The sequence below is a fragment of the Scardinius erythrophthalmus genome, assembly GCF_964197995.2.
Source record: "Scardinius erythrophthalmus genome assembly, chromosome: 15".
Lineage (NCBI taxonomy): Eukaryota > Metazoa > Chordata > Actinopteri > Cypriniformes > Leuciscidae > Scardinius > Scardinius erythrophthalmus.
The window spans coordinates 17,070,432-17,137,523 of record NC_138235.1 but is presented as its reverse complement, the minus strand read 5'-3'; the positions used below and the strand labels follow the sequence as shown (position 1 = coordinate 17,137,523).

At 38.0% G+C, this 67,092-nt stretch overlaps 6 protein-coding genes across 10 annotated transcripts; 4 read left to right on the top strand and 2 right to left on the bottom strand.

The window, feature by feature from the left end:
* Positions 1-6,758: 6,758 nt before the first annotated feature.
* On the bottom strand, positions 6,759-10,370 carry LOC308702822 (uncharacterized protein). Its single transcript, XM_081385934.1, has 4 exons — positions 10,041-10,370; positions 8,504-8,635; positions 8,057-8,194; positions 6,759-7,042 (listed from the first exon to the last, which is right to left on the bottom strand). The coding sequence occupies exons 1-4, from the start codon at positions 10,126-10,128 to the stop codon at positions 6,909-6,911; spliced, it is 492 nt and encodes a 163-aa protein (XP_081242060.1). The 5' UTR covers positions 10,129-10,370; the 3' UTR covers positions 6,759-6,908.
* Positions 10,371-12,986: 2,616 nt separating this feature from the next.
* snx21 (sorting nexin family member 21) lies at positions 12,987-21,329 on the bottom strand. Its single transcript, XM_081385779.1, has 4 exons — positions 21,183-21,329; positions 20,093-20,378; positions 18,132-18,289; positions 12,987-13,882 (listed from the first exon to the last, which is right to left on the bottom strand). The coding sequence occupies exons 2-4, from the start codon at positions 20,358-20,360 to the stop codon at positions 13,118-13,120; spliced, it is 1,191 nt and encodes a 396-aa protein (XP_081241905.1). The 5' UTR covers positions 20,361-20,378; positions 21,183-21,329; the 3' UTR covers positions 12,987-13,117.
* On the top strand, positions 21,281-26,446 carry haus8 (HAUS augmin like complex subunit 8). The gene is made up of 11 exons (XM_081385780.1): positions 21,281-21,396; positions 21,794-21,978; positions 22,835-22,896; positions 22,983-23,041; positions 23,126-23,258; positions 23,405-23,512; positions 23,596-23,687; positions 24,961-25,119; positions 25,200-25,341; positions 25,573-25,714; positions 25,853-26,446. The coding sequence occupies exons 2-11, from the start codon at positions 21,821-21,823 to the stop codon at positions 25,980-25,982; spliced, it is 1,185 nt and encodes a 394-aa protein (XP_081241906.1). The 5' UTR covers positions 21,281-21,396; positions 21,794-21,820; the 3' UTR covers positions 25,983-26,446.
* A 773-nt stretch (positions 26,447-27,219) lies between these two features.
* Positions 27,220-30,982, top strand: sac3d1 (SAC3 domain containing 1). Its single transcript, XM_081385786.1, has 4 exons — positions 27,220-27,284; positions 28,274-28,646; positions 28,728-29,004; positions 30,398-30,982. Exons 1-4 carry the CDS (start codon positions 27,259-27,261, stop codon positions 30,859-30,861), a joined length of 1,140 nt encoding a protein of 379 aa, XP_081241912.1. The 5' UTR covers positions 27,220-27,258; the 3' UTR covers positions 30,862-30,982.
* Positions 30,983-33,322: 2,340 nt separating this feature from the next.
* Positions 33,323-43,996, top strand: mrgbp (MRG/MORF4L binding protein). 5 transcript variants are annotated; one of them, XM_081387460.1, is made up of 6 exons: positions 33,494-33,896; positions 34,411-34,532; positions 35,792-35,873; positions 35,965-36,039; positions 36,244-36,392; positions 42,546-43,423. In XM_081387460.1, the coding sequence occupies exons 1-6, from the start codon at positions 33,761-33,763 to the stop codon at positions 42,561-42,563; spliced, it is 582 nt and encodes a 193-aa protein (XP_081243586.1). In that variant the 5' UTR covers positions 33,494-33,760; the 3' UTR covers positions 42,564-43,423. The 5 variants fall into 5 exon arrangements, with proteins under 5 accessions (XP_081243585.1, XP_081243586.1, XP_081243587.1 ...); XM_081387461.1 differs by having other exon boundaries at positions 33,502-33,896; positions 36,244-36,280; XM_081387457.1 differs by having other exon boundaries at positions 33,502-33,896; positions 36,244-36,280; positions 42,550-43,417.
* On the top strand, positions 42,830-50,668 carry eef1a2 (eukaryotic translation elongation factor 1 alpha 2). Its single transcript, XM_081387456.1, has 9 exons — positions 42,830-42,882; positions 44,070-44,358; positions 45,138-45,332; positions 47,027-47,206; positions 47,397-47,693; positions 47,828-47,978; positions 48,136-48,392; positions 48,482-48,716; positions 50,053-50,668. Exons 3-9 carry the CDS (start codon positions 45,189-45,191, stop codon positions 50,178-50,180), a joined length of 1,392 nt encoding a protein of 463 aa, XP_081243582.1. The 5' UTR covers positions 42,830-42,882; positions 44,070-44,358; positions 45,138-45,188; the 3' UTR covers positions 50,181-50,668.
* Positions 50,669-67,092: the final 16,424 nt, after the last annotated feature.

Sequence of the window (67,092 nt, the reverse complement as noted above, 5' to 3'; positions counted from 1 at the left end):
TTCTCAGAGGGGCCAGGAGGCTAAATTCGCCTTGTACCAACACATTCCCTTCCTGGGACCTGTCTATTGTTCTGAAGGCACTCCAGGGCACTCCATTTGAGCCGTTCATGACGGCTGACCTACAGCCTCTCTCGCTAAACACCGCCCTTCTGTTGGCTCTGGCATCAGTCCAGCGAATTGGTGACCTGCAAAATCTGTCATTGGACACTTCCTGCCTCGAGTTTGGGCCCAGCGACAGCAAAGTTGTCCTTAAACCCAGACGAGGCTATGTGCCTAAGATGCTTTTCACAGCCTTTAGGCCACAGGTCATTTTGCTCTCTGCTCTCCCCTCTACCAAAGATGAGCAGATGCCACACCCACTTTGCCCAGTTCGAGCCCTTAGGGTGTACATTGAGCGCTCTAGCCAATTCAGGCAAACAGGGCAGCTGTTTGAATGCTACGGAGGCCGCTCTAAAGGGCTGCCAGTTACGAACAAGAGGCTGTCCCACTGGATAGTTGATGCGATAGTGCCTTCGTTCCACCTCTGCCAGGTTTTATGACCTAGACATCCCTGCCCTTCAGGCATGGATTTTTTTCTGCCTAGTCTGCTACCCTTTGGGGTTTCTTTAAGTGACATCATTCCCACCTGCCATTTTTGGACATGCTAAGTCCCTGACTCTAGTAGCCTGCCTTGGGCCCTTGTCCTTAAGTGCCCCCAGGCTACGGCCTTGCAGGATGGCTTCCGTTCTGCACTAGTAGAACAGCGTTTTGCAGTGCGTACTCCATAGCGCCAAGAGAAAAACTCTGATGTAATGCGTGTGAACCATATCGAAAGGGAAAGTTCCAGTTACTAACGTAACCTTGGTTCCCTGAGGTAACGGTTTCAAGCATTGTGTACTTTGCCGTGCTGCTGCACGTATGCATGAGTCGATGCAACTGCTACTCAGTCGAAAAATTTAAGATGTTCAAAATGTTCATATTTTGTTTAAATATAATTTTATTTTATTTAGTACTGCCTTTCGGAAGCAACAGAAGATACTTACATGTTTCCCGGAAGACAAATTAAGCACAATTTACCTAGATCTTCAAATTCAAAAAGTTTTCACCCCCAGCTCTTAATGCATCGTGTTTCATTGTGGAGCATTTAGTTTGTAAGTATAAACTGGCCTTGGTGTTAATAGTAAATAAGTGTACCTTATTTGTTTGGTTCTTTATAATGTTTCACCTCTGACTTCCAGTGGCCCAGTTAAAGAAGAATCAAGCTACTTTGTGTGAGTGTACGCCGAACCCCTGCTGGTAAATCTACCCACGCCTGACTTCAGCATGCCCAACAACGTCATCTGCCTCACCTGCACGGTGGTCGCGGTGGGGTATGGCTCCTTTTACAACTTGCTGACCCGCACGTTCCTGGATGAACCGAGTCCTACGCTGGCCAAACAGCTGGCCAACCTCGTTCACCGTATAAGGGGAGTGCAACTGCTGACCTAACTGCCAAGAGTAGGTCTGATGCCTGAAATGTCCATATTAGGCAGCTGAGAGAATAATGACTCTAAAACGGCATCTGCTGGAGTTTAAAGATTCTTTTTTGCCCTGGAAGGACTCAATGCCAAGTGACTGTTCTGAACTTTTGTTGAACAAATGAGCTTCCAAGAAAGATGGATTAGCCACTTTTTTATTATTATTATTGTTTTGTCGAGACACATAAGCAAAGACATTTTTTGCAGTGTTTTTTCTTTGAAAACCATAGCTTGCTGTCATGTGAACTTTTTTTCAAAGGAACTGCGTGGTTCAGGCATCTGGGAGACATATACATGGAAGAGCTTGAATTTCGTCATCTCAGTTTACACCACCCCTTTGAGAGAGTGACCAAGTTTCACAGAAACACAGACACTACAACCCAGCTGCTGAAAATGGATGTCTAAGAATGTGGCAAGTATTGTCCACTCTCTGTAAATCACTGATATTCAAATATGTGTTGTTTTGAAGCAATGGACTGTTTTTAGTGTTTTGCATTTATTTTCATACATTTGCCTGTGGGCTGACCCCATAATGACCTCCAGACTGGGTGTTATTAAATTCAAATCCTGAAGAAACTCTTTAACACTTGTTAACTTTCCTATTATAAACTGACTGGAAACTAATAACGTGTTGAGAACGATTTGCAGCATTTTTTTTTTTTTTTTTTTTGAGTATGCTTCGAGGGATTTTGAGGAAGAATGTAATGTTTTTTATTCCACTCATCTGTGCCATTCTTATGGAAGTAAAATAATGTCAAATGTTTTTGAAACAAAAAGCCTGTTGAATTGTTCTTGAAAAAAAAAAAAATAGGCATTGCATTAACCATGCTTGCATTTTAATGCATTGTATTTTTAGGGCTTGCATTTTTATGGGCTGAAATTCAACATGGTTGAATATTTAAGCTGTGAATATTTCAATTAAAAACATTTCAAACACATTTTCATTATTAAAAATTCAATAATCCATATTCACCTTTCATATTTCACTTCCAAAATATTCAAACTGTTTAAAAATGCAACCTATAATATTCAACAGGCAATTTTCGGTTCATTTTATTTCGCTTTGCAAAATTCGCTTCCACAAATTCGGTGGTTCAAATTCGACAGTAAATTCAACGGAACTGCTGGAAAAGCAATAGATTACCGAGATACTCTCCATCTGCTGTTAGTCAACCTCACCAGCAGGGGGTGCAAAAGCGCTTGTTGTTGACGAAGACAGAGCAACAGTTAGAGCAAGCCATTCATTCATAAAACTAATTTAACAGCAATGCAAGTGTATTTGTGATTATTATGACGGCGGTTTTATGTTAAATTCAGTGTCTTCACGGTTACTTTCCCTGTGTAGCCTACAAGCATCTTTCTCTACCGTGAACAAGATTATAATGTTATTCCCCGATGCGGATATACAGATCCAATATTACATTTTTGAGGTTGACATATATTTCTCTTGGTTGTTTAGTTGCCTTAACTTTATATTGTGGCGATGTGCTGCATGCAAGCTATAGGGTTTCCCTCAATACTTAAGGATTCCCCAGCTGGACATATAAAACGCTTAATGTATAGCTTAATGGACTAATTACAGTGATATAAAAGACCAAACTCGCAGGCAAGCAGATTGACTCAGAATAACGCGCAAAGTTTAATGCTGAGCGTTTCCCCAGTGATAGACTGGCATTGACGTTGGACATTCGCACATTTAGGGACCGTCTCTAAAGTGTAAGTCTAACTTCAATAGCATTTGAATAGAACGACTTACAGTCATAAAACCAACTGTAAAGTGTTCATGTAGTGTCAGGCATAATGCGCACCCTTTGGATTTTTGATATTTATTCAAATAAATTAAAGTTTGCTATTGAAGATAGAAACGTGTATGCCAATGTTTTATGCAACTTTTGAGACGGTCCCTAAATGTGCGAATGTCCAAATGTCAAGCCAATTTTACATTTATTAGGCTACATTTAGTCATTTATTTAGCAGACGCCTTTATCCAAAGCGATTTACAGTTAAACTAACAATAGGAGGACAACAATATGCAAGTGCTATGACTCTTCCCAGTTTAAGCTAATGCAATACACGTATGCATAGCCTATACTATATATATATATATATATATATATATATATATATATATATATATATATATATATATATATATATATATATACTGTAGAGAGAGAGAGAAAGAAAAAAGAAAAGAGAAAGTGTTAGTATTGATCAAGTGTTGATTTTATGCCAGTATATCACGAAACGCCCAGCATGAAACTTTGCGCGTTACGTTCATATTCTTAGTCCATCTAGCCTATATAGTAGCCTATAGCCTACATCCCCAATACGGTGCGAGTTTGGTCTTTTATATCACTATTAGTCCATAAACTACGTTAAGCGTTTTGTCCCGACAGAAGGGGAATCCTCGAGTGTGAGGTATTGAGGGAAACCGATTATAATCCTGTTCATGTAGAGAAAGCTGATGACATGATACATAGGGAAAGTAACAATGAAGTTATTGAATGAAACATAAACACAGCTTTTGTCTTTATCATCTTTTCCGCATATATACTGACACAGCTCACATTTTCATTTTATGAATGAATGGCTTACTCTAACTGTTGCTCTGTCCTCGTCAACAACAAGCGCTTTTGCACCCCCTGCTGGTGAGGTTGACTAACAGCAGATGGAGAGTATCTCGGTAATCTATTGCTTTTCCTGCAGTTCCGTTGAATTTACTGTCGAATTTGAACCACTGAATTTGTGGAAGCGAATTTTTCAAAGCGAAATAAAATGGACCGAAAATTGGCTGTTGAATATTATAGGTTGTATTTTTAAACAGTTTGAATATTTTGGAGGTGAAATATGAAAGGTGAATATGGATTATTGAATTTTTAATAATGAAAATGTGTTTGAAATGTTTTTAATTGAAATATTCACAGCTTAAATATTCAACCATGTTGAATTTCAGCCCATAAAAATGCAAGCCCTAAAAATACAATGCATTAAAATGCAAGCATGGTTAATGCAATGCCTTTTTTTTTTTCAAGTAGTGCAATTCAACAGGCTTTTTGTTTCAAAAACATTTGACATTATTTTACTTCCATACATTCTGTTTGAATTAATGTATGTGAAAGAGCCTCTGCATTGGCTGACTGTAAATCCTTCTGTTATCTGTTATTTGACATGGTAGTTTGTATATATACATATGTAGGTAATGTAGTTGAACAGATTTGTAGTAACTCACTGTTCTTAAACTGAAAGTACCACTGATTAAATCAGACTATTCAAGTAGTACCAGCATCAGCTTGCCTATTTTTGCCAGACGCAAGTGTGTGAAACTGCTGTAAACATGATACAATCCCAGCCAATCAGAAGAGACTGATGTTCAATCTATGGTTATGAAAGGGATTTTGGACAGGGGGGATTTGTAGATGCCAGGGCTACCCTTAGGGACAAAAACCTTTTTAACCTGGTAGTCACATGACACATTATCAATTTATATTATTCAAATCAGTTAAATATAATAATAATAATAATAAACTATTTTATATAGCGCCCTTAAAAGTTGCATCTCAAAGCGCTTTACAAAGACATACAGAAAAGACACAATGAGATAAAAGGAAAAAACAAACAAATAAAAAATAAATAGAATCATACAATCAAAATAAATTTAAAAGAAATGGAGAAAAAAATAAAAGAAAGAGAAGAAAAGAAAAATCACATATATGCTAGCCAGAAGAAATACGTTTTAAGAGAAGATTTAAAAACACTGAGGGATTCAGCATGTCTAATCTCAGTGAGGAGAGAATTCCACAATTTTGGAGCCGAAGAAGAAAAAGCCTGGTCATCCATAGAGCGTAAATGCGTTGCAGGAATAGTTAAAAAGCCAGAATCAGAAAAGCAGAGATTACGCCTCGGGGTGTAGACAGTTAAAAGTTCAGACAGATATTCTGGCGATAAACCATGCAGGGCCTTGTAGGTAAGCATAATAATTTTAAAATCTATGCAAAACCTGACAGGATGCCAGTGCAAGGACTCCAAGATTGGAGTGATGAGCTCACTTGCCCTGGACCATGTCAGGATTCTGGCAGCTGAGTTTTGAACATACTGCAATTTATTTAGAGACCACAGTGAGCAGAGCATTACAATAGTAGATGCGAGAAAAAACAAACGTGTTGATCAGTTTTTCCACCACAGAGAAAGATAACATTAGGCGCAGTCTTGCAATGTTTCTAAGGTGAAAAACTGATACTTTAACCATGTTCTGAACATGAGGATCAAATGTTAAAGGCGGGGTATGTGATTCTCTTTTTTGTCCCATACCCTACCTTTTAGTTTGAATCAAAAATATCAAATATAAAATATCGAAATGATTGTTAGGGCGCATAAATTAGGTCAACCGTAGCCGGGAATACTTCCCATAACACCTGATGTACTCGTTACATCGTAAGAAGAATGGCATTCACTAATATTAGTCTGTCTGTCTCATCCTTATTCTGAGGTTACTGACGGATCCAGATCAGATGGTGGACCTGCACCTAGACACAACAAACACGCAGCCCTGAATGTCAGCAGAGACAGTGTCTACTAGACAATCCCCTGTGAAGGCCACAAGAACACAAGAACCAGACAGGTCCTCCTCACACACCCTATGGCCAGCTTTGGCTCCATACCGGATGAAGAATCTGTGTTTGTTCGTTGGCCAGAGGAGAACTCTTGAAACAATTTGTACAGTATAAGTAAAGGTGACTTGACTTGGCTCATATGTTGTCTTTCTTAAACACAGGATGTAAACATTGTTTCCTTCCAGACAGAATTCAAAGTCTGTTCACATTCCGGGAAGCTGATGCATGCTAACCTCGGTTCAGCACAAATTCCATTCATTTTTCCACTTCTTTTCTCTTTATGTGACTAAATTACCAAAAGTACATTGTTAACCTGCATTCTTTGATTGATTAATTCCTGGTAGCTTAGTACTTTTAGTTCAAGGCTTTTCCATCACTGTCATGTTTTGCTGACAGTGACAACTGTTTTGACACTTTTGCTGCCAAGCTCCTGGAGAGGATGGTAACAGAGGTCTCTTTCATTACAAAATGTTTTGCACGTGTTTGGGTCTCGGGGAGGGGAACTTGTACATTCCTAAGCAATGATGCCAACGAGCTGTTATGTGAGAAGAGAACATCCAAATGAACACTTGGCATACCAAAAAATACCAACTCTTCAATGAAGCAAATTTCTTTGTTTTTTTCATGGTCAAAAAACTCAACACTAAAAGAAGGTTTACTAAAACTATGATGTTTTATTTGGTGGTTACAAAGAGGGAAAACATCTCCTATGAATAAAGCACTGAACTGATTTAAGTAAAATAACTCAAGTATGTATTATTATGCAAAATTTATCTCAGGACACTTTCTGGTGGTTAAATCAGCACGGTTCACTGCATGCATGACCACAGGTGGTTGGGCAGCATTTCTGTTCAGCAGGACACTGACCATCATGGTAACAGTATTCGGCACACATTGGAGTCCCCTTCGGTGGGGCACATCGACCAGGCTTCACTGCATGGATGGAGATATTGAGCTTTAGTCAGGCCATTTAGTGGCATTCAGCCTCAGATGTACAGCACAAAAAATAGAAGCTTGTTTCTGCCACAGAATAAGAAATGTAAAAGATAATCATGACTTTTTGTCTCACAATTCTGACTTTTTTTTCTCACAATTGTGAGGAAAAAGTCAGAATTGCGAGAAAAAAGTCTGAATTGTGAGTTATAAAACCCAATTCTGAGGAAAGAAAGACTTTATAACTCACAATTGCGAGTTTATACCATGTAATTCTGACTTTATAACTCTCAATTGCAACTTTATATTACGCAATTCTGAGATCAAAAGTCACAATTGCAAGATTTAAACTCACAATTGCGTGGGGGAAAAAAGTCTGAATTGTGAGATTGCAATTACCTTTTTTATTTTTTATTCAGTGGGAGAAACAAGCTTCCATACAAAACACTCAAAACGGGCATAAATAGCTAGTTTTCTTAGTTTTACTTACAGAGTGAATTGCATTCTGAGAATTATTATGCATCTTTTGTAAAACCACCTTGTGCCTAAAACAGTGCTATAGGCCGAATTCATGTACTTTTGGCAGAGTTAATACTTAGTAAATAGTTAATACTTAAAAAAAATCATACTTATTATTAAATAAGACAAACTAAAAGGCAATGAGAAAGCTGACCCAAACATGAATAGAATAGAATAATATGGTAACACTTTACAATCTATTTGTTAACATTATTTAACTATAATAGCTAACATGAACTGACAATGACAAATACTTCTAAAACATTTATTAATGTTAATTTGACCATATACTATTACATTATTAAAATAAAATGTTGTATATGTTAAATAAATCCTGTAACAAATGTATTGGAATCTTATTGTAAAGTGTTTAATATAATATAATATAACATAACATAACATAACATAACATAACATAACATAATATAATATAATATAATATAATATAATATAATATAATATAATATAATATAATATAATATAATATAATAATACCTGTATATGGAGCAGTACATTCATGTCCACATCCATTGCTGCAGCATTTCTCATTGTTGGGACAGTCACTGTCATTGACACAGTACTCAGCACACACTCCTGCGCCAAATTTTCTGCGTGGACACACTCCTGGCTTTGCTGTTATACAGATACATGACAGAGAAACCATATCACTGAATGCTAAATGCATTTTTATATATATATATATATATATATATATATATATATATATATATATATATATATATATATATATATATAATTTCAGTCTTTCTACTTTAAAATTCCGTTTTATTCAATGTGTTACTTGCTGTTTTCTTGTAATTGTTTTTTACCTTTATTAGCAATTTCTGATCTGAATTTTTTTTTTAAACTGTCAAATTTTTTTCCCCTGTGTTACTTTTGAAATACCTCTGGTATTATTATCCATTACTTATTTGAACTCACTGAAAGCAGGCGGCACACACACAGCCCCACAGTCAAATACACAGCATCTGTGTCCTCCAGAGCAGTCTCTATCAGAAACACATCCTCGACTGGACGGCACAACCATCAGCTTCGCCGGACAGTGATCGACCACTACAGAAAGAGCATCATTAGTTTGAATTAGTTTGTTTCAGCATCTTTAAGTCAGCGGTTTTGCAATTGTGTCTCAAGATTTTTAACATATTTATCTGCTTCAAATCAAAGTAGTTTAGAAATCTGCTGTATCCCTAAACTGTGTCAATTAATGTCATATAAAAAAGTGTGTAACAAGAGTTGTAACCAATTGTATCAGTCAAAATAATTGTTATGCCAAGCACTTGAACACCCTTATTTCATTTTAACCATGGGGGACCATCTGAGCCGCTCAGCTCGATCATGCCACTATGGGACCCTAGTTGGACTCTATGATTTTATGTCATCCTGGCATTGCAGCTGAGTGGATCCGCATTTACTGTGGGTGTCGAGGAGGAAGAACACGACATTCACTCTGTACCCGCCACGCCAGAGTCTCCAACCATCATGGCGACCACTCCAGAGTCTCCAACCGTCATGGCCGCCACGCCAGAGTCTCAAACCGTCATGGCGACCACTCCAGAGTCTCCAACCGTCATGGCCGCCACGCCAGAGTCTCAAACCGCCATGGCGACCACTCCAGAGTCTCCAACCATCATGGCCGCCACGCTAGAGTCTCCAACCGTCATGGCCGCCACGCTAGAGTCTCCAACCATCATGGCCGCCACGCTAGAGTCTCCAACCATCATGGCGACCACTCCAGAGTCTGCAACCTTCATGACGACCACTCCAGAGTCTCCAACCATCATGGATCTTCTGTCGAGTCTGCTCTATCATGGTGCTGGTGGTCCTCAGTTACACAGTGGTGGTCTTCAGCCCACCACTGCAGCTCGGCTGCCTCTAAACATTACAGTTGTCCACATCTGTCGCCATGGTTACTATGGCAGTACAAGCGGAAACCAGGGATAATGCGGATATTACGTTTTTGACAGGCGACAAGTGACATGGGACGGGCACTATTTAAAATTGTGAATTTCTCTGAATTTACAAATTCTTGGAAACATTTAGGATAATGTAAGAACGTAATTGAAAGAAATATATAACACTGTGTAAGTGGTTTTTGGATCTTTTGATACAAAATTCTTACATATTATACCTTTAATATTAAATATAAATAAAATTGTCTATACGTGTTTTTCTTGTATAATAGGAAATACACACACACACACACACACACATATTGTCTATAAATTAATAGCCTAGATAAAACATAAAAGTTAACTTTCGTACAGTATGACAATTTATGTATGCATAACTTTATATTAATTATTTAAACTTAACTGATGTACAAAGTAAATATTTCACTGGACGTCTATACTATGCATGTTTGAGAATTGTAATGTGCTGAGATATATAAGGCATTTGTTTAATGCATTTCTTCGGGCTGCGTATGAAGTTAAAAGAACATGGTCATGGATCTTCTCACCTGTGAAGTTTCGTCCTGGAGCAGCTTCTGTTGAGCTCCAGCATCCAGACAGACACAATAACACAGTGCAGTACACTCGAGCTGTCATCCTTTCGACCTGCGATCACACAATGAACTCTGCTGGAAAGAATATGCGCTGACTCTGAGTGAGTTCGTGAGTCAGGAGGGGCGGAGAGATCTTACAGAGTCCGAGAGGCTTCAAGGTCCTTGCGCGAGGTACACACACGGACGACGAACCTACCATCAAAACATTAGCTGACATAAAAATCCGTATGCTGGCCCAACAGTCTGTCAAATGTTATAATAAAAAAAAATACTCAAAGAAATCATACCTTTCTCAGAACGAGAAAGTATATGACCGCGCCAGTAAGCCAATCAGAAAACTTGAAGTTAGCACTCAACCAATGGCGTGAGTTTGGGGCGGGATGATCTGAACACGTCCGCACGTTTTTAAAGACCCAAGGAGTTTTTCCCAAAGTAAACTGAATGGAAACCCCTCATTTGTGCATGGAAACAGTTTTCCTCTAAAGAATTTTGAAAGAAAGTTAGTTGTCCAGCGTTTCCTCTGTGGATGGGGCACACAGAAATATTTGGCAGCAGACATGCTTGTTGTTGGCATAGGATATAAAATTCTATTCATTGCTTTGAAACAGATTATGCATTAACACAGTAATGTGCATCTAATGCTGTATAGTTTTATATGACCACTAGATGGCTGGTGTATAAAAATGAGCTGTAGGTATTTGTTACCAATACAGAAAAACACATCGAATGGGCCTATTATTCTATCGAGGAGCTTGAAAGAAACAAATAATATTTTTCCATTACCAAAGTGCAGTTCAAATTGAACACATCTGAGACTAGTGTCATATTGAACTGGATTTTCCTTGAACAATTCCAGTGTATAAAACCATTTGAAATACAACATTTTAATAAAAACCAGGAAGCATTTATTTATTGTAAGGGCCTTTTAGCCAAAATGCATTTTTTTTAAATTGGGAAAGTTTGAGAATACTTATAAATCTCACGTTCTGGTGAGTACATTAGGCTGTTAATGTTTAACTCCACAACAAATAAATGAACACATAAATAAATATATTCAAATTTAGTAAGTAACAGAGGGAAAAACAGTAATCTGTTTAACCAGTATACAAATATATCTGAGTTTGTGTGCAACAGTCTGTGAAATAATGCAAGATTTTACAAAAAAGATTGGGCTCAGACATTAAAAATGTAATTTTTGAAATGAATAACTATGTAGTATTGAAAGAATGATGTTGTTCTCTAAATATATTCAAAATTATTCAATAAAAAGGCTCTCTATGACATATAAAAGCATCATTTTAATTATATGAAAAAAAAACCTTTAAAACACGTGTAGTGTTATTTGCACTGCAGAAATGAACAGATTTGACATTTGTGCAAGAGTTATTTAAAATCACTTTGAGCTCAGTAACAAAACATACATTTAAAACTGTACTTTAAAGTAGTACTATTTGAAGGCTTCTGTTGTAGCATTATCTGACAAATTCATTTATAATTTACACCAAAAGTGGATATTCCCTTTATTTTAAGAATTTATACTACATAATTTACTGAAAAGGCAAATCAGCCAGCAGCTGAATGTAAACAACACCCTTCAGAGTCGACAGCCTCGCTTAATACTTTCCCATGTCCATCTGAAATAATGTGTGATAGTGGTGCTGAAGTCCCCTAAAGAACAAGACAAACACAACTGTGTTGCATCTCTGTGAAATTCATGACGGCTGAAAATAAATGTCCTTGGTGTCACACCAAAACCCAATTCCCAGTTGAATATTAACAGGATACAAAAAAAAAATAGTGTAACACTTTACAAGTTCAATTTGTTAACATTTATTAATGCATTAGGTATCATGAACTAAGAATTAACCTCAATTCTTTACAGCATTAATTAATCTAGGTGAATGTAATAAATACACTACTGTTGACTGTAAATTAACTCTTAATTCACTAATGTTAATTTATACTTGTCTTGAAATGTTACAATAGTATTAGAGTATTTTAGAAATTAACTTCAACTTTAAAAGTATTGTTTGTTGTTAATTCATAATACTTAAGTCTTAAGGCATTAAAAGGAGAACTCCGGTCAATTTTAACATTGAGCTCATTTTTTTGTACATTTGGAGTGCTGTCAATACAGAGAACAACGACAAAAAACGGTGTTGCCTACATCGAGTTATTCTATTTTTAAAATTTGCACCCTGTTGACTTCAATAGGGCAAGTAGTAAGCCTGCTTTTTAGCCTCTTAACATCCTTTAAGTGTCATTACAAGTGCACAGAAAATGTGAGTGATTCCTTCCGAGTGAACACGGGTGAATCTGACTGCAGTAGATGTTAGAGATATTAATAAAAATGAAGTTAATTCAGCCAGCGCTCATACCTTTGTTTACATCCTGTTTTCGGTGGAAGGCCATAGTAATCAATTGTCGAGTTCACGCGCGTGATCATTGGTAACTAAACCTATGCGCGTGAACTCGACAATCGATTACTATGGCCTTCCACCGAAAACAGGATGTAAACAAAGGTATGAGCGCTGGCTGAATTAACTTCATTTTTATTAATATCTCTAACATCTACTGCAGTCAGATCCACCCGTGTTCACTCGGAAGGAATCACTCACATGACCTGTGCACTTGTAATGACACATCAAGGATGTTAAGAGGCTAAAAGCAGGTTTAAAACTTGCCCCATTGAAGTCAACAGGGTGCAAATTTTAAAAAGAGGATAACACGGTGTAGGCAACACCGATTTTTGTCGTTGTTCTCTGTACTGACAGCACTCCAAATTTACAAAAAAATGAGCTCAATGTTAAAATTGACCGGAGTTCTCCTTTAAGTAATGTTAACAAACTGAGTCTTATTGTAAAGTGTCACCAATTCAAGAATAAGGCTAATAAACGCTATTGAAATGTGCCCATGAAATGCATATGTAGAGTTAATATTAATTCCACAGGTTTCCTTAGTGACCTAATCTTACATATTGCTTTCAGAAACATCCCTCATATTCATATATATATAAAAAGAATCCTAAATGCTTATGGGACATCTTCACTTTTGCTCTTAGCCCTGACCAGCCCCTCGCTGTCCTCGATGCTCTCTTTAAAGAGACACTCCTTCAGGTTGGGCTGATTCCCTAGATCAATCCCCTGCTCTTGGATCTCCAGCAGAAGAGCTTCCCAGCGCCTCTTGTCCTTCGAGATCTTCCAGGACAGCCTGACGTTGGATTGCAGGAGGGGGATGAGCAGAGGGTGCAACTGGTGCTGCTGCAAAGCCTCCTGGGAAGGCGCTAGATCCTGCAGGGCTCGGTCGCAGTGTTCCTGAGCCTCACCAAGTTGTTCCAGCTCTTGGAAGCAGATGACCAAGGCGGAGAGCGTGAAGAACCAATGAACCCTCTGCATCTGGTTGAGCTGCAGGATCTGATGGCATCCTAACTTCTCCTGGAGTCTCAGAGCGTTGAGAAGAGGCCCCAGGGCATCTTGGTAGCGGCCCACTCGCATCAGCATCTGGCCAGCGCGCAGATCACCCAGGTAGAAGAACTCAAGGAACGTAGGTGTGGTCCGCAGTTCAGGGAGGGAGTGAAGGTGGGTCAGGTACTGCTCGAACGCCCGGCTGCGCTTGGCAATGGTCTCGGCGGCGAAGTTTTTGCGCAGCTTCTTGCGAGGGAAGTGCACGCCGTCCATCTCGTCTCCGTGACGCCGGCGCAGGCGGCTGTGTAGCCGTTCGAAGTCAGTGTAGCGCCGCGTGATGACAGCGGGAGTTTTGTCAAACGTGCCAGAGTGGATGACATGAATCGTGTAGAGCTGATGAGAAAAAGTGTAAGTGACTTCATGTGAAACCAGAGAAACAAAACCAGCAACTGTTCAATTGATCCATGAAATGACACTTCTTTTTGTTCCCGAAAATACTTTAAAAATGCAGTTCATGCATACACAGTGACCGAATGATGAGCATGTTTTTAATTTCTGAATTAAAAGTTTTTGGGGAATAAAAAAAAAAAAATTATTATACTGTCCTGATATAATAATGAAGAATAAAGCCTCATTAAAATGTTTGCATAATCTTTCTCATAATTTACATTGCAGCATTACTTCTTTTCTCAATGTCTGAAATGGTGTGATAAAGCAGGGGTTCTCAAACTTTTAGCGGCCAGGGACCCTTTAGAGGGTTGGAAACATTGGAAATGTGTCCTTGGAAACAAATGTGTCCTTGGAAACATTTTTTTTCCAAGGACCCACTTATAACTAGATGTACCGCATGGCGGTACAAAATATGACCGCCGCTCAGGCCTGCACTGGCTTTCCACAAAAATAAATGACGTGGAGCAATTTGGCTGTATTGCGTGTTTATGTATATAAGTTGTATATTTTAAAAGACTGTCTGGAGTATTCCTGTGGATCATGGATAATTTAGAGTTTTGTAATTATTTGCCATTACTATTTAAGTTTTATATCAAAAGTCATTAGTTTAGACACTTAACATCCATGTGAAAACGTCACATCCATAACAGTGGTTTTCCCTACATAATGTATTACAAAAATGAGTTTCAAAAACACACTTATTGTGTTCAAGCAAGTCTTTTTCATGCTACATCGGCAGTTTGTTTAATAATTCACAGACAATTTCTACAAACCTCTACCAAACGGTTGAGGTGCCTGTTGATGGTAAAAGTCAGTTATCTGACTTTGGCATGGGTTTGTTGTGTTTTACTGAAATAAAAAACATTTTTTCCCCAAAAAAGTGGTTTTAACTTGTAGCCCTGGTCCCAGAGTTTTAAAAAAACAATGTTAACAAAATTAAACTCATTCCCACTGTACCTAGTAGAACACTTAAGTAAATGTCCCATTGAAATTAATGGGATTTTATGGATTTAGGTGAAGAAATTAATGGGATTTTATGGATTTAGGTGAAGAAAGTGTACACATAATACATTTTGGTCTGTACCATGAAGAGAAAACTGATTCAACTATATAAACTATATATTTTCTGAAAGCGTAGACTCTCAGGATGTGATCTAACATGGCATGAAACATGTCCCACCCACCTCATTAGTATACTGCCCAAGCATAACACATTGGGTATTGGTAAATCGGGTATATGGCTGATACCTAAAAAAAGTAGTAGTATGTGCATGTCTGTCTGTGTGTGTGTGTATGTGTGTGTGTTTGTGTATGTGTGTGTCTGTGTCTGTGTGTGTGTCTGTGCGTGTATGTATGCGTGCGTACATGTGTGTGCGCGTGTGTGTTTGTGTGTGTGTGTCTGTGCGTGTGGATGTCAGTGTGTGTGCATGCTTGCGTTTGTTTGTATTCCTGCATGTGTGTGTGTGACAGTATCATCCTAAACCAGCAACCCTTCGCTCAACAGCACCATCTACAGGCCGATGAGTGTACAGTCACTAAATGTGCACATAAATGAATTTATTTTATACCCCCCCATGGATGAAATTCTACGAAACTTAGCAGAGGATACCCCCAGAGGATGTCAAGTTAATCATACACATGAAATATGGTGCAGTTCTGAACATCTAAACTGAAGATAGGGGCGATTAAAGCAGAATAATATTGCATTTTCATTTTTTATGGGAAGGGGCGCAAATCACAAATGAGTGATTATGGGCTAGGTTGATGTGGGCCCTTAAGAGCAACATACCATAAAAATTTCTTCATCCTCGGTGCCACGGTTCAGGTTGGTAATTAAGAAAAAACTGCATTTTTTGGGTTTGGGGGGGCCCAGCGCGGGGGGGGGGGGGGGGAGTGGCCCCCGGGGACCAAACGAAATTTTTCCGTAAAAGTCTAGTGGGGCTACATGCCCACCAAATGTCATGTTCCCCGGTGTTTCGGTGTCCCTGGTATCGTTGACGAAAAATTCAGTAGATGACAAAAAAAAAAAAAAAAAAAACTTTGACAATCCCTATATGACCGCTTTATGATATGATAGCGGCGGTCATAATTATAACAGTGATTAAAGGACAAATCAAGTGAAAAATGAACCTGGGGTAATTAACACATGGTTACCGAGTCGATCGTTCCCTGCGAGGCGTTCGTGGCGTTTCGGTTCCGGATCATCCTTCGCACTTGATACACAGTGAGATAAACAGTAATGATAGTGTCTTTTTTATTCGAGCCAGAGTCCTCATCCTCAAATTGGATTTGCTTTGGTAGCGCAGAAAACAGTGTCTTCTCGACAACACAAACTCTTTCAGTCTCAGCTACAACTACACTGTTTGAGGGTCAAGGTAGATGCTGTTCACGGGCAGCTAATGAAGACTATAGGCTGGCATTATGCAAATTTCTTACAAACCTACGTAGGTTCTAGCAGGAAGTAAGACTGGTATTACTAAAGTCTCATTTCAGGCAGTTCAGAATCGTTTCTTTTGGAGACAGAAACTTTGCAGACCTTTTACATTCTTAAACAGCTATATTACACATTACATGAAAGGTAATGTCTGAAAAAGCATAACAGTGTACGAAAACTTTGAGACAGGAAAAGTCATGTAAAAATGACTTTTATTTGGACAATCTAATATGTCATTGGCCCAAATATAAAATGCTGTTTTGAATGTTTGTATATATATATATGTGTGTGTGCAGGGCTGGACTGGGACAGAATATCGGCCCTGGCATTTTGGCCCAGACTGGCCCACTACATATGATCATAAACACCACCCATCTTTGCACGCCTTTGAATATGTTTTTGTTTAACTCCTATTCATTAAAACCACTAATGCCATGTAATGAGTGAGTATAAACGAGTGAGAGTTAACAGATGAAATAAGTACAAAAATGTAATTTATTAATACAGTCGAACTATACTCCACAGTGATGCATCCAAAAAACAAGATATAAGCTGCATTGGCATAGCAATACCAGTGTTTCTCACAGGAATTTTGGTAAAACTGTGGTTCTGGGGGGTTTGGGGGCATGGTCCACCTAAGATTTTTTTTTTTGCATTTTAATGTTAAATTCATCAATCTGGTGCAGTTTGAGGGTTCAAAATTAAAAGCTCCAACCCATATTCAGTGTGCAAGTATAACAAAGAAAAAAATCAAACCTCTTTTAGTAACAGTGTCTGTCTATATTACACTACTACATAATAATAGTTATAATATTAATCTCATGATAGTAGCCTAATATCCATATATTGTAAAAAATAATGCACCGAAAAATAAAGAAAACTTTCATAATTAGTTTTGTACTAATTTCTATACTTGAAAGAGATAAGCACATGTTCTTTTATTTTGACGGAAACTGCATCGAGCTTTTATTTTGGCGGAAAACATGGATACAAACGCGTCTCATTAAACTTCTAGTAAATTGCTGTAATTGTCAACTATGCAGATGTGGAAATAATCTGTAACCAGGTTATGGGTTCCTACACTCATAGCCAAGTGTTTTGAAAGTAGTTCTGCTTACCGCGGACTCTACGTTACACTTTCTCATCTCTCTCCTGATCCTCCTCACTATCCTCATCATCAGCCACTGGAGCTGATGAAGGTCCTGCTGCTGCAGAAAACATATATATCTTGACACATTTTACAGCGTCTGCTTGAAGGGCCTGTATCTATTTTTCACGCTATTTCTCTGCACATTCCTTGCGTTTCTTCTCCATCTCTCAGACTATTTTGAGAGATACACACTTGATACTGCACGCTCACTCAAAGCCCAGAGGGGGAGGTGTTTAAAGATGTGATTGGGCCAGCCCAGTGTCAATCAAGATAACAACCAATGGGCCGCTGATCTACGCGTTTCATGGGCCGGTCTGTCAGTGGAAAAAAAAAACTAACGCTTACTTTTTTTTTTGACCAATGCATTACACTGGCAATAACCCAGCGCCGTCAATTAAACAAAACAAAACGAATGGGCCGCCGATGTACGAGTTTTATGGGCCGTCAAAAAAAAAAAAAAAAAAAAATGAGATGTATCGGCCCAAAAGCACGTCGGCCCACCGGGCATTTGCCCGGTATGCCAGATTACCAGTCCAGCCCTGTGTGTGTGTTTTAAAGTTGCTAAAAAAATGATTGAAATGGTTCACAGTTGTGTCTTGTGTACTTACCACATACTTGGAATTTGTATCATGGACAACACTGGCATCTGTCACCTCAAAAATGAGTTTTTCAGGAATGCAACGAGTTCTCGAGCTCTTGTAGTTTTCTTGTAGTTGTCTGGTGATCATATTTGAGGTTTTGGGGGAAGGACCTATTGGGCTGGTCTCTATAAAGCAAAGACAAAATTAACTACAAATGTGAAGTATCGAGTGAACTAAAAGTGAACCAAAAAGAAGAAGTGAAATTTGCCAACATAGAGATTAGTGTAAGTTCACAAACACCATGTACATATGCTTAAGCTAGAAGGAAGAGCTCATACCAAATGCTGTTTCTAAAAGAATGTTTTTTTTTCCATGCAAACTCTTTTTCCATTCAATAGCAGTTCATAGTAATGACAGCTTTCAAGCTCCAAAAATAATACACCATCAAAGCGGTTCATTCAACTTCTGTGCTACAATACAAGTCTTTCAATTGTAAGCTGCTGTGGAAAAAAGCGTCAGCTAAATCAACAAATAGATGTAAAAAATGTAACTGTGAATCTTCTGAAGCCATGCGATAGCTTTGTGAACAGAAACTTGTTCATCACTAATGAGGTTCCATATCACTGAGGATCTGAAATCTCATTCATATGTAGATTAAAATATATAATCATTGTCACCAAAAGTTACTTCCATGTGTCCACATCATTTGGCAACATAAATATGCAGAATAAGGAATGTGATTCAAGAACTGCAAGAACTGAGGTGATTTTCATTGAATTCTGACCTAAAATTGAGTATGTTCCTCAAACACAGTTATCCATAAGATTTGCAATATGCCGTACAATATAGGCAAATGGACTACCTTTATGGTGTTTTTGTCCTTTTTAAAGCTTGACAGCTCTGCTCAATAATAACAGAATATAAACTAGCATTTAAAAGTTTGGGGTGAATAAGATTTTTTTTTTTTTAAGAAATTAAAACATTTATTCAGAAAGGATGCAAATAAATGTATTTAAATGTCTGCATACATTTGTGTTAAAAATGTTTCTATTTCAAATGCTGTTCTTTTGAACTTTTTAGTCATAAAGTATCCTGAAAATGTTTTATCTGCAACATCAATGTAACTGTTTTCTATGGAAGCATGTTTCTGCCAGGGAATAAAATGTAAAAAAAAAAAAATAATAATAATAATAATAATAATAGTGACTTTTTATCTCACAATTCTGATTTTTTTCCACAACTGTGTGATATAAACTCGCAATTGTGAATTATAAAGTCAGAATTGTGGGATATTAACTCGCAAATGAGAGCTGATTTGGACTCAGAATTGGACTTTATAACTTTATAACAGAATTCTGAGAAAAGATGGCAGAATTGTGAGATAAAAAAAAAGATTAAAATAAAAAAAAATATCTTTTAGATTTGTTTTATTCCATGGCAGAAACAAACTTCCATAGTTTTCAACATTGCTAATAATAAGAAATATTTGTTGAGCATCAAATCATCACGTTAGAATGATTTCTGAAGGATCTGTGACACTGAAGACTGGAGTAGTGATGCTGAAAATTCAGCTTTGCTATTATAGGAATAAATTACATTTTCAAATATATTAAAACAGAAAACAGTTATTTTAAATTGAAATAATAATACTTAACAATATTACTGTTTTACTGTATTTTTGATTAAATAAATACAACCTTGGCGATCACAAGAGACTTCTTTGAAAAACATAACAAATCTTACAGACCCCAGAGTTTCGAACAGTGTAAGTTGAGGACAAGATGAGAATGAGTAAATGACTGTTTTTTTTTTCTCATTTTTGGATAAACAAGACTGTTCCTTTATAGCTTCTGCACATGTAGCTTGGACTTCAATTCACCAACACAAATTTTGCAGTTTTACTCCTCTATAAAGCATATACCTTGTCATTTACACTACCAAAATATAATACGTTAGCTTTTTAAAAGATATGTATGATTGATGACTACCTGTGCTGCTACATGCATTATCTATGGACTCTCCAAAAAAGTCAGAGTCACTATCTGGCCCCGACGCGTCTCCCGGATCCTCAGAGTCCAGGACCCCATCACCCTCGAAGCACAGGGTCCCTCCGAGCCTGGCCGACACGCAGTCTATATCATCCTCAAGCTCAGAACTTTCTGGAAAGTCATCCGTTCTGTGGCCGTCTGTCTCTGAAGGAAGCTCCCCTTCTTTGAACAGTGAACGGCGAAGTCTGTCGAATAGTTTAGAGGCCATCCCAGCTTTGCTCCAACCCTGAAGAGCACAAAAGAGAAGGATTCCTGAGTATAATATGCATTCAAATCATGACATTACATATGGCAGATGCTTTAATGTCCTGTAAAACCATTGACTATCAAATGTGTCTAACAAGCCTGCTGACAGTCTGAGGCAGTAATGGAAACACTGAAGTTCAAACCTCTCATGAACTTTCATTGAGCTGTGAAACGAGAGAGCAAACCTTAAGGGAAACTGATCTGTCACATAAATATTTATTATTTATTGAGGGGTTTGGTGAAAAGAGCCTCACAATAGCATTGAATTTCTGTAATTTCCATGGAAGGAAGACAAAAAATCAGGCGTCATACTTATTTATCGTTAGATACATTTGTGAACACATTATGCACAAAGTTTCATAAACTCTCATGAGTATAACGTTACAGCACGTTTCAGGCTCATATTTAAAGTTTTCCTAATAATTCGCATAAACAAATTATATTTATCACGTTTCGTCATTTACAAATGGAGAAACTTTTGAAAACATCTAGGAAAGTGGGAACAGCGACTGCAGAACCTAAGTGGATTATAACTCTTAGCTTGCTACGTGCTAATAATAACATCGCGCTAAATCAGCATAACTTCCACAACTTAAAAAAGTGAAGACATTTTACAATAACTAAACAAAACCATCACTTAAATCCATCAAATATCTGATAAGCAGCACTACAAGCTGTCAGACACCAAGTTTGAGGTTAACTTTTCTTGCTAACTATGGCTAATCTAACATTTTCAACTCCAAAATGATGAACAAACATATGAAACATGAATACCTCAACTTACCCGAGTTATAGACCTCTAAACTACATATGATCAGCTCTTCATGGTGCTGGATAAATCATTTCTACGTGCAAATAAAGAGAAGGAGCTGTGTAAACATGGATGGGATTTGGGAGTTGTTCCCTGTCCATAAGAAGCGGACGGACAGACACGCGCTTGACAACTGATTGACAGACACAAAACAGGAGAAAACTATTTACATGCCTTCATAAAAAATGTATTTCATAATACATTTATGTACTGATCTATGCAGTTTTGCTTGGCGCATTTGTGTTTAACTTTTAATTCTGAATTATTGTGTTTATCTTTACATGCGATTCGTTTCTAACTGTTTTTAATTTAACCGCCATACATGGAGCATATTGCATTCAGAGTACAAGAATATATGATTCTATGATTTTCTATATATTAAAGTTACATATTTATTACGTCAAAACTATCATGGATTGTTTTTATTACAAAATGTTTTAAAATTCAGGAAGTTAATTACTCATAAGTGATTCATTACAATGGGGAAAAAATCATTGCATCATATTGCTATGTACAGGAAAAAAGCGAAACTACCGTATTCGCAGAGAGACTGTTATTAATATTACTGTGTGTTTACACTCCAGGCTGAGAGGTGGCGCTGAACGCAACTCATGTTAGCGCTTCAAGCACACAGAGGAAGACAATCGATAAAACGCGGGTTACAAAAACATCACAACAATCCTCGAGTTGTATTTAACGAAATGGCATCTAAAAAGTTGCCGGCACATATACGTAAAGTTGAGAAAATAGCTTCGAGTGACTCAAAAAAGTAAGATTTTACATTTTATTTCAAGTTCAATTCTCTAAATCATTTCATTGTGAACTGTTGAATTATGAACTTGCTGCTTGTACAGTGTACACACTAATATCTTTTTGCATTATTTGTTTTCTTTGTAGTGTCATGTGTATTAGCTTTACTCTTGCGTCGGTGTTGATCTGGTAAAGTAATAGTTAAGATCATATAAGTAATTTAAATATCTAATTTATTAATGTAAATATATGTTCAAATATTGTAGACACTCTATTTTGAAAATGACAATGAATAAACCTTTTGACTTGATTTAAAAAGGAAACATGATGGAAATGAAACTAACTTAAGTGGGCTTGATAAGATGACATTATTACTACCACTAAATTAATATGAATTATTTGGTCTAATAATTACTAAAAGACATGTGATATCTGTTTCTGCAACATAAAGCTGAAGTATGGGTCAAAAAAGCAACAAAAAAAGTCCAATTCAAACTCTTAGACTGTGATACTAATTTCACAAAACTGTCTAAATTTACTCTTTAAAGGTGAAATATGTGATTCTCTGCCAAAAAAAAGAAAAGAAAATTATGCTGGTTGAAAATCTCCTCATATCCTGATAGCAATCACTGTTAAGCGGTCTAAATGTATTTTTTATAAATATATATATATCGTCTGTGGAAGGCATAGGACCATAAAATGTTCGTTAAATCATTGCATTTGGTCCGAATGAAATGATAATGTGTTCCCTTGTCTGCCAACATGTGTTTGGCAGCCTGTTCATGCAGACGTCATCAGCGCGTTCACGTACACACCTATTGCACCTTTAAGTCAGTTTCATGAATGCAAATATTCAGACATCCTCTGTTTTTCAGTTTATCCACTGAAAATGAAGTCAGTAGTGGAAATAACAGTGGTGCGAGGAGGAAAACCAAAAGTAAGAGCATGACTTACAACTTCTCATAACTCATTAATGTTATTATACTGCCAATTCTGACCATTTCATCTGATCTTGATTTTTAGCGTCAGGCACAATTGTAAAGTCTAGGTACATGCAAACCGAAACAAAGGCTCCTGCAAAGGTAACTGACTGCAAAATAATAGGAATAACCTGTACATTATGTTTCCATACTAAATCTTGACATCAGTGTTGCTGTGTTCTGTAGAGCAGTGTACAGCAGCAATCGATTCTGATGCCACCCAGACCGTCCTCTCCCAGAATAGGCAGCACACGAAAGCCGAGGGACGCCGTCCTGTCGAGACGTACAATAAGCACTCCGGCATACAGTGACTCTACCTGTGAGTGTTGGGCTAATCGGGTTAAATCTTTACTCTCTGCATCTATATAGGGTCTCTGTGTTGGTTAAACTAGGTCAGTTGTTGTATAGGCTTTATTTTATTAGATCAATTACTTGATGACTGATGAATGTGATGTTTTCCCACAGTGGCCTCCAGCATTCTGGAATCCTCAAATTTGGGAGGAAGTGTTTTCCAGTCGACTGTGTTGGATGGACACTGCATACGTCCAGATTTTGATGTCTCCGTTATTAAAGGTGTGGTACTGGAGTAGAGCAGGAATGTGATTTTGTTTTAACAGTCGTTTGAACGGCTTGCATAACAAGTTTAAATTTTCCAGACAAAGTTGCGCCGCCAGGCACTGTGGACCCCAAGAATGAAGAAAGGGACATGGCGATGGAGACGTTTTTGCTGGCCTTCCTCACTGCTAAGGTCTGATGTTAAGTTGATCAATATAGTTATTGAAGATGTCTCACAACTTAACCTGTGATTTTGTTTTTGTTTGTTAAAAAAGCAATGCATTTACTTTTTTTTTTTTTTTTGCTAGAGCATATACACCAATTGTGACTACTCCACACCACGCTTCATCACCCCAATTTAATTTTATGTACTGCTACTACCACATTACACATTCAGATATGCTCAGTCTAGTGCATATGGTTGCATACTGTAGTATATATTATCATACACACACACACACACACAGATATATACCCCCAAATCCACATATCTACATCCTTGCATAACAAACATTTAATTTGCCAGCATTTGATTAAAGTGCCCCATTATGTTCCTAATTTTGTTTTGGAGGTCTCCTACAAAAGGTTTACGTGCATCCATCGTCAAAAAACTCTTAATTTTCTTATAATATACATTGCAGCATTGCTTCTTTTCAGCTCGATCAAGGATTCTCTAAACCCCATCTTCCCGATACTCTATCTACTCTGCTCTGATTGGTCAGATGGGCCAGGCTGTGTCCGATATCGCCCCCATACCCTTAAATAGGGCACTATTTAATGGGATAGCCATTTGTAGTGGTGTCCGAAACCATAGTGGACGTTATAGAGTGCCCTCATTCAATCCCACAATGCACCACATTAACGAGTGTACAACTGATGTACGCTCAACGGCTAGAGAATACCTATAATGCACTGTGAGATGGCCACCTCAGCTCAATCAATCATCCATCCATTTTCCAAACCGTGCTGGTCTAGCGTAATATTATACGGGTATAAATTCCTTTTTAATTGATAATTAAATTGTTCAATTAAGGCTTATATGCTAGTTTCCATGGTCCATTGGTCAGATGGTTCAGTCTGTTGTGATTGGTCTACTCTGCTCTGATTGGTCAGATGACCCAGTCTGTTGTGATTGGTCTACTCTGCTCTGATTGGTCAGATGGCCCAGTCTGTTGTGATTGGTCTACTCTGCTCTGATTGGTCAGATGGCCCAGTCTGTTGTGATTGGTCTACTCTGCTCTGATTGGTCAGATGGCCCAGTCTGTTGTGATTGGTCTACTCTGCTCTGATTGGTCAGATGACCCAGTCTGTTGTGATTGGTCTACTCTGCTCTGATTGTTTTGGTGAAATAGCTACTGCATTTAGAGCATGAACAAATATTGAGCACATTAATACAAAATAGTTAGTTGATGCATAAACATTTCCATTTTTTTAAAGCCTTTGTTTGATAATGTTTTTGTTTCTAGATTGAACATAATACCCGAAAAATGAGGGAGGAGGCTGAGAGGAATATTCTGTCCGTCATGGAGAAAGAGCAGCAGTTGAGAGCACAAGTTAACCAAAAGAAACGACAGTATCTGCTGCTGGAAAAGCAGAAACAACTCAACGGTTTACTGGACGTACAGGTAAGGTCATCATCACACATTTAACTCTGCTTTAATCTTAATGTTAACACATCTCACATTTGAGCATTTTTTTAATGCAGATTGAGGCTTTAAGTCCTGTTGCTGCAGAAGCAAACACATTTGCAGAGGAGTACAAGTCATTTGCCACAGCCGTCGATGCCACGAGACACAAGCTTCCTGTGAAGAATGTGCACATTGGAGAGGACCCAGAGCAGTTTTTAGGTGAGATTCGCTCAACATTTTATTTTATTTATTTTATGACATTTGTATTTTATATTGTGCAGTTTTTGGGTATGTCTTTGTTAAACGTTATATTGTTGGACGTGAAGTCATTAAGTACGAGACATTGTGTGTTACTGAGGGATTGAAATGACTGGTCAGTGCGCCTTGAATCCAACTGGTGATTTTGAATAATTCCAATCAGATCTAATGAAAAATATTGGTCTTACACAGACAAAGCGGTCGGATGTCTGAGTCAGAGCGAGCGTCTCTTGCAACACTATACAAAGGACATTCCCACTGACTGTGAGGCTTTAACCGAGTGTCTTGGAGAGATGAAGAATACAGCAAATGAAATCAGCCAGCAGCTGACAAGGTAAGAGCAATTCAGTCTCCATATATGAAAGACTTTGCACATTGTGAAGCTCCTAGTGCTTGATGCGCATTTCATCTGTGCTGGTCTATATTTTAACTTACTTTGCATGTCCATTTGCTGTTTCATATTTTCTTGTAGGACTTTTTCTGATCTTCTGGAGGTGTCTTCATTAGTAAGCCGGGAGACAGTTTTAGTCCAGCAGTCACTGGAGGAAGGCCAGATCGGACAGAGCACAGCCCAGACACTCTTCTGCCCCTCCATGACATGATATGCTGTATAATTAAGGCGTCTATTTACAATGAAATGATTAAAGAATGTAAATAATCAACGAATTGTAGGTATTTATTTCATGCATTACTGAAGCAGGATTTAAGGAATAAACATATTTATGTTACATATTCATACTAGGTCTGGTGATGGTGTGTATTTTATTACAAAAACAGTGATTCATATTTGTATTACAAATCAAAGCATTTTGGTTGAGAAATTGATAGGTTTCTGTTGGATTTGTTTTTGTCTAAATTGAGATCAACACACCAAACATTATGTATGTGTATATGTACATAGAGAGAGAAATGTTTGATACCATACTGATTTCATCAATAACTTTAAAGTCCTTTACACCTAACATTAATTACTGGGAACTGAACTGACTTGAGAAGGGGATTTTGTAGTCATTACTCTGGTTGCTTTTAATGTTTAAATTGATCAGATATGTGATTCACTTTTCCTAAAAAATAAATAAATAAATAAATAAAAATAACTATAATAATATGTGTGTGCCCTATTTCAAAAAGATATAGTGAACACTTTAAAAGGTTGTGTGTGTGTGTGTGTGTGTGTGTGTGTGTGTGTGTGTGTGTGTGTGTGTGTGTGTGTGTGTGTGTGTGTGTGTGTGTGTGTGTGTGTGTGTGTGTGTGTGTGTGTGTGTGTGTGTGTGTGTGTGTGTGTGTGTGTGTGTGTGTGTGTGTGTGTGTGTGTGTGTGTGTGTGTGTGTGTGTGTGTGTGTGTGTGTGTGTGTGTGTGTGTGTGTGTGTGTGTGTGTGTGTGTGTGTGTGTGTGTGTGTGTGTGTGTGTGTGTGTGTGTGTGTGTGTGTGTGTGTGTGTGTGTGTGTGTGTGTGTGTGTGTGTGTGTGTGTGTGTGTGTGTGTGTGTGTGTGTGTGTGTGTGTGTGTGTGTGTGTGTGTGTGTGTGTGTGTGTGTGTGTGTGTGTGTGTGTGTGTGTGTGTGTGTGTGTGTGTGTGAGAATTTTAAAGTTGATGGTCTTAACCATAGACTGTAAAAGGTCTTAACAAGAAGAAATAAGTCCATGAAGAGAATCTCTGCAGCTTTTAACTAGAAACAATTTTGCGCTAATATTGCACAGTTTATTATTTTATGTTCATAAACAATTTTCTGTTGTTTTAATTGTATATATATTTCTAAAGCATAATATATAAGAATTCAGCGGATATGACGTACAGTGTTGTGGAAACAGGCGACCAATCGGAGATGTCTTTACGGCAAGTGACGTGCGAGCAGTTGTGATCAGGCAGACACGACCAATGAACAACACAGCCATGAGTAACGCGTGAGTCCTCCGAAAGCTTGTTTTTATTTTGATTAATGAACGACGATATGACATGAACATATTCTTTTTAAATACCACTTTAAATTGCATAAAATGTGTTTTGGCGATGTGGCTTGGAAATAACTAGTTTTGAATCCTAAACGAGATAAATTATTGTTAATAGATATAAAATAATTGCTCAGAAAGGTTGCAGTGAGCATACAGACCTGTGCAATACTAGAAACTTAACAAGAGATGATAGAGCCTATTTATATTTCACCTCCTTTTTGCAATAATTAATCATTTTCATATATTCATATATATATATATATATGTATATATATATATATATATATATATATATATATATATATATATATACTGTTTAAAAGAGCTGTTTTCTATTTGAATATATTTTAAAGTGTAATTTAATACTCTGTGTTCAGAGCTATTATTCAGTGTCACATGATCCTTCGGAAATCATTTTAATATGCTGATTTTATGCTGTTTTTATCAGTTGTGGTGCTCAATTATTAATAATGGTTCAAATAATTAATATTGATAAAAACAGGTTTTACTGGTTAATTATTTGTGGAAATAAAATATTTTTTTCATTATCTGATGAATAGAAAGTTTAACAGATTAGCATTTATTTGAAATAGAAATCTTTTGTAACATTATAAATGCATTTACTGTCACTATTGATCGATTTAATGTGTCCTTACTGAATTAAAAAAAGTATTCATTTAAATGTCTCCACAAAATATTAAGCAGCACAACTGTTGATAATAAGAAGCAGCAGCAAATCATATTAGAATGATTTCTGAAGGATCATGTGACACTGAAGACTGGAGTAATGATGCTGAAAATTCAGCTTTGATCACAGGAATAAATTACATTTTAAAATATATTGCAGTAGAAAACTGTTACTTTAAATTGAAATAATAGTTTACAATTTCACATACGGACATATGTACAGTATATATATATATATGTGTGTGTGTGTTCAGGTGGCATCACTCTAGGAGGGGTCGAGGACACAGGCATAAGGAGCAGGGTCGACCGAACGGAGAGCCGTCCGTTGAGCAGAAAGCTGAAGACTCAGTGCCCCGTGGCGCCTGTATGACTATGTGCCCTGCCAATGAATTACGCCAGCGGGAGGCCCAGAATCGACTGCACAGGTTTGAGATGTTGGCGGGCACAGAGCGGGATCGTTTGCCGTCTGCTGATGTGTCACGTGCTGTCAAAGAGTACTCGCGACCTGCCGCGGGGAAAGACTCCACGAGGGCCAGCGACCTGCGGCCTCCATCTGTGCTTTTAAAGACTGTGTGCTACCTAGTTGATGACATTGCAGCTTCCTCTACATTTCAGCCATGGACAGAGGTATGGAAATTGCATTTTGTCATCTTTATCTGTAATATGATGGCCATTTGAAGCCTGTCTTGTGTACGTTCTGATCCACAGGTGTACAGTTTTGTGTCTGACCGCCTGCGTAGCGTTCGGCAGGACATGATTATCCAGCGTGCGTCGGGGCCGGACTGTGTGGCTGTGCTGGAGAAGAGCGTGCGATTCCTTCTCTACGCCTCCTACAGACTCTGCGGGCAGCCACTTCAGTATTACGACCCGCGTATCAATGACACTCACCTGCAGGAAAGCTTGAGCTGGTTGCTGGAGAGCTACAGAGATGGGAAACACCGGCATCAAGAGGAGTTCCAGGCCTTGAGTTTGCTCTATAACTTGGGTGAGTGAGTGAGTGAGTGGAAACTGCTAGAGCTCTCAGTGCTGGTTAGTGTCAGTATATTGATTTTATTGTAGTGTGTGTATTATAGTGATTGCCTTGACTTTGTTCATCTCACTGCATGTACACCAGACATAAGCAGCGCAACACAACAAAAAACAATATAACTCAAACAATAATTATATTATATTACATTATATTATGCACCGAAATTTTGCCGACCAAAACATTTTTATCTGAAATATTCAGCCGAAAACATTGACAGAAACGGCGACATTTAATTAGCGCTTCTTCAATGATGAGTTTTGACTGCATCTATTTTGTGCACATAATGTGGATAAACGTGTGGTAAGCTGTGTGGATGCTAGGGCTAGGTTGACTGTATCATTTTCTTGATTTTAATCCATACTGACATGGATGACTAAAATCTTTATCTTATGTATTATATGAGAATGGGGAAGGATGTGTCAGGTGAGCTGTGTTTTTTTTTTAGTCTTGGAACCATATATTTAGATTTTTAGGGTCCATCATGTACAGCAGCCTGGGAGATGTCCAAGAAAGTAAATGAGAATTTTATGCTAAAAACTATTTTTTTCACATCAAAGTAAATTTTGTACATGACAGGTCAAATTTTATGTCCATGCAAATTTATCCAGGTGTGGCAAACTGCTAATGTACAAAATCATGTAAATTATTTGGTTTAGGATTACCTCATAAATATTCATAAATATCCAAAAATGGTAGTTGTGGGGTAAGTTGTGTCAGATGCTTTGGGGTAAGCTGTTCCAACGGCTCTACTACTGTATCGATTTTTTTTTTTTTAAGGTTATGATTTCAATGGTACGGAAAACACGGACGTAATCGCAGAATCCAGTCATAAAAACAGAATTTACAGTATAACACGGAATTTGATGAAGAAATAAAAAGCAGGTCAGAACACTTAAATCAAATCGCGATATAGTGTCTGAATATTAAACCTCAAAAAGACAAATATGAATCCTGAATAAATATTTTTTTCAAAAATGAATAAATATGAATTCAATTAATTAAACATGCTTTTTGATTATGAAAAAAAAAAAAAAATGGGCCCTATATTTTGCCTTCATATGCTGGAAATACTTTTACAGGTAAAAGTTGAAAATGGGTTCACTACCTTGAAATATCCTGAATATTTCACCTATATACACATAATACACAACATAATACACATAAAAGCCCATTCAAAATATTAATAACAATAATAGTATTTAAATAATACTAAAATAACTCTGGCATTATTTTTTTCTAATTTATTTTCATATTTCAACACACATTCCACATTACCATATTTTAAGTGTAAAAATGGAGTTCTAATAGAGAACATATAAACATTCATATCTTTTCTTCATGCTTTCAGGTTCAACTCATGCTCTTCAACACGCTCTTGAGCTGCCGGAGAGAATACGCAGCTCTCCTGCTGTTCAGCTCGCTCTGGCCGTGAGCAGGGCACATTCGGAGCGCAACCCAGTTCGGCTGCTCCGTCTAGCCCAGAGACTGGACTTCATCCAGGTCTGTGCCGTCCACCGACACCTGCTGCCCTGCAGGAGAGACCTGCTCCTGCTCTACAGCCACGGGCACAGCAGCCGCAACTGCCGCTACCCTCTGCAGAGACTGGCACGCCTCCTCTCTCTCAAAGACCCGCTGGCGGCCGAGCTGTGCCGGGTGTACGGCGTCAGCGTCAGCGGAGAGTGGGTGAGCTTCTCTAAGAGCTCCTTCAGCGAAGCTGCGTCTGGAGACCTGCAGTGCAGGCGTACGCACGAGCCGGAGGATGACGAGCAGTGGAACTGTCCTGCCGGCAGCGTGATTCACGGCTGTGCCTGAAACCACTGCTTTAAACTCTTGTTCATGTGCACTTGGCGCAATCTTTTAATAATGAACATTTCAGAGGCATTTCCCACTTCTGGAATGGTCAAAAAAGTTTCAATAAAGTTTTTGTATTTTATATATATATATATATTAGTGGTTGACCAATATGGGTTTTTCAGTGGCCATTGTTAATACTGACAACAGAAGGGTGGCCGATGGATGGCTAATAATTGGCCATATGTTAACACTGTTTCTTAACCAGTAGTGACACAATGAAGCAATAAAAGGTTCTCTTTAATGTAAATCTTTTTAACAAATGCGACGAGCAAAATTACATTTTGTTAATCGCTTGGTTTCTTTTCTGAGGCGTTGTGAGTTGTCCCAATGTCCCGCCCACGGTGAAATCCCATTGGTTGAAACTTGAAACTCTGCACCACATTACTGCATATTAAACATGTCAAATATGTTCTTATTGGCTGTGTAGCAGGTGTAAGGCTCATAACATTTAATTCAGAGGCTTAATGACATTAATGAATTTAAAAAAAAAAAATCTCAGTATATGCTAGAAATTCCTCTTTTTTTTTCCTTTAATGGCATTTATCCGTCAACAAGAGTTTAGGCACATTTCTTAAATAATTTCTTAATCTTAAAATAAGCAAATATTGTCCGATTAGCATTAACGTCTATTGCTTCATGGTAATCCATGTATTAAATGAATAGCATAAAATTAACAACATTAATAACAAGTCATAACAAACCCATGTAAGCAAAAGAGTGTCATTCTGATCTAAACGGTTAATATAACATAAAAATTAACAATATTTGTAACAATTCATAACAAATCCCTGTATGAAAAAAAGAGTGCCATTCAGGTATATAAATAGGCAAGGCAAGGCAAGTTTATTTATATAGCACATTTCATGCACAGTGGCAATTCAAAGTGCTTTACATAGAAGAAATTAAAATAATAAAAAGAAATAAGAATACAGTTTAGAAAAATAAAATACAGTACAAACAGTCGGACGAACATTGGCACAGTGCTCATTCAGTAAATGCATAGCTAAACAGAAGTGTTTTGAGTCTGGATTTGAATGTGACTACAGTAGGAGCACGTCTGATCTCCTCTGGAAGCTGGTTCCAGCTGCGGCTGGCATAATAGCTAAAAGCGGACTCGCCATGCTTTGAGTGAACCCTTGGTATTTCTAGCTGATATGATCCTAGTGATCTGAGTGATCTGTTGGGTTTATATTCAGTGAGCATATCTGCAATGTATTGAGGTCCTAGGCCATTGAATGATTTATATACCAGTAATAATACTTTAAAATCAATCCTAAATTTAACTGGGAGCCAGTGTAAAGACCTGAGGACTGGTGTGATATGTTCATATTTTCTAGTTCTGCTCAGAATCCTGGCGGCAGCGTTCTGTATGAGCTGCAACTGTCTTATGGTCTTTTTGGGAAGGCCAGTGAGGAGTCCATTACAATAATCCACCCTGCTGGTGATGAAAGCATGCACTAGTTTCTCTAAGTCTTGTCTGGAAACAAAGCATCTAATTCTTGCAATATTTTTCAGATGATAGTATGCTGATTTAGTTATTGCTTTGACATGACTACTGAAACTAAGGTCTGACTCTAGGGACACACCGAGATTCCTGACTTGATTTTTAGTTGTTTGACCCCTAGAGTGAAGGTATGCGTTCACCTTGAGAACTTCATCTTTGTTTCCAAACGCAATGACTTCAGTTTTGTCTTTGTTTAACTGAAGAAAGTTTTGACACATCCAACTGTTGACTTCATCAATGCATTTCAAATAAAGAAATAAAAGTGCAAACCTTGAATTATGCAATGTATATTTTTATCGTTTATATTATATTTTAACTATAATATAAACAACAAAATATACAATGCATTAAATGAACGTGAACCTAGAATTTATAACAAACCCCTGTAAGCAAGTGTCATTGTGGTGTGTGTGTATATACAACACAACAGAACGACACTTGCTTTATATATACATATAATGTGTGTGTGTCTATACATATACATATATATATATATATATATATATATATATATATATATACATACTGTGTGTAAATGTATATTGTATATACAGTAAATAGTATACCTGAAATTATTTAATATAAACATTAATAATTATTCGCTTTCAATGAAAATGAACAGACAAACCTGTTATCAGAGTGCCATTATGATTTGTGTGTGTTACAAAGCAAGTAGGTTGACACTTAATGAAAGTGTGTGTGTGTGTGTGTGTGTGTGTGTGTGTGTGTGTGTGTGTGTGTGTGTGTGTGTGTGTGTGTGTGTGTGAGAGAGAGAGAGAGAGAGAGAGAGAGAGTGTGTGTGTGTGTGTGTGTGTGTGTGTGTGTGTGTGTGTGTGTGTGTGTGTGTGTGTGTGTGTGTGTGTGTGTGTGTGTGTGTGTGTGTGTGTGTGTGTGTGTGTGTGTGTGTGTGTGTGTGTGTGTGTGTGTGTGTGCGTGAGACAGAGAGAGTGTGTGATACAAAGCAAGTAGGTTGACACTTAATGAAAGTGTGTGTGTGTGTGTGTGTGTGTGTGTGTGTGTGTGTGTGTGTGTGTGTGTGTGTGTGTGTGAGTGTGTGTGTGTGTGAGAGAGAGAGAGAGAGAGAGAGAGAGAGAGAGAGAGAGAGAGAGAGAGCGAGCGAGAGAGAGAGAGAGTGTGTGTGTGTGTGTGTGTGTGTGTGTGTGTGTGTGTGTGAGAGAGAGAGAGTGAGAGAGAGAGTGAAAGTGAGTGTGAGTGTGAGTGAGTGATACAAAGCAAGTAGGTGGGCACTTAATGAAAGCACGCAATAAGTGTATATGATGGTTGTGATGATGAAGAGCTGCAGCAGTGACTGAGGCATTTCATTCTCATCTGCGAGTGTGTCAGTGCAGAAACATGGGGGAGGCTGAGGCTGTGCCATCCGACGAAAAACAAGCAGAAACCGGCATCTGTACCGCCGAGGAATCGATAGTATGGAGTCAAGAAGTAGAAGTGTGTCTTTTTCACGCCATGTTGGGTCACAAACCCGTAGGTAAGATGCATTCATTAGTGAGTGATGTGAATAACAGGCCTGATCTCTGTGTATGGACCTCAGGCGTGAAACAATGTAACATCATAAATAAGGACATTTTCGCCTTTTAAAGATCTAAAATGGATAATGCATTTATTTCATAACAACCAAACAGATTTTAAAATACTGATAAAGCATTTTAGTTAATCTAAGGGTTTTAGTGATCTTTAGCTTTATCGAGTCCAATCGCTAACGTTAATTGTTTAAGACAATTTAATATAACGTTAACGATTTCATGTAAGGCGGCTTTTTTTATTGTAACGTTAGAGAATTATAGAATTTGACTATTTAATATAATGAATAATACTGTGTTTACGGAGGCAATAGACTAGTTTATATCTGTTGACATGTTAGCAAACGTTAGCGCGGCTGCTAACTAGCATGATAGCATAATGGCTAGGCTAATCTACATCAACAAAGGTTTTTTCTGTGCTGGAAGGTGAGTTTGTTTTGTGAAACTGTCTCTTGTCTTCAGGGGTGAACCGTCATTTCCACATGATCTGTATTCGTGATAAGTTCAGTCAGAACATCGGCAGGCAGGTGTCGTCTAAAGTCATCTGGGATCACCTGAGCACCATGTATGACATGCAGGCGCTGGTAAGAGACTATTCAACTATTTTATGAGATTCATTCATTGCATGCAATGTTCATTGTCATAATAAAATGGGATATATTATATATGGGATCCAAAAGTCCAAATCTGGGATTCACAATAGCAATATTACATTATTTCCTAAACCTGGAATTGAAGTTGTTGGGTTTTTAAAACAATGAAAAGTTATAATGTAACAGGTCACTAATCAAATAAACACATTTGTGATAGTCAGATGTCCAAATACTAGGATGTTTATGTTATCGTTCAATTCAGCTTCTCATAGTTATATGTGTATATATATATTATTGAACTTTAATACATAAAATAATACATCCTTTCCATTCAACTTTTGGCCTGCAACAATACAATGACAAACAAATAATTAATTTATTTTTTTTTAGCTTTTAACACCTTTTACATGACACTGTTTCTGTTCATGACCATTGGTTAAATAAAAATAAAAAAAATCAGTTGCCATAAAACCCCCCACTATTTCAGTAAAAAATTATTTCAGATAATTTTTTGGGCCGTCTAGAAATCCCGGCCAGATGCATTTTTTTAGGTCCAAAAGGAGGACATGTCTGGGAAATAAAGGACGTATGGTCACCACTGATCTATATAGAATGACATTATATAGATCAGTGATGGTCACCCTAGTTTAAATATTGTATAGAAATATTTCATAAATTTTTCTCAAATGCTATAATTTAATTATCTCTTACATATACACGTATAATAAGGTCTGAAATTATCACAAAATAAACCCTGGCAGGGTGATCAGGACCTCGACCATAGGCGGAGTGTGGAGGGCATGATCGCGTATTTTCAATTAAAATGGCAAAATTTCATAAAAAGTTGAGTAGTTTGCATCACTAGATAGTCTATTACTGTCGGCCACTGAACATTTTTATCATAGAACAGTTGTCTAATACTTAAATCTACTTGCATCTTTCCACAAACTCACATTGCGTTGTTACAGTGACTTTGATTTTATTGGCCATCTCGATCATTTTGACGAGCGCTGTTAGACCACTGAGGCAGAGCAGCCTAAATATATAATCAGCCTAAAAATGTTATTTTTCAAGACATTTTGTCATCCTAACAACAAACAGCTTTACTCATTCTACACTAAAATAAGATAAGACAGATAAAATGAGAAAACGTGACTTTTATTTTTAAAATGTTTCTTTTTTTTTATTGCTGCAATTTCCAGTACAATACTACTCGAAGCTAATCAGTAAATCACATTTTGTTGCTGCAGCATGAATCAGAAATACTCCCGTTTCCAAACTCAGAAAAGAGCTTTGTGCTGCCCGAAGAGATCATACAGGATGTCAAGGAAGGTGAGCTGCTCTTAGTTTCTGTGTTGTGATCCTCCACAGTTGATCCGTTTGGTTTCACTGATCATTAAAAGCTCTTTATGTCTCTGCGCAGGTAAAGTGGGATCAGAAGATGATGTAAAGGAGGAGTTTAAAGAAGAGAGCGACCCGCCTGCAACCCATGAAGAAGGTTCTCTCCTCCTTCACTCTCTTTATTCCTCTCATCTACTCACCCCTTTCTTTTTCCTTTCCTTTCCTTCTCTCTCTCTTTCTTTTTGACGTAAAACGTCTATTAAAACCTGCGTCATTACATCACTTTTTTTTCTGGATCGTTCTCCCGTTGGCGTGAAGCTCAGCGTGGCTCACACTGGTCATTTGTGTCTCATTTTCAAAGGTCTGGGTCCCAGTATGGCTGGCCAGGATTTTGCGAGGTATGGACAGAAGAAAACGTTTCGCTCTGTTCCAAAACTCCAGCTTGAGCTCAGTACAGACCAGCTCATTACCAGAGGCCTCTGTAGACAGCCTTCAGAGACCTCTGACCATGTGCGTCTATTCGTCTTTCTTTCGCTGTCCTTCTTTCTCTTTCTCTTTTGTCTTTTTTTTTGTGTTATGTGCACCCTAGCTTGTTGTGTTTCTCTGTGTATGGGGAGCATGAAGCATGGCATGTTGAGGGTTTGCTTTGACCGGTTTGTTGAACAGCAACCGCTATATACTGTATGATATTGAAATAACTTGCAGAAAGGTTCACTAGTTTTTCAAATATTTCTGGTAGCAAGGTTGAAGAAATAATACACATGCTTTCGACCTTTAATTTGAAAATTGTTAGTTGTTGAAGCAGACAGTAAAATGTGGTTATTAAACATAATTCTAGGCTTTAAAAGAATCACAGATACAAGTTCTGTTCCAAAACTAGATGTTTTGCCCCCATACTTATAGCCTACATAGGCAGCATTACTAACTTTATAAGTGACTGATTTGGCAGCAACATGCAAGTAGCACAATCAAAGCGCACTCAACTCAATTTCAGTAGTGTTGTGTTTGCATGTTGCTAAGCTAACAACACGATAAGCTATTTTCTTGAAGAAATTATTATATTTAGGAAGTCAGCACATTCTCGGATCTTGAGTTTCAGTTGCTTCAGAAAAAAAAAAACGTATTCTCAAAAATTTAAATCATCCCATAATTTACTCGCCCTAAAGCCATCCTAGGACTATTCTTTCCCAGCTTTGCAATGGCACTGACTAGTGCCCGAGGTCACCCTTCTGCCGAAACTCGACTCTTTTGTGAACGCGCGTATGCCCATTGCCTGAAGCTAGTGATTATAGTTTATATTTAAATATAGATATTGATCTTATAAAAACCCATCGCTTCGCTTCAGAAGGCATTTGTTAACCCACTGGAGCCGTATGGATTACTTTTATGTTGGATGGATGCACTTTTTGGAGCTTCAAAAACTCTGGCATTATTTAATGCCATTACAAAGCTGGGGAGAGCCTGGATATTATTTAATATCGTTTGATGAAAAGAGTCATATACACCTAGGATGGCTCGAGGGTGAGTAAATTATGGGATAATTTTCATTTGTTTGGTGAACTAACCCTTTAAGAAGGCAAATTGTACTGTCATTTCAAAACATGTTAAGAACCCTCTACATAGGTAACGACATACAAATAACACATGCAAAGCGTAAAATAATGTTGCATTAGCATATTGCTAAGCTAACAACACAAGAAGCTAATAAGCATTAGGTGCGTTCACACCATGTTGGAATTATCGTAATTACAAGATTCTGACTTCACATCCTTGTAGAATTCTGAATTTTCTGAGAGCACAAACTTCAATCACCTGACCCCTACAGCATCGTGTGAAAACACTCAAAAAGACAGTGACTCCAGCGGTAAATTAGTTTTTATATATATATATATATATATATATATATATATATATATACATATATACATTCATTCATTCATTCAAACGATAAACAGATCAAAGTCTCACAAAAGAGTATATAGGGTCAAGGTCATATATAGGGTCAGAACATCCAAACAAAGCTAATTCAAGTTCTGGATCTTCTCCAAAAAGTATGAGCATCTATCGCATATTGCATCTATCGGATAACGGGGAAACTGTAGGGTATTTTATTGAGTTTAGTTTTGGGATAGTCTAATCTATGCAATACTTTAAACTGTATAAGTTGTAATCTTGCATTAATAGAGCAGGTATGAATTCGCTTCAGTCCTTCTTCCCGAATCTTGTTTGAGATATTAATTCCAGTATCATTTTCCCATGCTAGTTTGAGGTGATCTGAAGACACTGCAAAATAAGAAACAAACTATGTCACCAAATGTTTGGCCATAGGAGGTTGACCCAAAAGATCATACATATAATGATCCTGAGGCAACTCCTGAAACTCAGTAAAATAATGTTTTATGTAGTGGTGCACCTGTAGAATAGATAATGGAAAAATTGTGATTGGGAAAGATCAAAGATGTTCGAAAGTGGAAAATTTTCCATCTATATAAAAGTCCTTAACCTTGGTCAGACCTTTGCCTTTCCACAGTGAAAACCTTATCTGACTTGCCGGGCCAAAAATTATGATTATCACAAATGGGCTGGAGCACCGAAGGACGTGTAATTTTCAACATGGTCTTCAATTGATTCAAAATTCGATACAAGATACAGGGTTAGAGCAGCTAGGGAGCTACCAACAACTGACCGAGCCTCCATGCACAACCACTTGGGATGCGTGTCCGTCAAGTTATTGGCAGCTTGATCGCTAATCCGCCAGAACATCTTAGCCCTGGCATTAGCAGCCCAATAATAATGACAGAAAACAGGTAGCGCTAGACCACCCAACTCTTTCGGCTTCTGCAAATGGGCCTTAGAAATTTGATTCGCTTTATAGCCCCAAATAAACGGCAAAATGAAAGAAACTAATTGTTTAAAAAAAGAATGTGGCAAATTTATAGGCAGGTTCTGAAAAAGATAAACAAAGCGATGCAAAGAGACCATTTTAATAGCATTGACCCGACCAATTAAAGATAACGGAAGAACTGTCCATTTATCTATGTATATTTTTAGCTTATTTATGGCTTCTCTGAAACATTTTTAGGAAATACTAACCCTAAATAAGTAAACAACTCTCCCAATTAACAGAATAACCAGAAAAAGAGCCAAAAACCTCAAGTGATTCCATTAAAAATGGCAAAGCAGAAGAAGGATCGCTCAAATATAAAAGCAGATCTTCCGCATTCTTAACCTCAGAATGACCACATGATATACCCCTAATCACAGAATGATTACGAAGATGAATGTCCAGGGGATCTAAAGCTAGATCAAATAACAGTGGGCTTAGACAACAGCCCTGTCGTGTACCACGCAGAAGAGAAACGAAAGCAGACCTATCCGAATTAGTAAGTATTGCAGATTTAGGGGAAGATTAAAGCATTTTATGAATGGTTTAAAATTCTCACCAAAGCCAAACCGATCCAGCACAGAAAACATCAAACTCCATTCAATTCGGTCAAAGGCCTTTTCAGCCTCTGAAAAAGCACAGCTGCCTTAACTCTTACTCCGATTACTGTACAAAATATTTAGCAGTGCACGTGAATTAAAAAATTTTAATCTTCCTCAAGACAAAGCCAGTTTGATCTGGGTGAAGTAATGAGGCCACATGTTTATTCAAATGGGTGGCCAAAATCTTGGCAATCAGTTTTTGAAAATAAATTATTTGACTTTTTGAAGACTTATTGGCCTGTAACTAGAGGGCTCCGTTTCTGTCTTTTTTCTTTCTTTAAAAGGTATATACAGTGAGGAAAATAAGTATTTGAACACCCTGCTATTTTGCAAGTTCTCCCACTTGGAAATCATGGAGGGGTCTGAAATTGTCATCGTAGGTGCATGTCCACTGTGAGAGACATAATCTAAAAAAAAAATCCAGAAATCACAATATATGATTTTTTTTTTTACTATTTATTTGTATGATACAGCTGCAAATAAGTATTTGAACACCTGTCTATCAGCTAGAATTCTGACCCTCAAAGACCTGTTAGTCTGCCTTTAAAATGTCCACCTCCATTCCATTTATTATCCTAAATTAGATGCACCTGTTTGAGGTCGTTAGCTGCATAAAGACACCTGTCCACCCCATACAATCAGTAAGAATCCAACTACTAACATGTCCAAGACCAAAGAGCTGTCCAAAGACACTAGAGACAAAACTGTACACCTCCACAAGGCTGGAAAGGGCTACGGGGAAATTGCCGAGCAGCTTGGTGAAAAAAGGTCCACTGTTGGAGCAATCATTAGAAAATGAATGAAGCTAAACATGACTGTCAGTCTCCCTCGGACTGGGGCTCCATGCAAGATCTCACCTCGTGGGGTCTCAATGATCCTAAGAAAGGTGAGAAATCAGCCCAGAACTACACGGGAGGAGCTGGTCAATGACCTGAAAAGAGCTGGGACCACCGTTTCCAAGGTTACTGCTGGTAATACACTAAGACGTCATGGTTTGAAATCATGCATGGCACGGAAGGTTCCCCTGCTTAAACCAGCACATGTCAAGGCCCGTCTTAAGTTTGCCAATGACCATTTGGATAATCCAGAGGAGTCATGGGAGAAAGTCATGTGGTCAGATGAGACCAAAATAGAACTTTTTGGTCATAATTCCACTAAACATGTTTGGAGGAAGAAGAATGATGAGTACCATCCCAAGAACACCATCCCTACTGTGAAGCATGGGGGTGGTAGCATCATGCTTTGGGGGTGTTTTTCTGCACATGGGACAGGGCGACTGCACTGTATTAAGGAGAGGATGACCGGGGCCATGTATTGCGAGATTTTGGGGAACAACCTCCTTCCCTCAGTTAGAGCATTGAAGATGGGTCGAGGCTGGGTCTTCCAACATGACAATGACCCGAAGCACACAGCCAGTATAACCAAGGAGTGGCTCTGTAAGAAGCATATCAAGGTTCTGGCGTGGCCTAGCCAGTCTCCAGACCTAAACCCAATAGAGAATCTTTGGAGGGAGCTCAAACTCCGTGTTTCTCAGCGACAGCCAAGAAACCTGACTGATCTAGAGAAGATCTGTGTGGAGGAGTGGGCCAAAATCCCTCCTGCAGTGTGTGCAAACCTGGTGAAAAACTACAGGAAACGTTTAACCTCTGTAATTGCAAACAAAGGCTACTGTACCAAATATTAACATTGATTTTCTCAGGTGTTCAAATACTTATTTGCAGCTGTATCATACAAATAAATAGTTAAAAAATCATACATTGTGATTTCAGGATTTTTTTTTTTTAGATTATGTCTCTCACAGTGGACATGCACCTACGATGACAATTTCAGACCCCTCCATGATTTCTAAGTGGGAGAACTTGCAAAATAGCAGGGTGTTCAAATACTTATTTTCCTCACTGTATGTGCCTTATAAAAAGAGTCAGGAAATCGATTTCAATTTACCATTCTAAGCAACAAAGAAGCATTTGCATTAGCCCTATAGAATTCCACACCGAACCCATCAGGGCCATCTCTGACAGACCCCTATGCTTCTCCCTCCTCAACGAAGATTCATGCAATATGACCTCTTAACACTACTTTACATGTTTCCCACAGACAAGAGTCTGAAACATCCCTCTTGTCGTTAGTCTCCAAAAATTGGCTTAAACATATAAGACTGAAAATGTTCATTCATTCATAGGATTGAAATGCCATTTAGGATTGAAACGCCAACAATACTCCGCCTTTAGTAGCAACATTTTTAGACCCATAGAAATAGGGCTATGATCAGAAATTAGAATATTATGATATTTGGTCACCCCCTGAATGAGTTTGGAGTCAATAAAGTAATGAATACATGTATAGGATTAATGAACATGGGGAAACAAAGAATAATCACGAGCAGTCGGTTAAGTAATCTCCATACATCCACAAGATCCATTATAACACCAACAGACTGATAATTACAGTAAGTATGACACGGCGTGAATGGGCACAAAACAGTACACAAAAATATAGGGTAAAATCCTGAATGGGAAAAACCATTACCATTTTTGTTTCTCTTAGTCCACTATCTAGGATATTCTTTTCACTGAGCTCATTGCATTCTGGGATTGCATTTTTAGATTATAGAAATATGATTTTCCAAATTATAAATGTCAATATTGTGGAAGGTGAAGTGTGTAATTCATGTGCCACTAGCATCAACAAACTGTATTGCAAAATGAATGCTTTTCTGCACAGTTTTCCCTCTCTGTCTACCATTGTTTGGACTAACAGGTTGTTCTGCAACTATTGGTTAAACTAATGTCAGGCTTCATTTAGTGTAGTCTAGTGGTGCAGAAATTGCATACAACACTTTTTAATTAGGATAGAAAGTTGAAACAACTTTTATTTGGTTTCACTTTATTTTAAGGTGTCCTTATTACAGTGCAATTATACATTCAAGTACTTAGTAATAATAATTAACTACATGCACTTTCTGTAGGATTAGGATTTGGTTTAGGGTAGCTGCATGTAATTATGCATAATTTACTGTTATAACTACAGCAAGTACATGTGACGTGTTACAAGGACGCCGTAAAACAAAGTGTAACCTTTTTTCTTTTGTAATGTTATTAATCTGTTTTTTCTTTGTGTTCCATTATCCCATCCTTTTTTTTTCCCCGTTTCATCCTTCCCTTCCCCCTTCGTCAGGCAGCAATTCCTCCGTGAAGATGTCGGAGAGGTCGGGCAGCGGGCGCGAGAAAGAGAGAGAGCGGGCCGAGAGGGGGGGCTCCGGTGAGACGGGCAGCGGGTCGAAAGAATCAGCCGGGGAAAAGAGAAAGAGGAGCCGAGCCGTGGAGAAGGTGATGAACTCCAGCAACCCCTCCAGCCCTGGAGGAGCCAAGCGCCGCAGGACGTAGCCGCAGCTTGCAGCAGGAGGACTTGGGACATCAGATGTTTGAAAAGAACTGACTGAGAAAGGCGTAGCTAATATCGGTCACGCTAGAGTCAATGTGAAAGTGAAATGACATGACGTGCAAGGGATGTGGTATGTTCTTGTGCGTTATCTGCAGTCCAGGGGTTCACTGCGAGGCGTTCCTGTGCTTTAAGCGTTCTGAGCTGTTCACAGACAGAGACGGCAGAAATATAGAGGAAGGACAGTCTTTGGTGGTTGTGTAGGATCAGACTAGACTGATGGGGAAAGTATGATATACTAATAAGCTTTCCTCTGCTGAGTTTGGAAACATAACAGCAACTTTTTTTTTTAAAAGGGAAAAAAAAAAAACGTTTCTGGGAATTTTAAGTGGTAGCTTTATTTTATTTTTGTCCAAGCCAACGTTTTTTGAGATGGACCTGAGAATCAACTAGTTTGTTGTGTAATGTATTAGGACTTGCACTGCAAATAAGTTGAGCTAAACGTCTGTTATTAACTGTAAGAAATAAGCTGATTCTATTAGACGGTCATTGATCAAATGCTTTGGAAATAGTTATGGATATTCACTGTTTCTGAGTCATGCTTGATTGAATTATTTGACCGTATGTGTGTTGAGCGCATCAGGAGTTTGTCCCTGATTAAAAAAAATTGACTGAACAATGTTGGTCTGATTTGAATGATTAATCAAATTAATCAAATTCCCATTTCACAACCTGATACCATATAGAAAAAATCTTAACTCATGATGCCACAGAAGTTTATTTTTATTTGTTTAACTATCTGGTGGTGCTTCAATGAACATTGGCTTATCTTTCCTGTCAACAGATGATACTTAAACTACCATTCAAAAGGTTTTTTTTTTGTTTGTTTTTTTAATGAAATTAATACTTTTATTTAGCAAGGGAACACTTTTTTTGATGACAGTGAAGACTTTTACATTGCTACAAGTACAACATATTTCAAATTAAAATAAATGCTGTCTCTAATCCATCAAAGAATTCTGAAAAATATCAAAGTTTCCACAAATATTAAGCAGTGCAACTGTTTTCATGATTGAGGTTTAGTATGAAATTATCAGATTCGGAAAGTCTCAAGAACAGACTAGGAGACTGATCAGACCCTTATGATAAATAAACAATTTATGAAATTATGAAATCGTTTAAACAGTGTTCCCTCTAGAATAATGGGTAATAAATATTTTCAATGATAATACAAACAAAATTATATTACGAATTTGTATTATGTCATATTTCAAACGCACATTCAGACCCACACAGTGAACCAATCCGATTCTTCTCCAGCAGGAGATAATTCAGGATATCATGCTGAGTCACGGAACACTGCTCTATTCCAGTGTGTTCCTCCTTCATCTCTCCTACTCTTCCTCTCAGCTCGTTTCTGCTGCTGTTGCAGCCGTCTCACTGCAGTCCCTCATCACCACCAGCCTCCCCCCCACTTTGAGTGCCGCATTGCTGTATCAAAGTGGGGTGAGTTGATTACGCACACGGACTTGGACTGTGCCGCCACCTTTACAAGAGCACAGACTGTCAGTTTGCTGAGAGGAGAACAGGGTCCGTCTGTCAACTGCAGGTAAGAGGCCACAAACATCTTCCTGCTGATAGACTTTAACTATACTCATAACAGATGACAGCTTTTTTCTGTTCTGTGTTTTTATTTTGTACTTAACTGATGAAGCTATTTGACATGATGTTTACTTGTCATTTGATATATGTAATCCACAAGACATGAATAACAGAATTGACACATTCTGTTCAAAAGTTCACATACCCTTGCATCTTAATTTCATGTTGTTTCCTTCAGCATCTAAGAATGTCAGGTTTTTGTGATAGTTGCGCATGAGTCCCCGGTTTGTCCTTAGCAGTGAAGCTACCCTCTGTTTTTGACAAGAAGCCTGAAAGTTATTTGCGTATTCTGCACATTTGAGTTCTTCCCCACAATGGTGTGATTTAAAACACCCTGCTTGACACTATTTTGAGGGAATCACAAAAGGCTACAAACAATAATTGTTGTAGATGCCAAACATATCTTGAGAACCAAGGATATGTCCATATTTATTTACTTGATAAATAAAATTATAGGAGATAGTATTTTAGGATTCTTTGGTCTGAATAATACTAAAAAATATTTTGAGATTGTAATTTTGCAAGATTGTTATCTCTTGGTAAACTATTGATCGCATTTAATGAGATCAAATAGTCATCGGTCATATGTTATGTTGGTCAGAAATTACCTTGGATGGCTTTGCTTTGCTGTGACGACTGTCTAATACTGAATTGTGTTCCAGGATGAAAGTACATGTTTGTGTCTTTGTGTACAAATGTTATATGCCCCGCTTGCTACGGCTGTAGACAGAAGAAAGCTCCACCCGTTCCAATCCTTTCTTCCTGCCCTGTGTCATCATGGGGAAAGAGAAGATCCACATCAACATTGTGGTCATTGGCCATGTTGATTCTGGAAAGTCAACCACCACTGGCCATCTCATCTATAAATGTGGAGGAATTGATAAAAGAACTATTGAGAAGTTTGAAAAAGAGGCTGCTGAGGTAGGTGAACAGAGTCTCAAGAGTTTTTCATAAGAATTTGACTTTGGTGTTCTAGTGGAGTCAAATTGCTGTACGAAGTTGGTAAAGAGATAAACATTGATCAAGGGAAAACCAGGAGTTCAGCTGCACCTTTCATTTAAATTTAAGTGAACTCATCGGCATAGCCACGTTCTGAGAATTGTGGTCTGTGTTGAATGATGGGGAACTCCAACACACTTACAGTGTAGGATAATTGTGTATTGTAAGACTCTCATCATTCATAACACTGCCTACATCTCCGCTCATGCACTGGAGAGTAGAGGGAGACTTGCTGTCTAATTACATTAAGACATTTACTCACAGGAAGATGCCATTGGAGATGAAAGGAAAAAATGATAAATGGATTTTTGGAGCAAGCAGAACCATTAGTTAGGCCCTGCACTTCTGTCTACTTGACACACTAGACTGTGAGAATGAGGCCTGAGTAAAGTGCAATCCCAATGGGTCTGACACCTCACCTGTCTTTGAGGGTAACTTGTTCTTCATACAGCAAAACGTAGGGGGTAAAACACTATGTAGGCACAGAGAAGCCTGTTGGGTCTGTGTTATAGGTTTACCAAAGATTAGGTGCTTTAGTGACCTTGACTGAACATCATCACCCTCAGCATGAGTTTTTACCTACAGTACAACAAGAATGGGCAACTCTGGTCCTGAAGGGCCTCTGTCCTGCAAAGTTTAGCTCCATTCCTTATCAAACACACTCGAATATTGTAATCTGTATCTTCATAATTGCTTTAAAATTATAGGCAGGAGTGTTTGAATAGGGATGAAACTAAACATTGCAGAACTGTGGACCCCCAGGACCAAAGTTGCCCATCCCTGACCTACAAGCTTCCTTCTCAGAGCAGGACTGTGTTGGATTGTTGTGAAAACTGTTGAGCAATTTTTAAGAGTGAGAGTTGTCTGGAGCAAATACTTTGCTCAGGGGCACAAGGTATGGACCATTCTGGGATTTGAAATGACAAAATTCCAGTTGTGAAAATTGTAAAGAGACTTATTACAAGGACAGTCAGAATGGCACAATGTTGAGGCATAGCGTATGGTACCTTATGGGATTTAAACTCACAACCTTCTGTTGTCAAAATTAAGAGACTTATTACAAGGACAGTCAGCTGGAGTAGGTGAATTACTGAATTAGACAATGTTGAAGCATAGCGTTGAGGCACATGGGACTTAAACCTACAACCTTACGTTGTGAAAATTGTTACCTGATTTATTATTGGGATAGATCTCTGGAGTAAGTGCCAAGCTCAAGGGCACAATATTGAGGCGTAATGTAAGAACATTTGCAAGATTTTAACCTAAAACCTTCCAATTAACAGTTCATGGTTCACAGGTTACAAGAGTGAAATGTTTCTCTACTTGGGGAAAAAGCGGGGTTTAGAACAATGATGACCCGGGATTGAGCACAATGTGAAGTTCCCAATGAGCTTTCATAGAGCTACAGTGAGCACTTCAGAGGAAAAACAAGTTACCGGATTTCCAGTATGCCAGGCACTGAAAATAAATATTGAATAAGCTTCATATTTCATATCATCTCCTGCCTGCAACCACTTAGCTGTGTAAGGGGTATTTATTTATTATTCTAACCAGTTGTGAGGACACAGAGTGAAGGGAATTTTCTCTTTTACCCTCACATATTTTTGTTTTGGCAGATGGGAAAAGGTTCCTTTAAGTACGCCTGGGTTCTGGACAAGTTGAAGGCAGAGAGGGAGAGAGGAATTACCATAGACATCTCACTCTGGAAGTTTGAGACCACCAAGTACTACATAACTATAATAGATGCTCCAGGACACAGAGACTTCATCAAGAACATGATCACTGGGACGTCTCAGGTAGTGACAGTTCTGACTCAATTACAAGAATGTACAAGAATAGTGATGCTTGGTGAGAACATCCCTACCTAATGCATGCAAATATGATGGCAAATGGGTTTGGATGGGAATTTTCATTTGCAGGTGAACTATGCCTGTAGACTGTGATCCATGCAAAAGTTTACTGTGGATCTCATCCTTTCTCTCCCAGGCAGATTGTGCTGTTCTAATTGTTGCAGCTGGAGTGGGTGAATTTGAGGCGGGCATCTCTAAAAATGGCCAAACGAGGGAACACGCCCTGCTGGCCTACACACTGGGCGTCAAGCAGCTGATTGTAGCCGTCAACAAGATGGACTCTACTGAGCCGTCCTACAGTGAGAAACGCTATGATGAGATTGTTAAAGAAGTCAGTGCCTACATCAAAAAGATCGGTTATAGCCCAGCCTCCGTACCCTTCGTCCCAATTTCAGGCTGGCATGGCGACAACATGCTGGAACCGTCCTCTAATGTGAGTCCCCTTGGCATGTGTGTGTTTGTGTTCGTTTTCAACAAAGACTTCATACCCTACAGCACTTTTCAATTAAACTGTTAGCAGAATGCTAGTGATTTGATAAATAAAATCGTCTCATTTGTGCTGTGCAGATGCCGTGGTTTAAAGGCTGGAAGCTGGACAGGAAGGAGCAGCATGCCAGTGGCGTTACTCTACTGGAAGCTCTCGATACCATCATGCCTCCAACACGCCCCACTGACAAACCCTTACGTCTACCCCTACAAGACGTCTACAAGATCGGAGGTGGGATTAACCCACTCAAATCAAAACCACATTTTATGGGGTGATGTCATTTTTAAGATCAGCTTGTGGTTATATTTTGAGTTTAGAAAGATTTTATGGCTCGCTACACCACTGTGTTTTCAGAACATGCTTATTCAAAGATGTCTTTTCTCCTCAGGTATAGGGACCGTCCCGGTGGGCAGGGTGGAGACGGGTATCATGCGGCCAAGTATGGTGGTGACCTTTGCCCCAGTCAACATCACTACAGAGGTGAAGTCGGTAGAAATGCACCATGAGTCTCTGAACGAAGCTCTGCCGGGAGACAATGTGGGCTTTAACGTTAAGAACGTGTCTGTAAAAGACATACGAAGAGGTAACGTGTGTGGGGATAGTAAGTCAGACCCGCCCATGGAAGCATCAGGGTTTACAGCACAGGTGGGACTACACTCTTTGTCAGCTTGTTTGTTTATCTTGATATATTTCTTGATATCTAGATTTTTGTTCTCTTTCTGTCTCTTTATCAGGTCATCATTTTGAATCACCCAGGTCAAATCAGTGCAGGTTACTCTCCTGTCATTGATTGTCACACCGCTCACATTGCCTGTAAGTTTGCTGATCTTAAGGAGAAGATTGATCGCCGTTCAGGCAAGAAGCTGGAAGACAACCCCAAAAGCCTGAAGTCTGGAGATGCCGCCATTGTGGACATGATCCCAGGAAAACCAATGTGTGTTGAGAGCTTCTCCCAGTATCCTCCACTGGGTATGTGTCCAGTTCCCAACCTTACATTAAATACTTATGAATATCAGTGTGCTTTGCTTTTGTTTTCTTTGATGTTTTGCTTTGCTTTTGTTTTGCTTTCTTTTATGTTTTGTTTAGCTGTCTGTAGTTGTGTGTTTCTTTTATTTTCTTTAATGTTTTGCTTTGCTTTGTTTTGTTTAGCTTTTTTGATTTGTTTTCCTTTGCTTTCCATATGTTTTGTTTAACTGTCTTCAGTTTTGTTTTGCTTTTATTTTGTTTGGATTTGCTTTCTTTTATGGTTTGTTTTGCTTTGCTTATTTTTTTATTTTTCAGCATTTCTAACAATATGAATATATTTCTGGGGCTGCTTTATTTTAATCATGGTAAGATAGATGGGGTTGAAAATATTAATGGAAATTAGCTTAACTGAGGCATGTAACAGCTACAAAAAAAATGCTGTTGAAAAAAGGATTAGATAAATTATTATAAATTATTTTAAGGGATAGGATCTGCTTTATTTTAATCATGGTAAGATAGATGGGGTTGAAAATATTAATGGAAATTAGCTTAACTGAGGCATGTAACAGCTACAAAAAAATGCCATTGAAAAAAGGGATAGGATAAATTATTTTTACATAAAAAAAAAAACATCACTGAAAACGGCTGTAGCAATTTGTATTAAGTCTACACATAATAATGAGGAGATATAATAAAACCTTGTGCACGGCTCTGCTAATTAGTTCCTTGATATTTTTAGAGTTTCTCCATGCCCTGTAAAGCAATTTCTATATCTGAGGCTTTATAAAAAGACATGATCCATTTTTGTTAAAGAACCAAGCAAACCGTAGTTAGGTTTGTCATACTTATTTGGAATTGGCGTCTCAGGCTTACATTACCGTTGGTCACTCAGTCGCATGATTAATGAGATTCGCTGCAATCGTTGTCAGGTTAAAGGTCTGACTCATCAGTGATGTGAGCCTCCACATCTTCCTCTCGAAAATCATGATATTCATGTTTCTCTCTCTGGATTACATTTCCTCTGATTCTGCAATTCCAAATTTCAAAATGGTTATTAGGCTTGTTTCATTCTACCGTCTCGCATCACTTTTGACCTGCTGCGACATCATTTTTATTGCATCTTGTTCTCATACTTTTTTCCCCCTAAAATCTTATAGCATATTTTGTTTCTGTAAAGCACAATCCTGAGAGATGGCTGTGACTGGGTTGAAGTCTTTAGTCAGCTCACACACACACACACACACACACACACACACACACACACCACTAGGCCTTATATCAATTTTCATTAAAAAAAAAAAGATTTTTGTTATTATATTTTGTTTTTGTGTTGTCCTAGGACGTTTTGCTGTCAGAGATATGAGACAGACTGTTGCAGTCGGTGTCATAAAAAGTGTGGAAAAGAAGATCGGCGGCAGTGGGAAAGTGACTAAATCGGCCCAGAAAGCTCAAAAATCTGGCAAATGAATCAATGCAAATGGCATTGTCACCTCGGGCCTCACCCCAGCTTACATGCCCCCCTCATCTGGGCATGCTCAGTCTTTTTCCCCCTGTGTGCTTGAAATATATGCTTGAACCAACTAGAGTTTGATCGACTGAAGGAAATAATGAAAGACTGACATTATCACATTTTCAATGGTTGCACTGTATATTCACTTTAATAGCAGACCCGTACACACGTTGCATGGATGTCTGTCTGGATATATGCACGGCATCTATTAAATTAATGTAGCTGGTATTGCTGAGTAATGTGTGAGTGTGAGTGTGTGTGGTGTAAAGAAATCAGTGGAAAACTACGATGTCCAAAGGAAATAAACAGCTGAAGTTTTGTATAGTTTATAACTGAGCACTGATGAAAAGCTAATCAATCCAAAGCACCATTTGTTTCCTTTCAGACCCTTCCAGCCAAAACCTGTGATGAATAAATAAAATGTTTCCAAAGTACATGAGTTTATAAATTAAATGTGTTTTTATTGTCTCTGAGGAGAAGAAAATTTTAATCGGATGTTAGAGGAAGAGCCTTGAGCTAAGATTTGAGACTGAGTTTTACTGTGTCCTTTGTGCGCGTAACTATAGAGGAAACAGGGTCGTCAGATGAAGGATGCAAACAAACTCTGGGATGGACTGAGATAAGTGGCTGTTTATATAGAAATAGGCCTGGGGTGCTTCTCAATATCCCTCCTCTCTCCTCCGTCCTCCATCCTATGACCCGGAAACCGATCGAGCTCAGCCATCTTGAAGGACATCTCAATTCTCTAATTGCACCGCGAGGAGTCGAGGATCGAGGAGTAAGGAGGCTTCCTGAGGAGTCATGAGCGAGGATACACAGGTGCATCCTATGCGGAAGAGTTTTATCGACTAAAACGTGACGCACGTATCAATTCTCCTCCCCCTTCACATCGGTCACAATAATTTTGATTTATACTTTAATTTTGCAGTTTATATAAACCACACACCTCACATATTTCAACAGGGTATCTTTCTTTATTATTATTTATTATGAATTTATTAAATAAACAAATTTCAACAACATGAGGGCAGATCCTTTGAGCGCTGCTGATGACGCGATGAAGTGACGCTTGAGTGATCAAGGATTCCAATGTATACAAAAAGCTTTCATTCGATCCCTCCGTCCTCGCGTCTTTTCCTTGCAGCCTTCCCTCGCATCCTACAGGGGGCGGAGCTGAGACGCGAGGAAAGGAAGCGAGGAGAGGAAACGAGGATGCACAAATAAGAATTGAGAAGCACCCGTGGTTTCACAGAAAGACTAAGCTAGGATTAGGCCTTAGATCAATTAGGGCATTTAAGTAGCTTTTATAGATAAGCCTTATAAAAAAAAACATTACTGGTGTGTGCATCTTGAGACAAAACAATGGCACTGACATATCTTAAAATATGCTTAAAGTGTAAGTTGCAGGTTAAAATTTTCACGAAGATAATGCAATGTGTTTATTAAACATAAAGATAAGAACCGCCCACCATTGTTTTTTTATACCAAAATGCTGATATAATATGAAAAATTGGCACTTTTAACAGTGGTTTTAACCGCTCCCGCTCCCTTCCACTAGATGGGGCGTGACGTCATAAAAGGAACTCACTAGTAGAGTTACCGTACGCTAGCAGCTATAGATGCCTTACATAACTTCAGAAAAGTTGGTTGTATGTTTTATTTGATAAAAAAAATATGGATAAAATAACTCAATTGTAAACATACTCGTGTGTGCTGACTTCAAGGGGACCGTGATCATGCCTGAAATGAGAATAAGCTATTCGCAAAACACGGGTTCAGGCACGTCAGATCAGCCGGTCGCGGGTCCAGCTGTTCCACTAACGTTAACGCCATGGCCGTAGCCAGCTATGAGGTCACCGAGGTCCGGACCTCGGTCATTTTTTTATATTCAAAAATAAAATTTCAAGCTCTCTGAATGATTAATTAGCCGTTTAAACCGCGTCATATGTGTGTTTGCAATTTATGTCGCTGCGAGAAGGTAGATCAGTGAACGGGGCTTGAGAGCGTGTTGTGAGCATACACTGTAAAAACTAAAGGAGCCTCAAGTATCCTGTCGGATACTCAAGGAACTTCAAAATGTAATTTTGGTGCCTCAAAGCTCTTTTTCCTATAGTAGGGTTACTGGAGGACCATTGACAATCTTCGAGGTTCTTGCTGGAACTTATGGGATCCTTTAAGCACTTTGTATTTACTTCAGAGGTTCTGGAGTCACCTTTTCATTACCATGAGACCTCGAAGTGCTTTGGGGGAAAATAGAGGAACCTGAATGCGATAAAAGGGTTATTGGAAGATCTTTTAACATTCAAGTGGTTCCTGGAAGATCTCTTATGTTAAAGCCAGCATCTGGAGGAACCCAATGGTTCAGTGAGGCCCGAATTAGATTATTATTCTATTATTATTATTATTATCCTATTATTATTATTATTATTATAGGCTACTTAAGTTTGATTCAGAATACATACCCAGGTGAAAAAGACGTACTATTAAATGTATTAATAATGTACTTGAGTGTGTTTTTAGTAGACCTACAATACAAATATAGCCTACTTTAATGCATTTTTTTTATTATTATTATTATAGGCAAGTTTGATTCAGTATACATACCCAGGTGAAAAAGATGTACTATTAAATGTATTAAAAATGTACTTGAGTGTGTTTTTAGTAGACCTACAATACAAATATACTTTAATGCATTTTTAATACATTTAACAGTAACTATAGTCTTTTTCACTTGGGTAGCTTACATATATTTAGTATAGGCCTATTTTATTAAGTCATTTAAACCTTAAACAACAACACTAAATAATAATAATATTATATGAAGAATAAGAAGCAGGAGGAGAAAAGTATTATTCTGTCACGAAACTGCTGCTATTCCTCTGCTGTCGTCGCTTCAGTGATCCTCGCGCTGCTCGCGCGCAACAAAGCTCAGCTGATCGTCATCAGAAAGTAACGGCTCCTCTCATCAAAGCTTCCGCCGTTTGTTCGGCTCTCCGTTACAAGGTTTGTAAACTCGCCAAATAAATATAAATACAGAGTCTACTCACTATTCAAACACACACATATATCTAAACTAAATTCATTATACATTACTACGTTTTTACAGTGTTTACCACTCGTTTATTGCACAGTATCTGGTATGAAGGTTTTAGCCGCGATGCTAACTACGTTGATCTAATGAACAAATGGAAATGATTGACTTATTGTCTTACATTGATTTAGTCATTCAATTCAACATATTTTGTACAACTGTGTCTTCAAATTGCTGATATAGCCTAACTAATTTAGAAAATTCTCTGATTCTTGGCGTTTGTTATGAATAACAAAAACAGGTTATAGTTTGCTCTGTTTTTGTTTAGCCTAACTTTACTACAGGTGCCCTCAATCTCTCAAATACCATTTTAAAGCCATTTACTGGTCAATAAATATTATGTTGTGAATAATCAGCTTTGTTCTTTTGTTTCCCCAGAACAACCATTACATTTCTAAAATAATCTGAACATTTCAGTGGCAACATTGAATTACAGTAAGTTACCTGCACCACATGCAAGTACTTTATTACTATGAACTTTCTCTGTGTGAAATTGTATTGTTTGACTGTGTACTTGTGTTTTTTAATCAGTTACTCTCTGAAAATCTTTTCTCATGATCTCAAATCTCATTCATGTTACTCAGAAAAATAATATCACAGGTTTGATTCACAAAAAATGCTATAGACATTTTAACTCTGAATTATAACTTCAAGTTTAGTCTTTTTCAACAAACAAAAAAATTAATAAATAGGAAAAAGCTATTGAGAGTGAGGAGTTGTCGTCACGGTATACAGCCCCTCCCCCGATCCGCCATGTTGGCAGGATTCCAGCGGCAAAACATCATTGTTTACGTGTGTTAACTCGGTAGTAGAGGAGGTTTTCGCAATTCCGCACTGTTTTACCATGCCTGGAAGTAAAAACTGCTCCAGTGTTTGTCACAAGAAGCCAAGCGCCGACATTAGGCATTTCTCAATAGCAAGTACGCAAAGTTTGGACTTAAATGCCAAGTCCAGCTCAGGAGAATGACTCCCGAGGACGCGCGTCACTCAGCTCGCTCTGCTACTCCGGTTATCTCTGTATGTACATTTTAGGCAACAATAAAACGAAATATGTTATAAAACACTACACTGCCTCTTTTCGTTTTCATTTAAAGAAATCTTAAACATTACACAAATGTGGTTCAGGCAACGCATATTTATTATATTCACTACACGTAACGTTAGCATATTTATAACAAAACTTTTTTTTAAAAATTGTTATATTTAAATTAGGGGTGTCCATGGTTAACCGATTAACCGTTAAAAATTGCGTAACCGAGTGAAACATTTTGCTCGGTTAAAGTGGCGTCAATGGCGTGCATTGAATTTAGTTGTAATACATTTTTGCACCACCAGAGACCGCTAACGTTAGACCAGTTTTCTAATATGAAGCGGGCAAAGAAAGCGCGCGTCTGAGAGTGAAGGCTGTGCGCGAGCCAGAAACAAACATAGTATCCACGCCACTGATCGCAGCACAATAATATCTGTCTGCAGAGCCGTAGAGCCACAGCTTTACCCCAGGAGTTTTACCCCACGCATGCGCAGTTTCATTACAACAGTTTTACCCGCAGAGTCCGTTTACCGTTACATTAACCCATACAATTTGTATTATGCATTTCCTAAACATGTACTTGCTAATCAAACACTTTATATGAACAAACTACTAATCTATAAAACACAATCGGTCTTCCGACCTTTTACTATTGTGTTGATATGCGCGAGGGAGAGAGCAATACAGCGCTCGTGTTGTTTGAAGGCGGTGAGAGTGCGCGCGCGCGGCCGTGACTCTCTCACTGTTTGTTCTTATGCGCTCTGTCCACTGATCTAAATAATTAGTTGTTACGACGACTTATTTGTTCCCTCGTTTTAATAAATCGTGGACACGTTGAACTAATTCCCTCCCTCATTTTGATTTAACGAATTACAACGTGGCCAAAACAGTTTGAAACTATTAATTAGTGAATGCTAAAGACCTATTTTTTGTGAATTGGTGAATTTGCAGGTGAATTATTTCGTGGCCACGAATGAATAATTATTAAACTGTTTTTCTTACCTGTGAAGATAGCTCTTCAGTGAAGGCCGACTATTCTCGTACAGCTTTTTATTCCTTTTTTTTTTTTGTGTGTGAATTGGTGAATATTCAGGTGAATTGTTTCGTTGCCACGAATTAATAATACCTCAGCACGTTTTACAAGACCCTTCTCGATCGCAGCGGCGACGAGCACTTTGACCACTTGATTTAAAAAACAAAACATTTCAGTGCTAGATCGCCTAAAAAAAAATAAAAAACGAACGAAATGAATGCTCTGCTAGTTAACTGGAGATGTTTTGTTTACTATTTGTATTGGTATTCGTGCCGCGAGATGTTTCAAAAGTGGTGGGGACGATATCGACCCTTAGAAAATAGTGGTGGGGACATATCCCACCCGCAAATTACGCCTATCTCGGGGTTGCGGCGCGCACACTATGGTTAACCGAGTATTAACCGCTAAGGGCCTCGGTTAACGGTTAATGAAAAACTTGAAAACGTGCAGCCCTAATTTAAATTGTTCTTTTCGTTTAAATTTTAAAAATATTAAACTTATTAATATGGTTCAGGCAATATATTATGTGCATTTGTACTCTGATCATGACTGTAATAAAATAAAATAAAAATACAAAACTAAACCCTGTCTCTTTTTGTTGAATTTCAGTTTTATCAATAATAGTCATTATAAAAGTAGCCTATAAGTAAAAAGTACAAGAAGCTATACAATAAGAAATAAAGCAAACGATTCAGTCAAACATACAAAGTCAGCGCTCTAGTCTAACATTACAACAACGGTAAAGTTAAATAGCCTAAATATAAAGTTATGAAATTTCACTTAGCCCTCAGTTTGGCCAGGGAACAAGATTCAAGACCAAAGATCGCCCGTTAGGTCAACACAAGACAAATTATATCTCATGTTATCTTCTCTAAATACCGCTGTTTTGCGCTTGGTGTGAGCTTGTTCCTGTAAGGTCCCTTTTCTTTCGCCTTATCTTTTTGCATTGCTTTACTTTCTTCCTTTTCTTTTTCGTATTCGTAGATCAGTCTGTGTCCCGCTGAAATAATAAATAGCCTAATAATAATAGCCTAATAAATGCGCAAAAATGAAAGAGCTCTGGAATGTTTAGTCGCGCTTCTGTGTAGTTCTGAAGGCGTTGCCCCTGGCAACCGATAGCGTCTCCTTCCATCATGGCCGACAGGCTCAGACCCCGCCCAAATCAACCCAAGTCGGCACGTGACTCCTCACTCTCAATTAGGCTTCAGAAGACTTGCAACACAACCCATAACACATGAGTTGTGAACTCATTGATTATTTTTAGGATCTTTTCTGGGACATTTTTGGAGCTTAACCATTTTTACATAAATTGTTGCATTGAATTGAACTAGACAAGTGTGCATAAGAATGGTTTCATGAATGATTTACACAATTGTTTTCTGCTTGTGTTTCATGCAGTGTCAGCGAGGGGTTGCATTATGCCTGAGATCTGCTTTTGGGTTCCACAGACAGAAAGTCAAACAGGTTTGGAACGTCACAAGGCTGAGGAAATTATTTAAATTTCACAACTATCACTTTAATAACATTACTAACAGTAAATTTTGTACTTTGCAGGGATCTCGGAAAGCTGAAATACAAGTTTGATCAAGAATAAAAATCCTCCTGTAGACCTGAAAATCACTGAAGTGCCTGGACCATCCACCAGAAAAGAGGAAAAACAAACGGAAAACGATGCTGTACCTTTTCACTTTTCTAACTCGTTAAGTACCTCACACCAACTTGGTCCCATAGTGACATTTTTGACCACAAACGAAATTGCTGATCGTGTGAATTCATATTGAAATGACTGAATTCACCAGTGAACATTCACAGAACAACAGATCATTTTACTGCACCTTAACTCTGTTTCGGGTCGAAGCCTCTACTTCCTCTATCTTTCATGAGAATACTCAACAACCATTTATGAACACTGTTGATTCAAGTCACACATTTAAGCTTTTCAAAAGCCATAGTGTACATTACAGTCTCCAGTCTAACGGCATCCCAGACTTAAACATTTTATGATTCAAAATAGCTGAATAACTAACCATCAGAGATTTCAGTATAGAGATAAAGGTTACAGCACAATTAGTGTATATTAGCACTGTTGTTTGTTTTTGACATCTGATAGAGCTTTTGGACTTGGAAACAGTGATGTCAGACTCACCATCGGACTGAAACACAAATGTTTTAAAGTTAAGTATGATGGACATTTTTAATTAGTTCAAATGTAATTTTTTTACATTGATTTATTTAGTGGAACATATGTGTTTCCATGCATTTTGTTGAGATGTCTTTTCTTGTTTATCTATTGTATATACATGGTTGATTATTCATGTTGCTTATGTATTATACTATTTTTTTGTGTAGTCATTGATATTAATCTGTAGTTAGCTTTTTTCCCCATGTGCATGGAAGTGTATGTATAAAAATGAATATCAAATATGTAATAAACAATTCTTATTTTGTATTTGGTTCAATTTGTTTATTATAATAGAAGTCAAAGGTAACCATAGTAATAACATGAAATTAAATATTTAAAAAAAAAATGAAATTTGGTTCCTGGAGGCACCCACAGTGGTTCCACACAGTGCCTAATATAAGAGTTCCTCAGGAAACCTGTGTGGTTCCTCAGAGAACCGGCCCTTTTTAAAGGGTGCCTAGAGGATCTACAGACGGTTCCGCCGGTGTGGCAAAGTGAAGAACCCCAAAAGGTTCCTCCAGGCACCTTTTATTTTTACAGTGTAGACTGTAAAAAATGCGGCAGAGCGCTTTATGTCACTTTATTATAATTTATAAATATATGGAGGTAGATTTGTGTCTTTATTATTCAATCAAAAAAAAGGTTGCTTCAATCAAAAAATATATTTTCAATCAAAAAAAACCGTTTCAATCAAAGAAAAAAAGTGTTTGAATGCAAAAATATATTTGAGACTCAAAAAAATGCATTTGAACACTATTTTTTTTTGCTTGAAAATGTTTTTTTTGATAGAAGTGAAGGTTTTTTTGTTTGAAGCAACTTTTTTGATTGAAGTATTGTTGTTTTGTGTTTGGGCCATATTATGGGTAGGACATTTGTGTCTTTATAATTCAATCAAAAAAGAAGTTGCTTCAAACAAACAAAACATATTTTCAATAAAAAAATCACTTCAATCAAAAAATAAACCTTTTCAATCATAGAAAAAATGTTTTTGAATGCAAAAAAATATTTGAGACTCAAAAAATTGCACTTGAACACTTTTTTTTTTGATTGAAAATGTTTTCTTTGATTGAAGTAATCTTTTTTGTGTTTGGACCATGTTATGGGTAGGACATTTGTGTCTTAATTATTCAATCCCAAAAAAGTTGCTTCAATCAAAAAAAAAACATTTTCAATAAAAAAAAAAAAATAATTTCAATCAAAGAAAAAACTGTTTAAATGCAAAAAAAAAAAAATCATTTGAAGTGTTTTTTTTTATTGAACTTTCTTTTTTTTTGAATGAAGTGAAAAAAGTTTTGAAGTCGTTTTTTTTTTAAATCATTTTGACACAAACGTACCGCAGTGGGGGCGGGTGCTTCCCCATTGGTCAGACATGTTTGAGTGACAAGTGTCTACACCAACGACGTCTTTCTGACAAGCAAGTCATGGTCGCCACTCGCCAGCGAGCCAGGAAGCAGTGGTGGAGTTGTTGGTAAGTAGATAAAACCGTATTAAAATGATTGGTGTCACGTTATTAGCCTACTCTGTTTGATATTTCGATTAAACATACAGCTTGCTAACTTAGCTCACGTTGACTAATTTGTGTGATGGTGTTAGATATCTGACGCCTCATATTGTCAGGCAGGCTAGCAGGGTGCGCTAACGGCTAATTGAATTGTTTATTTCACTTAAGTAACGTTACAGAGGCTTGCTATGTGCTTGTGCTATATTGTGTTATAATACGTAACGTCATTAGTGGTCAAACAACAGTCCACAGGCCAACTGTTGCCCACAGCGCTGCCTGTTTAGCAGCAACAGGTCATGCAGAGCCTGAGTCTATCTTCTCACACAGCCCACAGGATTACAGCTATTTGACCGTCCCGCTCTCTCTCTCGCTCACGGGTAGTGGTCTCCCCACCATCACAGTCAAATGCTCGCAGACACAGAGGCAGATGCTGTTATTTTGAGAGCGGGGCTTACATATGCCGTCCCGTACGGAAAATAATGTTGCATACCACCGGTAACATGAATATATATTCCGTTGCTCGGTGCGCAAACTAGCTGTGTCAGGCATTATTTATAAGTAGCCTAATGTCCTGCACAACTCCACATGGAAAACTGGCAGTTCAATGAAGTGATGCTTATTGTCTGACATAGTGTACAAGTAGTTACTAGCTTAAAGTATTGTGCCAATAATGATCCTTCTGGTAAATTTGGCATTCAGTTGAGACACAAAAGCTCTTAGTTTAATGAAAATCCTTGGAAAAGAAGACAAGATGGTTTGTTTAATTAGTATTCATTTATTTATATTTCTAATATCATATAGTATTGTCCTGTCAACCCATTACAAGTCTTGCCTTATTCAGTGTTGATTTATTGTTGTAGGACCAGAGTCCTACATTATCAATCAGCATTGCAATAAAATAGAAAAATACAACTTCAGACAACTTTCACTCACACACCTTCTAATAAAACATCTTACATAAACATGTCAATAAATCAACACTGAATAAGGCAAGACTTGTAATGGGTTGACAGGACAATACTATATGATATTAGAAATCTAAATAAATGAATACATCACTTCATTGAACTGCCAGTTTTCCATGTGGAGTTGTGCAGGACATTAGGCTACTTATAAATAATGCCTGACACAGCTAGTTTGCGCACCGAGCAACGGAATATATATTCATGTTACCGGTGGTATGCAACATTATTTTCCGTACGGGACGGCATATGTAAGCCCCGCTCTCAAAATAACAGCATCTGCCTCTGTGTCTGCGAGCATTTGACTGTGATGGTGGGGAGACCACTACCCGTGAGCGAGAGAGAGAGCGGGACGGTCAAATAGCTGTAATCCTGTGGGCTGTGTGAGAAGATAGACTCAGGCTCTGCATGACCTGTTGCTGCTAAACAGGCAGCGCTGTGGGCAACAGTTGGCCTGTGGACTGTTGTTTGACCACTAATGACGTTACGTATTATAACACAATATAGCACTAGCACATAGCAAGCCTCTGTAACGTTACTTAAGTGAAATAAACAATTCAATTAGCCGTTAGCGCACCCTGCTAGCCTGCCTGACAATATGAGGCGTCAGATATCTAACACCATCACACAAATTAGTCAACGTGAGCTAAGTTAGCAAGCTGTATGTTTAATCGAAATATCAAACAGAGTAGGCTAATAACGTGACACCAATCATTTTAATACGGTTTTATCTACTTACCAACAACTCCACCACTGCTTCCTGGCTCGCTGGCGAGTGGCGACCATGACTTGCTTGTCAGAAAGACGTCGTTGGTGTAGACACTTGTCACTCAAGCATGTCTGACCAATGGGGAAGCACCCGCCCCCACTGCGGTACGTTTGTGTCAAAATGATTTAAAAAAAAAACGACTTCAAAACTTTTTTCACTTCATTCAAAAAAAAAGAAAGTTCAATAAAAAAAAAACACTTCAAATGATTTTTTTTTTTTTGCATTTAAACAGTTTTTTCTTTGATTGAAATTATTTTTTTTTGATTGAAAATGTTTTTTTTTTGATTGAAGCAACTTTTTTGGGATTGAATAATTAAGACACAAATGTCCTACCCATAACATGGTCCAAACACAAAAAAGATTACTTCAATCAAAGAAAACATTTTCAATCAAAAAAAAAGTGTTCAAGTGCAATTTTTTGAATCTCAAATATTTTTTTGCATTCAAAAACATTTTTTCTATGATTGAAAAGGTTTATTTTTTGATTGAAGTGATTTTTTTATTGAAAATATGTTTTGTTTGTTTGAAGCAACTTCTTTTTTGATTGAATTATAAAGACACAAATGTCCTACCCATAATATGGCCCAAACACAAAACAACAATACTTCAATCAAAAAAGTTGCTTCAAAAAAAAAAACCTTCACTTCTATCAAAAAAAACATTTTCAAGCAAAAAAAAATAGTGTTCAAATGCATTTTTTTGAGTCTCAAATATATTTTTGCATTCAAACACTTTTTTTCTTTGATTGAAACGGGTTTTTTTGATTGAAAATATATTTTTTGATTGAAGCAACCTTTTTTTTGATTGAATAATAAAGACACAAATCTACCTCCATATAAATAAAGCGCAAAAGAAACTACAAGCATGATGCAACAGCATCGTAGTTGATGTCAATTTGAAAGTCATGAAATGACCAAAAAGTGCCAATAAACTTTTTTTTCTTTTACATTTCCGATAATGGCGCGTATAATTTGCACTAAGTGCCTGTCTTTTTAGCAAAAAAGGCACCCACAACTAAATAGCTACAGTTGCACGGGTCGTTGGGCGTGCGTGAGGTGCTTGAAACTAAGTAGCTTTTGACGCGTTCGACTCGAGTTCGAATCCGCCTTTTGCCGAACTCGCTCTTCTCCCTCTTCTCCCTTTTCCCAATACACATGAGATGTAAAATGTATAGCCTAACATAAAGGTCTCTAGCGTTATATTTTGCCAACGAACTAATATCGAAACCGTGATATGGTTTTGTGCTTTATAAAACAGCACAAGACTTTAAGTATCCTATATAGGCATTATGTTTGTGCTGCGTGATTTAAAGAAAAGTGCGCACTTTGCTCACGCGATCAAAGGGTTTATTTCTTGCAAGTGAAGACATTAGGACAAAAGTATTGTAATTTTCCTATAGTGTAATGTAAAATATACTTTTGAAATATTCATTTTCATTTATTAGGCTATATGGATTTTATGTCATAGGAATAATTATAGAAATCATTATTATATTATTATACTAATTGTTTGGCATACTAAAACACCAGTTATAATGTAATGTAGACTGAAACTCCATATCATAACTAAAAAATATGTTTGAGCCCCCTTTAATGTCCAGGTACAAGTCAATGTTTTTTATTTGTGCACAGTTCATGGGTTGAAGCCCGTTGAAGCTCTTAATTTTGAGCTCTCAAAGAGCACCAGATTGATGCATTTAACCTTAAAATGTACAAAATTTTCTTGCGGGGGAGCATGCCCCCGAACCCCCCTAGAGGGACAGAGGTTTACCCAACATAGTTTTACAAAATCCTATATGGGAAAGATCTATCATTTATGAACTTTACTCCAGCATAGTACAACAAAGTTCCTTTTAAGTCAGTAAACTAAAACTCTTAATGCAAAATTAAAATGTCCTTGGACAAACTATACATTAGGCCTGCCTAAGGGGGGGCCTACAAGACATTGATTGTGCCCAGGGGCCTCTGAATTCTTAATCCGGCTCTGCACCTCACCTCGGACCTCACTAATTTTCAAACCCTGGTTACGGCCTTGGTTAACGCGCCTAAACGCGTTCACCTCACGGCAGCACATACTCTCCACAGCTGATTCAATTGGGTGGCATAGCCCACACCAGTGGCGCCTCCAGAAATTTTTCATGGGGGTGGCCAGATGGGGCCACTTAAAATCTTGGGGTGGCACACCAAAACTATGAACCATAATTTCAGATTTTTTTCTACTGTTGTAGTAAACCGGCCTGTAGAAAACTATCAGAAAGACTTAAAGAAACTCCTACTGATATACTATATGATGGTTTATTGTGTTATATTTAATGTTACTAATGATATAATATGCATAGACTAATAACAGTACAGTTAACATTTTGAGTTGCACAACAATTCTGTTTTATTTTGCAATTATATTTGGCATAAGGTGTACATTTATTGCAAACAAAACAGTTACTGGGGAAAAGCAGATACTGGCAGACACAAATATATTATATTTATATATTAATGTCAAGAATTCAGAAGTGTATATATTTATATAGCCTACACTACAAAGAAATAATATACAATTAAATTATGCTTATTTAAAATGTATTGAGCAGGCTAGGTATAAAAAATATAGGCTTTTAATAATCTTTCAGTGCGCAAAACCATGATAATATGAAATGCTTCAAAACAGAGCACACAAAGCGCGTATGCGCATCGCGGATGCAGAATGATGTGCTCAAAGCAACATGGAGTCACAGTGTGCAGCGCTGCGCTGCACAAGTGAGCATAAAGTTCAGGGCACAAAGCGAAGAAATGTCGAGCGCACAAATCCTAGAGTGTATCTGTCCAACAGTTTATTGATCATTTGTTTCACAGTTTAAAAATTCCAGTTATTGTGCGTTTGATGTCGATTCATAGTCCTTGTGATGTGTGTGATCTAACAAGCACACGGTAGTGAGTCGTTTAAAAACAGCAACAAACTCCAACAAAATAAAGTCATTTTATGCAAATCCACAACCTTTTATCTACAGATAATGCATTATAATGTGCATATATCATATTGGAGAGTTTTACCATGCATCCAACCGGAAGAGGCGCGCGCGCTGTTTGAATACTGAATGGAGAATGATTGACCGCCACAGAGGAGCGAAAACGAGTTTCCATAAACTTAAATGATGTAGGCCTAAATAGACTTCAGTCCCTCACATTAAGCTATGGAATGACTTCAGATGACTTTGTCACCCAAACTGACGCGGTAGTCTTCTTCGTCTTCTTTCTTAACTTCTTTTGAAATTGTTGACCGACGGGCACGCGCTGAGCTGTTGCTGTCTGAGCGCGCAACACATAGACTGTAAAAGGGCGCAACAGCGGCATTGACGGAGGGGCGGGGGCTATTTTTTTTACAGTCTATGGGCGGGGGAGTACTGGCTACTGTGTGCGATGGAAGGTCTAGAGCGGCCTGCCTGGCTGTGCATTAGGGATGAAATGCATAACTGATGCTACTAAAATTTATACTGGCCAGCGGGGTGGCCAGTGGGGTGGCCAGGAGTCGGCCAAGGGTGGCCACGGCCACCCCTGGCCACCCCCTGGTGGCGCCATTGGCCCACACAAACACAGTGATGGGGACATCGATTTCTCTTTTTCTTTTCTGACAATAAACATCGCATCGCTAATTAAATCGTGAGAAATTGATAACGCGTGGATTGAGGAAGGGTATTACATGACGTTTGAGGCGTCGATGAGACTGATTGATGCCTGTGCAGTGTGTGCATCTCTAACGTTACAGCTCTGATTTGGACTGACTTACTGTAAGTAAATAATGTCTTCAGTCGTTGTCCCTCCTTGCTATTCTACATGACGGCAATATTATGACGGCAAGACTTGCTTGTTCCGTTATATGTTAAGTTTGCACCAGGTTAGACTAGCTCTAACGTAGCTAACCCTCCACTCATTCTCCTCACACCAAGCATTAAAACCAATTTGAGTGCCATGGCTCCCCTCTCTCACGCCTGACCGGTTAATTTGATGGTTTCCCACATCCTCAGTCGTTCTCCAAATAGCCATAATACAGTAAGAATCTAGCAGAGTATGGGTTGCGAGTTCCTCTTGTGACGTCATCACCCAGTAACTGAAAAAACACGCTACCTTCAAAGAAACCCCAATAAATGTTATTTTAACACATTTTAAGACAGAAATAATTAAATATATACATATAGAGCACTTTAATTTACACATTAATTGGCTGTGGTGGTTAACCTGCAACTTACACTTTAAAAGTTGCTTTCAGTTAAAACAGCTCAAACATGCATTTTAGTCTGGGACTAGGCTTAGGCCTTGTCTGTAAAATCTTGGGAAATTGTTTTAATGAAATTGAGGTTCTAGTAATAGAATGAAAATGTAAAAACACATGAAGGATGGATAGTTTGAACCCTACAATGAAATTAAAAACAAATCTGATTGGTCAAGTAAATGTAGTGTTTCACAGGGTCATCATTGGGAGTCTTGCTGTTATGGTTTTGGTCTAAAGACCCCTTAAGACCACACAAGTATAACTTTGGTCTATAGGCCTGGGACTCATTTATTTGTGTCTTTGTCTGAGTCTTCACTGTAAAAAAAAAAAAAAAAAAAAAAACATTTGCTGCCTTAAAGTTTTTAAGTACAATCAGCTTGGATGTTTAAGTAATTTCAACTTAAATTACAAATAAAGTGACTTAAAAAAATTGTAGAATCTTGTATAACATAAAAAAGTAGAAAATTAACTACTAAGTTAACTACTAAGTGGTTAAAGCAATAATAAAATCATATGTTGTCGCAACTTATTGATCATATAATTCTTTAGTGTAAAAACTGATGTAAAACAAAGCTTTCTTTATATTTTATGAAGAACTTCATTAAAATTGACCAAACAAATGGTTCTTAGACTTTGGACCAGATCTTGATTTTGGGGTCTTTAATTGGATTTAGTTATTGAGAGGATTAGGTCTGGGCCTGGGCTCCTGTCTCACTCTTGATCTAGGTCTTCCCCTGTGGTGAAAATCATGTTTTTAATGTTTTTTATATGCCTATGAGGTGTTTTTAATGCTTTAAGACAAACCATGCATAAATTCATAAGTAAACACCATTGCTGAGTATTTTCTCTTTAAAACTGCAGTGATCTAAAGACAGTCTCCAAAACGCGGTTTGAATTCGCTGGTGTTTCTGACGTCACAAACTACCTTGTAACCAATCATGTCACGAGGGTGGCGGGCTTTCGCATATCATTAACTGCAGAGGAGTCTCAAGAGATGCCAGGTTATCCGGTATATTTTTCTGTTGATATGAAAAATCGGGTAGATTTGTGTATGATGTTTATTATGTTATGATCAACGATATGCCTTTCTCCCCTGACGTTATGAGTTGTTCAAAGCATTTCTGATGATTGTTAGAACGCAGAACATGGTTTGTATAACATTAGCAACACATTATTAGCTGTTTGAAAACATGGTCAAGCAAAAGGCTAATCATATTAATTACTGTAATGTGTCTGCCGTTGTAAAGAGCGATACCATTGTGCAGCGTTTACCTCAGTATGTTGGCCAAGTGGATCTCTGAGCTGGTGTGAGTGAGTGGAGGCGGGGCTAATTAGCATATTATTAAATGAAGCAAGGGTGTAGTTACATTTAAGCTATTTTAAGGCATGAAGCAATTTTTTCACTGGGAAAAAACGTTTAAATATGTAATTTTGGTGATCAAAGATGAGTTTTAAGGGATAACATTATTGACTACAGGGGGACTGGTATTGGTCATTGCATTACTCAGTACAGCCACAAGAGGTCACTAGTGTACTTGCCTGAAGGTGACTGGTGAGATATTGGTGGCTCTATCTTTCCCCCTCTCTCTCTCTTTTATCAAGTAATAATTGTGTCTTGACTTCTAGCTTAAATCAAAAGCCCAAAGCGCTGAAACTCCATGGAGGGAAAACAGATTATAATGTTTGGGTTTTCAGTTTACTGAAATTACTTCATTCACAGAGTTCACAAGCCATTCATGTTCCCCCCACAATTTTATTTAGCAATTCTAAGAACTTAAAAAACTTTTTAAATGCAAAAATACTCTTTAAAGTGGCAGGATGTTTGGAGCAGTGCAGTCTGTTTAGGGTCTGCACACAGTGCACCTGAATGGATTTAGTGACAGGGTTTTGTGCCTTGAAGCTTTCTGTCCTTTTCTCTTGTCACTATCAGTTCTTCAGAATTCCACTCACTGCTTTTTAAATGGAGTTTTAAATGAATCTGAGGCTGAATCACAGCAGTTAATGGCGGTTGGCTCTTTCCCTGTTGTGGTATGAATGG

What these genes read in the sequence shown, in the direction of transcription:
- LOC308702822 (XM_081385934.1), bottom strand. Translation starts at nt 10,128, where the DNA reads ATGACAGCTCGAGTGTACTGCACTGTGTTATTGTGTCTGTCTGGATGC. An exon ending in TCCAGGACGAAACTTCACAG is followed by an intron (nt 8,636 to 10,040) that starts GTGAGAAGATCC and finishes CTCTTTCTGTAG; the next exon opens with TGGTCGATCACTGTCCGGCG. An exon ending in GTGTGTGCCGCCTGCTTTCA is followed by an intron (nt 8,195 to 8,503) that starts GTGAGTTCAAAT and finishes TCTGTATAACAG; the next exon opens with CAAAGCCAGGAGTGTGTCCA.
- snx21 (XM_081385779.1), bottom strand. Translation starts at nt 20,360, where the DNA reads ATGGCCTCTAAACTATTCGACAGACTTCGCCGTTCACTGTTCAAAGAA. An exon ending in TAATGCATGTAGCAGCACAG is followed by an intron (nt 18,290 to 20,092) that starts GTAGTCATCAAT and finishes TTTGCTTTATAG; the next exon opens with AGACCAGCCCAATAGGTCCT. An exon ending in ATACAAATTCCAAGTATGTG is followed by an intron (nt 13,883 to 18,131) that starts GTAAGTACACAA and finishes TTTTCTCATCAG; the next exon opens with CTCTACACGATTCATGTCAT.
- haus8 (XM_081385780.1), top strand. Translation starts at nt 21,821, where the DNA reads ATGTTAGCGCTTCAAGCACACAGAGGAAGACAATCGATAAAACGCGGG. An exon ending in TGCGAGGAGGAAAACCAAAA is followed by an intron (nt 22,897 to 22,982) that starts GTAAGAGCATGA and finishes CTTGATTTTTAG; the next exon opens with CGTCAGGCACAATTGTAAAG. An exon ending in AAACAAAGGCTCCTGCAAAG is followed by an intron (nt 23,042 to 23,125) that starts GTAACTGACTGC and finishes TGTGTTCTGTAG; the next exon opens with AGCAGTGTACAGCAGCAATC.
- sac3d1 (XM_081385786.1), top strand. Translation starts at nt 27,259, where the DNA reads ATGAACAACACAGCCATGAGTAACGC. An exon ending in AACACAGCCATGAGTAACGC is followed by an intron (nt 27,285 to 28,273) that starts GTGAGTCCTCCG and finishes GTGTGTGTTCAG; the next exon opens with GTGGCATCACTCTAGGAGGG. An exon ending in GAGTTTGCTCTATAACTTGG is followed by an intron (nt 29,005 to 30,397) that starts GTGAGTGAGTGA and finishes TCATGCTTTCAG; the next exon opens with GTTCAACTCATGCTCTTCAA.
- mrgbp (XM_081387457.1), top strand. Translation starts at nt 33,761, where the DNA reads ATGGGGGAGGCTGAGGCTGTGCCATCCGACGAAAAACAAGCAGAAACC. An exon ending in CATACAGGATGTCAAGGAAG is followed by an intron (nt 35,874 to 35,964) that starts GTGAGCTGCTCT and finishes GTCTCTGCGCAG; the next exon opens with GTAAAGTGGGATCAGAAGAT. An exon ending in GCTGGCCAGGATTTTGCGAG is followed by an intron (nt 36,281 to 42,549) that starts GTATGGACAGAA and finishes TTCGTCAGGCAG; the next exon opens with CAATTCCTCCGTGAAGATGT.
- eef1a2 (XM_081387456.1), top strand. Translation starts at nt 45,189, where the DNA reads ATGGGGAAAGAGAAGATCCACATCAACATTGTGGTCATTGGCCATGTT. An exon ending in TTGAAAAAGAGGCTGCTGAG is followed by an intron (nt 45,333 to 47,026) that starts GTAGGTGAACAG and finishes TTGTTTTGGCAG; the next exon opens with ATGGGAAAAGGTTCCTTTAA. An exon ending in TGATCACTGGGACGTCTCAG is followed by an intron (nt 47,207 to 47,396) that starts GTAGTGACAGTT and finishes TTTCTCTCCCAG; the next exon opens with GCAGATTGTGCTGTTCTAAT.